The sequence below is a fragment of the Thunnus maccoyii genome, chromosome 10, assembly GCF_910596095.1.
Source record: "Thunnus maccoyii chromosome 10, fThuMac1.1, whole genome shotgun sequence".
NCBI classification, from domain to species: domain Eukaryota; kingdom Metazoa; phylum Chordata; class Actinopteri; order Scombriformes; family Scombridae; genus Thunnus; species Thunnus maccoyii.
In genome coordinates, this window is record NC_056542.1 from 3,087,332 (window position 1) to 3,159,420 (window position 72,089).

Below are 72,089 nucleotides of genomic sequence, written 5' to 3' on the forward strand. Positions count from 1 at the left end.
GTGTGACCTGAGGCTTATAACGGGACATGAAATGTTTTGTTTACAGCCGAAGAAGAAGCTGCAGATTCAACATTAAAGTGTGTTGAAAAAATGAGCTTTTATCAGCCTATATTGAATCTTCTCTCTATAATGTGGCGAGTGTAAATACAGTTATGCATGTTTTGTTTTTTTTTAAAGATCTCCTCCAGTCATGTTTTAAGACGTAAAAAAATATCACCTGCTTGGAATAATAAATCAAACAAAAAGTAGTTTTTCCATAAAAATGGTTAATTACTTTGTTAAAATCCTTAAACTTACACCTCCTTCTCTCTCATGTAAAAATCCAGAATCTCTAAATATGTAAATATTTTTAATTTCCTGCTCGACACCAGATGTTCATTCTCAGTGTTTGTACTCTGGAGGCTTCAAGTCTCCACATCACACTTGTGTGTAAGCTGCATACTGGACCACGATTGGCTCCAAACTAGTTGTGATGTCATAAATCGTGCTCTTGGGTTCACGTGTTAAACTGAGATTTAAGGTGAAAGCGGATGAATGTGAAAACAAACTCTGCACAGAGAAGAGAACAAACATCCGACTGAAGGAACAAGAAGAAAAACGTGTTTCTGACTGGAGGAGGACTTTAAGTTTCTGGTGTTTTCAATTAGGTTTTTATTTTATGTGCATCTGCACAAAACGCAGGGTGGAAACTTACCGCCTGGAAACTCCTTTAATCACAAAATATGTCAGCTGTTACTGATGACTAAGAGTCTACAGCCACGGCGGCTCTGAAGTTGTACCTAAGTCTAAGTTTATTTATTTGTTTACTCAAGGTGCTGTGCGCATAAGAAAAACATCAAAAATAAGACATTAAAGTGCACTTGTGTGATTAATATGTATGGGTGAATGTTGGGCAGGAAGTTAACTGAAGGCGAGTTTGTACAGGTGGGTTTTTACCCGGCTTTTAAAAGTGCTCATTGAGGTCGCCTTGTTAATTTCTGCTGGTAAAAGGTTCCAGATTTTATGTGCGTTAGCAGAGAAAGTTCAACCAAATGTTTTTATGGGTTTGGTTCTGTCATCAGAGGACCGACAGTAAAGACACAGGCAGGGACGTCTGGTTTCAGTAGCTGCTTACTTACTGTAGACACGGTGATGCTTTAAGCTAAATGCTAACACTAGCATTAGCATGGCAACATGTTCACAATGACAATGCTAACATACCAATGTTTGGCATGTAGGCTATAATATTTACCATGTTCACCACCTTAGTTAAATGTGTTAGCATGCTAACATTTGCTAACTAGAAGAGTCCACCAGGTGTGTGTGTGGGGGGGGCATTTATAGCGTCCTCCTGGGTTCATCTGACTGTATAAACTTAATAAGGTAACAATAAACGGGACAATAAATCTAAACTTCACAATTTAAATATTGTTATTTATTTAGAACATTTTGTCATGACACACCACACAAAATAAAACCCTTCCCTCCTCCATCTCCCCTCACAAACAAAGAAGAGTTGAATCTCACTCAATTGTCCCTCCAGGCTCCCTTACAGTCAAGATGGCAGTGAAGCTAACAGAAACGGGGATTTATTCATCTCATATTGTGCCTTAACTTTAGTGGATCATAACATATATGATATATAGGTATGGAGTTAATCTGCAGATGCTTCAGTTCAAGATGAGACCAAACTTTTCTACGGATGTCAAAATGCAACAGACTAAATCAGGCTTGTTGTTAGAATATAGTCGATTGCCGGAAATGCCTTTTGCTGTAGTTGTTGATCACTTGTGGCCCCTAACGGCTGGTTAAGAGGAGTCAGCAGTCAATGGCGGTTATGAAATGAGTCATAAAGCAGGTTTTTCAACAATTATGAATCACTGCAACGAGAGGTCCTTGAGAGAACAGTCATACATGTGTACAAAAAATATTAGACTGATGGGTCCATTAGTATGTGAGATCATAAACACACACACACACACACACAACCAAACATGATCTCCCTCCAGACTTAATTAGAGATAATTAGCTCTAAACACAAACTACGGCTGAGGCTGATGGGAATTTTGACCAAATGACGGCTCTAAAGTTAAGAAGTCATGACAGAGATTATAACTCATCCTGAGACAAACATGAACATCTGAACCAAATTTTATGTCAATCCATCTAATAGTTCAGTAGGAGACACTTACATCAAGGAATAACCACTGATAGCAAACGGTTGGACAGTTTGATTCTCAAAGAAACCGAAAAGCAACAATGATTCTGCTTAATAAACATTAAATCGTAGTTAAAATATGAAATATCACATAAGGAGGAGGTTGGGGTGATGTTCTGGTTCACTGGGATCTCTGGCAGTGCGACCGCTGTCAGAACAGACAGATCGGAGTTCATGTGGGTTTTTTTAACGTCTCACTTCTCTGCACAAGTCGCCTGTCGTCATCATTCAGTGTCGGCGCCTCACAGCCCGGTAAAAATAAACATGGAGGAGAGAAACAACAGCGACGGGGTCAATGGAGAGACGAGGAAGTTTCACATTTGTTGGACATTTATAGAAAAGCTTCTATTGAAGCCAAACTGGGAGAAACTTATCATAACCGAACTCTAGCACAGCCGTATCGTCCATGTTTATGATGTTACGTTATTGTTGTTATTCTTCTTGTCACTTACTAACATGCATTAAGGCCTGTAACATGAACGTAGCCTTAGACATTTCACAACAAAACCCCAAATGTCATCCTCATGTCGGCGCTAAAGGAAAAGTCAGGAGTTTATTCATCGTCTGTGAACGTCCGGACCAAACTTTGCTCCAACGCATCCGGTAGATGTTGAGATATATCACTGGATAAACGAAAGGTTGGACCTGCTGGCGGCACTGGATGAAACGTCATCAAGTTCAGTCTGATTCATCCTCTGAGCACCATGAGTGTCTGACCGAGTGAGCGTCAATCCATCCAACAGTTGTCAAGATAACTAAGCTAAGTTTGAATTTAGAGACAGCTCCTGTTATTAAAATCTCCCAAATTTCCCAGAAACATCAACCGAGGACATGACCTCAGTGGATGCTGAACAAACCAGGCAGGGAAAATTTACATTTTTTTAAAACTTTTTTTTTTTACATAAATCAAATCGACGTTGAGACGAAGCCCGATCCAAGTGAAAAAGTTGCATGAGGGCGAAAGTCAAGATCTGCTTCCCTTTGCGTCATCAAACGCCTTCAAATAACTGCGCTGACAAAGCCGAGATGCAGAGCAGCAGAACAACAACAGAAGAGAGGAAGCCAGAGGGGAAATTATACAGTATTCAGAGTGATGGAGATCATTATTATGGGGAGGAGGACAGGAGGAGGAAGAGGAGGAGGAGGGGAGGATGACACAGCAGCTCACAAGGCAAGGGCGCCCGATCCCACGGCGGCCGGCACGTCACCACCGAGGGTTGGATTAATTCACTCTGACCGTGACATGACTCCCTTGTCTGTGGGGAAAGACAAGCACTGTCGCCCCTTCCCTCTCCCCTTCCTCCTCCTCCTCCTCCTCCTCCTCCCTTCATACCCCGCCTCCCCCCCCCCCCCTTACTCATAACTTCCCTCACCCCTGCTGGCTCAATCTCTGGAGGGCTGATGAGGCTCGGCCGGGGGCTGATGCTGTGGATTTCAGGCGACAGATGGGAGACTTTGCAGGCAGCTGAGCTTCATGGTACACTGGCTCAGCCGGCCGCTCTGAGTCACGTTTGAGCGTGCGGTGATGTCATGTTTGTTTGGACTTGCGTGTCCGAGTGAGCGGGGTTGGAAGGGGGGGGGGGGTTAGAGGAGGAGCAGTGGAGGGTTTGGGGGGGAAGAGGTCGTCTCAGCTGCAGCTATAAGATCATTAGAAGAGACGCAGCGGGGCCTGAACAGCTGTCTGCACGCTGCACTTTACATTTATATAACAGTGTTTTATGGTAAAGTAGAGCCTTTATTTAGATGAACACGGCCAAAAGTATACAGACGCCGAAATATTACACCCATAATCTGCTGCTATAACCAACAATTCCTCCAAATTAACATGTAAATGACAAGATACGCTGTTGGTCGATGTTCTCCAGAACAAAACCATTAAATATGTTTTTTAATGATGTGACAGTGCTGTGGTTAATGTCTGGTTAGGTTTAGGGAAAGCTCAAGGTTTGGATTTAAATCACTTCTTCCTAAAAGGGAACTTATCATACACATTTCTATGTCTATATTTAGATTTTGGGGTTCTACTTAAATAAACTTTCAGCCTGTCAACCTTTATATCTGTCCTTGATTATGGAGATATTGCAGAGACTAGGGATGTGCAGAGAGCCCAGTATTTGTATTTGTATTTGTATTTGTTGAGGCAGCAAAATTATTTGTATTTGTATTAGAATAAAAGTGGAAAGAGGCTTAAAAATCCTGTTTTTGGATTTATTAATTGTAATAACAGCCTTTCATGTTCGGACTGCAGACAGCTGTGTGGAAGCGTTAATGAGTCTTTGTTTCAGGACAAATAATAGTCTTCAGTACGTGAACATGCAGGCTAAAAATCACAGATTCCCCATCGTGTTTTTTGTTGGAAACGGGACCAAGTTTTACTGTTCACGCTGGTTCCTAAATAAGTTTTTCTAACCTGTGTGTCTCCACCAGGGGCCTCGTTTCCCAAAAGCATTTTCAAGACAAAGACTATTATAAAATCCATCTTACAAACCTTCTTAAGCTTAAGAGGTGTTAAGAGGTGTTTCCCAAAAGCACTTTAACTGAAGACTCTTAGAGATGATGATGGCAGAGTAACAGCGTGACTCCTAAACACTCGGAGGAGGCTGAGAGCATCTTAAGAAGCTACAGGAGGAAACAGAAACTACATGCTGATCTGTGACTTCTTTTCAGTGATTTATCACATCTTTACTGTTAACCTGGAAGCTACAGTGTTATTATTACTGATGGAAATGACGGACACAATTAAAATTACGGCACAAGAAGCTGTAAGTTTGGAGGAACTCAGGAACTAAACCTATGATTTTAAGTTTAGTTCCTGTAGGATAGTTCCAGGTTAAAGTTTGAGGTAGAGATGTGCAGAGGGCTCAGTATTTGTTTTTGTATTTGAATAAAAGTGGAAAGAGGCTTAAAAATCCTGTTTTTGGATTTATTACACTTTTAATTTTAGAAAATTAAAGTGTTACAATAAGTGTTGATGAATAAACTACCTTATGAAGGAGGTCCCCACACCGGGTCTCTAACTGGAGTCTCCCAGATCATAGACGACTGCGCTGAGTACTGAGCTAAAGCTTTACTCATCGATTCATTGCAGACAGACCTCTACCTATTTCTACACCCATAACACAGAGACAGCACAGCGTGTAACATGTAGAAGAACTTCAAAGGCGATTCTTGCTTTGCACTTTTCATTTATTGCCTATTTTTTACAACTGAACTTTGTGGAAAGGAGAAGAGGAACAACAGGTTATGGAGAGTCTGTTGGGACCCTGATAGATGTAACAGCGGAGTGGAGGAGAGAGACTGAGATAACGATGTAAACGACCTGCAAACTGGTATTTGACATGTTTGTATTCGAATAATGTATTTGTATTCGGGCACACCCCTAGCAGAGACATTACACTTTATCGCTAATGACAAATTTTAAAGTACCTATTGTTCTCTGTATCAGAAGGTTGGTCGGACTTCCTGACAGACAAGAAGAAATAAACATCTCATGATACCCATCTATAAAGCTCTACTGTTGAATCTACCTCACATCTCTTCTCTCATTTAGATCCACTGAACCTCAGACGTCTCATATGTTCCCAGTAATGAACTGGTTTCAGGTGCTCTGCATCTTTTAAATGGAATGAACTGCAAACTGCCGTCGAGTCTTTCATTCCTCTTGGAGATTCAAATTGTCTTTTGCAGATATTCTGGAAATTTGCTTAAAATTTGCATCACATTTGGATGGAAACCCGACTTTAGATTCATGTCGGGCTCGGCTGCATATCGTCAGACGTGCGTAGAATCAGCTGTGCTTTGAGCTTCATCGGCGGCATTTAAGGGAGACGTTTTTAGCTGATGATCAGATTTTATGGGACTCAAACATTCAGAACGAGCTGCGGGTCATTCCTGAGGTCATGATGTCAGTTTGTCTGTTCAGTACATTTTTCTGCAGCTCACAAAAACACACAACTGCTGCTTTGGTGTTTTTCTTTGTGGATTGAAAGTTTAATTTTTCTGTATTGTGAGTTTTTATTTATTTTTTTTTAAATGTGTGGTTTTAGAAACCCGAGACTGACCGGGTGAAAAGGAAGTGGAGTGGTGAATTTGGTAAAAAAAAAATTCAATGCCACAGGAAACTTGCGGCGGTTGGAAAAGGGGAAACGTGTTAAATTCTGATGTTTTCTTGACTCATCCATCCACCCAGACCTTCTCTCTATGTGGACTCATATATACAGTACATGATAACGTCTCCATTGCACCCGTCACAGCTCACTAGAGGGCGCCGTCACTTGTTACATATTCTGGAGCAACAGATTCTGTTGATTTTCTCTTCTGAGAAAGAATGTAACCTGTTAATGAAAAGAGTCAATCCCAGTATCCTGGAATAGTGGAATATTGATCTTTTGGTTTACTTCCCAGAAGATCTCCACAACAATTTGAAACCTGGCTGCCACCGATCGATCGGCAGAAAATGAATCAGCAACAACTTAAAGAAATGATGAATTGCTACCCCTTTGTTTAATGAAGCAAGAATAGTATCTATTCTCTGGTTCCAGCTTCTTGAATGTGAACGCTTGCATATTTTATATCACTTATATTGAATATTTTGGGGTTGGTTAAAACAAGAAGAAGAGTCTAGTTTTCTAGACTAAATAATTAATTCATTGATTCATCAAAACTCAATTTGAAGGATAATCAACAGATTAAGCATTTGGTTGGTTACAGCCTTAAACAGCATCCGTGAGGTCGTTTGGTAATAATGTCTCAGTCGGTGTTTCAGTTCATACCAAAAGCTGTTGGAAGAAGTTAAAGTTCTTCTGCACCAAACTGGGAAATCAATTCTTTATGGAGCTGCTTTGTGTACGGAGGCATCGCCATGTTGAAACAGAAAAGGGAAAAATGCAAACTGTTGACACAAAGTTGGAAGAACATTTCAAATATAATTGTATGCTGGAGCATCAAGATTTCCTTTTATTGCAACTAAAAGACCCAAACAAGGAAAAACAGCCAAAGACTGAAAGCAAAAACTTAAACTGGATCTTGATACTTTTTCCTTTCTTAACCACTTTTCCCTGTTTTTGATTTTTTTTTTAAACATCACAAGGTATATCTGACAAAATATTAACACTGAGCTACTTTAACATCAGTTTTAAGTGAAAATCATCTCTGTGTGTTGTATAAAAAGACACTTATGTACACAAATAACCTCGTGTTTAAATTGTCAAACATACATTTATCATCTCTAGTTGTTATGTGTGTGTGTGTGTGATGCTCTACTGTGTGTAACTGTGTGTTATTGTTCATGTTTTAACTGTGAGTGACCTGCCAAGGGTTAATACTGTACATGGTCCCTTACAAATAAAATAAATACATAAATAAATAAACAGAAGAGAAAATGCTCAAAGTTTTATTGTGATTTTTAATGTATCTTCAGTATGTTTGGCTACTACAATGGCTTCTATTCAAATATATAACAAATAATAATGAAATATAAACACATGGTTCTGAGGAAGCACGTTCAGCAAAATCAGCCGCCAACAGGAATAAACACCAGCGGGCGCCTTGTCTCCCCCCCCCCCCTCAGCACACGTGGCCTTCCACCTGTCAGTCAAGCAGGGTTGAGTGGCAGCTGCACTGATGCATCATGGGTCTGCAGAGTCTGAGTCAGCTCAGATGTCTGACCTGACAACCTGACACAAGTAGAGCAGAGAGAAGATGAGTTTGTTTTTAAGGGCGCTGGGGGGGTGGTGGGGGGGGAGGAGGGGGGAGACTCCACAACAAGCTGCTAAATATTCCACTTTCTTCACCTGCTGGTCACAACAAGGTCAGAATGTTTCCAACGTGCAACAGCCTTCCCTGAATCAGAGAGGATTTTAAGAAGCTCTGCTTTGGCAAAATTTTGCTTTACTTCATTAGCTCAACAGGCTAATGCTAACTCATCTACTGGGCTCCGTCTCTCTTCCCACTTCTGAGTGGGCTTAAAGTATCTACGTGATGGGCATCGACGCCAACGACTGGCAGAGAGTCAGCGAGAGAGAGAGAGAAATTTCTTATTGCAGATTAACTTTATTATTATCCCAAAGTGAAATTTATTTGCGGTGTGTGCACCAAACTTAACACAACAACACACTAAGAAGAGTGAAATCATACATAATTATGAAATAATGTATGAAAATATTCCAACCTGAGCCCAAGCTTTTAAGAAAAACATGATGTGAACTCTACAGGACTCACTGAAATGTCAAGCTGGTGTTTTAAAGCTTAAACACACTGAGTTTTTGAAGTAAGAAACATGCAATTTTAGTCTGTGACAGAGAGTGTGGACGTCCTCTTAGTCAGTATCAGGTCTGTAGGTTCAGATAATATCAGGTGATCTCTGCTGGACTCCTGCGGTGGATCCTGGCAGCCGGTGATCCAGCTCCTGGCAGGAGGTGTCGGTCTGGATGCAGCTCTCTGTGTCCTGTGTGATTACAGCGTCATTACAGACTGATCTGTACATGATGTCTTTTATGTACTCCGAGTGCTCTCAGGTGACAAAACATTTCCTGTGATGTTAATATTTTACATTCATGACTGCAGGGTGATAATAGTGAGCGACAGCTCATTTAGCTTGTGTCCCGCTAACCTCACACTTTCGAGGAACGAAACGCAACACTTCAGAATACTAAATATCACACCAAAGCCAGCAGGGTGCTCCATCAATTACATATTTTAATGTTCTTAATTCAAACTGAACAAAGATTTTTCACTGTTCAGAAAACTCTTTGTCCTTCTCCATAATACGTTTACTGCAGAGCTGAAGACTAGAGAATTAGATTTGATGGCTGAAAGACTTGACTTGGATCACGTCTACATTAAACTCGGTCAGCGTAAGCCTCAGACGATCTGTTTCCCTCGTACACACAACAAAAAACAGCCTGTGAAAATCAAAATTAAGGTGGTAACTTGATTAACCAGCTCTTAAGAAGGGAGGCATTTTGGATTTATGAATTGAATACTATTGAACCTTATGGACTTTATGAAACATAAAGATAACATAACATAAGATATGTAACTATTAACTTGTATTTCTCTCCATATTTGGACTCTTAGGGAGAGATGAGCCACTAGATCCCCATTTAGTGATGTAGAGGGACGGCTGTAGGACCTGTAGTCCGTTCTGCTCATCCTGTTCAGTCAGTTGTTTACGGGATGTAATGAAGTTTAATTATATAAAATGGTGTAATTCTTGTAACTTTGTGCAACATTAATCACGTCATGTTTTTTGTAATATGTATATTTTCATTTTCGTGCCCTTTGTAAAATGTTCACTTTGAGAAAATGGAGACTGTGATAATTAGTCATGTGACTCAGATGTATTTATCACAGCTGTGAGTACTCAGCAGTCGTACTGAGCGAACCTGAAGACGCTACAGGCGAAACGCGTTGTTCCCTCTTAATAAAGTCACAGTAAAGTCATTACAGTGTGCCGTTGTTAATTTTGATTTTCACCTTATATGTTCCTGCGACCGACCAGCACCTGACTGAAAATACTGGCTGTGCACGAGGAGTTCTGTCCTTTTAAAAACAGCCTGTGTTTTCAGATTTACACACTCTGGAGGCTCCGTTTTCAGTGGAGAAAACACAGTTTTAGTCTGGATGAAGGGCTCAAAGAGTTTGTTTGGTGGCTCGTTCAACATGCTAAGCTGCAGGACAAGACGTGTGTTCATGTTTGTAAGTTAGATAAAAAAGGAGAGTTTAGCAGGAAGCTAATGTGGGTTGTTGTTCAGAGTCTGTGGCTCTTGTGTTGCGTAGCAGGATGCGATCAGGCTCAGTGTGACTGTCTGCTCCGCCGATGACTGAACGGTTTTCTCAGCCCACACACAGGACCCCTTTACTCCCCCGTTCACTGAGAACTTCATTTGCATTTAGATGACATGACATTTGTATCAGGCTGAGCAGGTTTCGGGGGTGGGTTGCCCCGCGCAGGGTCACAGAACTGCTGATGGACACTTTGGCTGTTGAACCTGTGACCTTTCTGTTACAGCACATGCTTTTTTTATATCACCGGACCAGCCTGCCAACCATTAAACCTGCCTCCGCAGTGCAGTCAGAAAGCTTACATCATTCTCGCCGAGTTTGCCGAGCTGCAGTGTGTTTCTGAGAAAACAGGATTCCTTCTTTAATTTACTGTGAGGAATTGTCAGCTAAATTGTAGAGATGCAACCTCATTTCCATTCACATCACAAGACCAATTCGCCGGTGTCAGAGTTAACTACAAACTTCCAGCTCTTGTCTGACAAGCCGAAATCACAAGTGTCCCACCAGACAAACAAAATGATCCAACCTGTGTAATGTTTCCGTCAATCACCTGATGACAAACTGAAATTATAATCACTCCAAAAAATACCACTTTCATGTCAGTTTAGGGACGGCCACTTTGGTCCAGACTGAAATATCTCAACAACTACTGGATGGATTGCTATAAAATATTAATACAGATACCAATAATGGCCAGAGGACGAATCCTAATTACTTTAGTGATCCTCTGACTTTTCCTCTAATGCCACCATGAGGTTGACATTTGTGGTTCAGAGTGAAATGTCTCTGCAACTATTGGATGGATTTCCATGGAAATTGGTAAAGACGTTCATATTGATCCTTTGACTTTTCATCTAGCGCCACCATCCAGTTAAAAATGAATTAGTCTCAGAGACGGTGTCTAACTTAAGGCACCTTTAGACTGTCAACTACAGTTTACTGCATGTCACATTGTGCAAGACATCGATAATAAAATGATCTAAAGTGCATAATGTTCCCGTCAATCACCTGATGACAGATTGAAATTAGGATTTCACACAGGATATAAGATGATATGATAAAATATGTCACGTTGCTCTGTTGGTCTGTCCAAGACTTTTGTCCAGAATGAAATATCTCAACAACTATTGGAGGGATTCATATGAAGTTTAGTGCACACATTCATGGTCCCCAGAGGATGAAATCCACTGACTCCTTGTAGCGCCACCATGAGGTTTTTTGGCTTTAATGAAATATTTAGACAACTACTGGATGGATTATAATAAAATTTGGCACAGATATCTGTCCCGTTTCCTGCCTTCAGCCCCTACACTCTCTTCTCAGTGTGAAGGAGCCTTAAGTTGTGTTGAAAACTTTGATACAAAGAGTTTTGACACTTTAAAATAAAAGGCGTCAAAGAAGAACTTCAGTAGAAAGTCAAGAGGATGTGTTATGTATCTAGTGAAACTCTGAAAAAGGAACCACGTTTCCGCACATGCACACACACAATGGCGGGTTAATATCTTATCGCTATTTTTACTCTTTGAAGCTGTTTCTAAACGAGCTACGTTAACCACCGTCTTCAGGGAGGAAGGAACCTGTCACCCAGTGCAGCGGAGCGACTCGCTGACGTGTTTGACATCGACAGTGGAGGTCTACAGCACAGAGGGATATGATATATATCTTTAGACACACACACACACACACACAATACTTGTTAGCAGATCAGTTCATTGTTGGTTTGGTTCCAAACATGAGATTGGTTGACAATAAGAAAAATACAGAATATTGCCGGACTTATCCCTTAAAACCAAGTGTGGGTGGGTAATATTTGAAGTAGTGTTTGGATGGATAATGTTGACTGGTAACAGAGAGAAGTATGGTTCTGCTCAGACACATCGGAGGGCCTGTTTAAGAGGAGAATTCCTGTTTGTTAAGGGAGGGAAGATAGGAAGCAAGAGCATGAAAAGTGTAGCTGTGTCAAGACAAGACAAGTTTGATTTAAGTGTTTGTTGGTTTTCTTTCTGTTTTATTTCAAGAGTTGTGCGTGTGTGTGTGGGGGGGTTTGTCTGTTGCATTGGGAAAATACTTTAAATCACCTTCGATTAGTCATTCAACAAGTCTGAGTCTGCCTCGTATCTTCTTCCTTGACACTCTGGCTAAGCTTCCCTACAAAAATACATGATTCAAACTGGTTGTTCTGGGTGAAGTGATTAGTGTTGCTATAACCGTTGAGGTCTAATCTGGTGTCTTCCAGCGTCTCAGCGCAGCAGCGTTAAGCTCTCTCTCTCTTTCTCTGTGTGTGGTGAAGCCTCGGCTGCTGTAATCACCTCCGCTCGCACGACTCTCGTCGGTTAGAGATCTATAGATGGATTCAGGAAGTTTGCGCTGATGTGTTTCCTGATCTTCTTAGGTTGTCTGGGACGGGTTTGCTTTGGTCAAACACACATTATTATTGTCTCCAGGAGACGCAGCACCACATATCTGGAATAAACTAGAAAACTCTCAGTTCTTATGTATTAAAGTATAATTAAAATTGAACTATTTATTTATTTTCCCTCGCTGCACTGTAAATGTATTTTTATTCTGTTATATTCCATCTTACTTAATGGCATCTTCTGTTTTATTTCATTCTTTTAAAATCTGTTTTTCATGTGTCATTTAATATTATCTGATTTCTTTTATATTTTTGTCTTAATGTCTGTTATATAAATCACTCTGAATGTCTTTGTGTTATGCAGATAAACTGGCTTTTCTTTGCCTTCACTCCACAGACTAATTTACAGACAAGTGTTTCCAGGTGTCGGAGAGAACTACAAAAATATATAAACGTCAAGTCAATTTATTTATTGCACATTTAAAAACTACACATGGTTGCCAAAGTGTTTTACAGAGACTGAGAATGACAATCAAATAAAAACACAGATATAATTATGAGGATCAAGGGGAACATTAATAAAAGTGTGGAGTAACATAAATAGAATTTGGATAAAATCCTAAAAATACAACAGACAGGCTTTAAACATATCAATCAATGAGCAGAAATGAAGAGCAGTGATTGGTCAGCAGATGTGAGGGGTATGATGAGGAGTTCAGATATTTGGTGCCAGTCCATGTAAGGTTTTAAAAACATATAATCAGTTCTGTATTTCACTGGTAACCAGTGAAACGTGGCCAGTACAGAGGGGACGTCGTGGTGCCACTGAAAAGTGTCGCTGCTGCATTTTGAACCAGCTGCAGGCGAGATAAGACTGTCTGACCTTGATTTATCTTCTCTGATATCATCCTACTCAAGATTCATTTTAAAAATCCAAACTCAACTTCAAAAATATGCAGTTAATTAGTCAGAAAACTAAATCAAACATTCTCTTTCCATCCATAGCTCCTCTTTTTTAGCTCCTGAAACATTCATGAATCCACAAACCTTTCAGCAAGAGGAGAAACTTCCTGTTTGTTTGTCTGTTTGTTGTTTGTTTAACCCCGCAGCACTTTGAACTGCTGTATGAGACCATGCTGTTCAAACAAACCTGAGCTTGAGCTTATGTTGACTTTCATGTCATCATTTTTAAACCTGTTGATCAGATACTGTGCAGGAAAAAGATTACAGCGTTCAGTCCTGACCTTTCAACAGCATCACAAAGTCTTTATCTGCACATTGAGTTTGTTCAGAAGAATCTGATGACGTTCAAACTGAGGAGCTGCTACGATTTAATCCACAGAACCTTTAAGACTCACAAAGACTGTGTGAAAGCTTAAAATAAAAAATAGTAAGTGAACTTTGACTTTTCTGTCAATAATTATAGTGAAAGTGCAAAAAGTTTAGTCTTGTTACAGTGGTTAGTGGTGGTGAGTACATTAACTCAAGTACTGTACTTAAGTACAGTGTTGAGGTACTTGTACTTTACTTGAGTATTTCCATGTGATGCTACTTTCTACATTTCAGAGGGAAATATTGTACTTTCTACTCCACTACATTTATTTGACAGCTTTAGTTACTTTTCAGATGAAGATTTGACACAATGGATAATATAACAAGCTTTTAAAATACAACACATTGTTAAAGATGAAACCAGTGGTTTCCAACCTTTTTGTCTTTTGACGTCTTACAAAAAGCAGTGTGTAGTCGGGGTCACATTTCACATGTCTATGAGTTGTTAACAGCTCCACCAAATAGTGATTTTTCCCTCTAAACTTCTCACATGCTTTCATTTCAATAAATGTTCAAATGATCCAATATTTCAGCAAAAATCAAAGATTAGAGAAAAAATCCAAAAACTGAAAACAGATTTGTGTATCAGAACTTTGTTTTTTCTTCTTTCCTCTCCCATTAATCATCTCACCACCCCTCAGATTTATCTGCTGACCCTTTGGAGGGGCCCGAACCCTAGGTTGGGAACCACTGGACTAAACTAGCTAACTGTATATAAAGTAGTGTAAACTAGCTCCACCTCCAGCAGCTACAACAGTAACATGCTGCTCTAACACTGATGCTTCACTATTAATAATCTAATGATGTCATATATAATAATATATCAGTCAGAGGGACCAAACCACTACTTTTACTGCAATACTTTAACTACATCAAGCTCATAATACTTATGTACTTTTACTGCAATACTTTAACTACATCAAGCTCATAATACTTATGTACTTTTACTGCAATACTTTAACTACATCAAGCTCATAATACTTATGTACTTTTACTGTAGTAGGTTTTTCATGCAGGACTTTTATGTGTAATGGAGTATTTTTATATTGCTGTATTGGTGCTTTTACTGCAGTAAAGGATCTGAGTATTTCATAATCCGCTGGTGGTTACCGGAGGGAGGAGGTCAAATCAGATTCTGCTTTGTTTCCCAACAAGTCTTGAGTTGACTAATGTGGGAGTGAGCTGGTATGCAGAGCCACTGCCTTGCTCAAGGGCACAGCAACAGCAGCGGCAGCACTTTTACTGTCTCTCTGTTTGGCTTCCTGAAAAGTTTAGATTCACATATCTTGCCTGAAGCAGGAGGAAAAAAGTATTTCAGTGAAGAAAACATGATTCGAAACTAAAGATGACAAGTGATTGTTTAGAAGAAGTGACTTTGCGTTTTTTTTTTCCTGGTAAGCCGCAGCGTGTCCCGTCCTGTTTACTACTCTGATCCAGAGGCAGGTCTCCTCCCAACAGCTCAGCTTCTGGCTCTGCTCATGATGCCTTCACTGCACTGTGGGAACAACAACCACATGAACGACTTTTCACTGTGGAAAACAAAACAACGTGGTTGGGTCACGCCACTTGTTGAAACTCGTTTGAATGCGTCAGGATGGAAGGATTGGAGATGTTAAGCTTTTTGCACACATGCACGTTAAGTAATACAAAGTCATGTTCTGGCCTGAATAAAACTTATTTTTTAGGTAGTATTTACTCTTTGAAGGGTCATATGATAGATATGAAATGATGTTTACTACCTCAATGCTGAGGTGAAAGGTCTTTTCTAGTTAAATCACACAAAATCTAAATGACAAGGTATTAGTTTAATTTAGTTTAGTTCAGATTGTTTAAATAGAAAACATTACATGTCACGAACCAGAGTCCGTTTTACAGCAGTTCTCCTGTTTTCTCTGAGAGTTAACATAATAAAGAAGACAAAAACAAGACCAGTCAGCAAAGATAACATACAACCCCCCCCCCCCAAAAAATAACAATACGACATTAAGAAACAAACGACACAAAGACAACAGAAAAGCTCAGATGGTGCATTTAAGTATAAAAGTTCAATCCTGTCAGGAAAATACACAGATAAAATACTGCGAATAATAAAATAGAAAAACTACTGTGGAAATTTCATGAGTATATCATAAAATAGCCTCGACATCACACAGCATACAGATTAAATCAACATAAAACATGCAGAAATATATAATGAACAAAATTAAACAAACTGCAAACACACATAAAGCAAAGTATGAAACTGAAACACGACACAGGATAAAACACTAAAAGTTAAAATAACTTGGCTGTGACATGCAGATTTAATTACAGCAGATACATTATTACTTACATACATACTTTTACCTTCTATCTTCTTTTCATTTTATGAAATAAAAAGCTTTTAAAACTGTTTTAAAAACTGTAATAGATCCTGAAGATCTCATATAATCTGGTCCTTGCCAAGATTCACTATATCATGACTTAAAATCTTATAATTGTGACTTGGAAAGTCATAATTACAAGATACCAAAAGTATGTAGAAGATACTAAAACACTGTTGTAAGACACTGAGTCATAATTCTCAAACACTGCAAGACACATCATCGGTTTCCTGTGCAACATGTAAATTTAGCACAGTGAAGTTACAATTACCAGATAAAATGATAACGTCATGCAATAGTGAGAGAGATAGGAGAATTTTAAATACATATACATATATTTATATACTTTCTTGGTCAGAATGAGCTGCAATGTTAGTTGCTCAGTCATGTGTAAATTATAAATAAGTGAGTTTATTTTACTCTGTGGTTAGCGGTGGTGGAAGTAGTATTCAAATCCTTTACTGTAAACAATAAAAGTGCTGCCGCTGCTGTTGCTGTGCCCTTGAGCAAGGCAGTGGCTCTGCATACCAGCTCACTCCCACATTAGTCAACTCAAGACTTGTTGGGAAACAAAGCAGAATCTGATTTGACCTCCTCCCTCCAGTAACCACCAGCGGATTATGAAATACTCAGATCCTTTACTGCAGTAAAAGCACCAATACAGCGATATAAAAATACTTCATTACCCATAAAAGTCCTGCATGAAAAACCTCCTACAGTAAAAGTACATAAGTATTATGAGCTTGATGTAGTTAAAGTATTGCAGTAAAAGTACATAAGTATTATGAGCTTGATGTAGTTAAAGTATTGCAGTAAAAGTACATAAGTGTTATGAGCTTGATGTAGTTCAAGTATTGCAGTAAAAGTACATAAGTATTATGAGCTTGATGTAGTTAAAGTATTGCAGTAAAAGTACATAAGTATTATGAGCTTGATGTAGTTACAGTATTGCAGTAAAAGTACATAAGTATTATGAGCTTGATGTAGTTAAAGTATTGCAGTAAAAGTAGTGGTTTGGTCCCTCTGACTGATATATTATTATATATGACATCATTAGATTATTAATAGTGAAGCATCAGTGTTAGAGCAGCATGTTACTGTTGTAGCTGCTGGAGGTGGAGCTAGTTTACACTACTTTATATACAGTTAGCTAGTTTAGTCCACTGGTTCCCAACCTAGGGGTCGGGCCCCTCCAAAGGGTCAGCAGATAAATCTGAGGGGTCGTGAGATGATTAATGGGAGAGGAAAGAAGAAAAAACAAAGTTCTGATACACAAATCTGTTTTCAGTTTTTGGACTTTTTCTCTAATCTTTGATTTTTGCTGAAATATTGGATCATTTGAACATTTATTGAAATGAAAGCATGTGAGAAGTTTAGAGGGAAAAATCACTATTTGGTGGAGCTGTTAACAACTCATAGACATGTGAAATGTGACCCCGACTACACACTGCTTTTTGTAAGACGTCAAAAGACAAAAAGGTTGGAAACCACTGGTTTCATCTTTAACAATGTATTGTATTTTAAAAGCTTGTTATATTATCCATTGTGTCAAATCTTCATCTGAAAAGTAACTAAAGCTTCAAATAAATGTAGTGGAGTAGAAAGTACAATATTTCCCTCTGAAATGTAGTGGAGTGGAAGTATAAAGTAGCATCACATGGAAATACTCAAGTAAAGTACAAGTACCTCTAAAATATACGTAAGTACAGTACTTGAGTAAATGTATTTCCCACCACTGTAACAAGACTAAACTTTTTGCACTTTCACTGTATTATTGACAAAAAACTCAAGGTTCACTCAGTAGCTTTTTCTGAAGCTTTCACACAGTCTTTGTGAGCAGTCTTCTTCTTCTGGGGAAACTCCATGTGCAGATAAAGACTGTGTGATACAGTTGAAAGCTCCGGAAAAAAGCTTGTAAGAGGACCTTGAGCTAGGATTAGTTTGTCAAACTACTAATTTCAAGGTCAGGATTGAACATTGTAATCTTTTTTAGGTTTAAAATTACGCAAATATGCACATTGACTACATGATGAAATGACTGACAGATAGACAACATATCACTGTAAGCTCAAACTCAGGTTTATTTGTATTTCTTCATCTCAGTTCAAAGTGCTACAGAGTAAAACAAACAACAAACAAACATTTCTTTGCTTTCTGAAAGGTTTGTGGATTTATGAATGTTTCAGAAGCTACATTTCTTTTAAAGCAGTATTTAATCTTTGGCATTTTTACAAATTTATGGCCCTGAAAAAATATTTTCACCTGTAAAAAAAAAAAAGAAAGAAAATTAAAGGAGGGATGGATAGAAGGAGGAATTTCTGAGCAATGAACGCAAACTTGATTTAGTTTTCTGACTACTTAACTGCTTATTTCTTGAGTTGAAACTGGATTTTGAAAAATGATTTTAAGGAGGATGACGCTGGAAAAGATAAAGCAGGAAAAAGGGGGAAAATAAATGAATGAAAACGGGACCAATGAAGTAGAGACACACAAGCAGACAAGGGTGGATATGAAGAGGAGAACAGATGGGAGATATGATTTGTAGACAGAGTGTTGGAATCATTAAAAGTACTTGTAAATAAATAATAATAATTTACTTGAGTAAACTTATTTAGTTCCCTTCTTGCAGCAGGAGTTATCCGCCGAATTGAACAACTCTATGTTCCCGACTGTCCGGTGTTCCCTGAACGCGGCGCTCCGCTGCCATATTGTTGTTGTATTTTCGGGCAGCGGCGGAGTTTCAGCTGCTTGTGAGTTGGAGACACTGCTTTGCTCACTATCTGGACTACAACCGAGCTTCAAGTCACTGTAAAAGTCTCCGGACAACGACAAGTCCCCTCGGGTATGTAGTTCAACTGATTTAAAAGTTGTCTTCTGTTGATGTTCTGTCATACTTTTGCTAGCCTAGCTGAAGCTTGCTACTTTTTTTTCTCATTCGTGCTAACGCTCGCCAGTTGGCTAACTTACTGAACAGTAGAAACTGTACTTTGACTTTCTCAAAGTCATAACTTAGCGATAAGACAGACGGCTGTTTGAAGTGTTTAACACATGCAAGCAGAGTTGTGTTAACCTCGGCAGAAGTAGCTACGAACGAGCGGTGTTTTGAAGGCTAACTTGCGAGCTAACAGGCTAAAGCTACCGACTGAGTCCAGTTTGCCAAACTTGGACTATAACTTGAGAAGTCTTTGATGTATAATAGAGGAAACTTTAAGTCATGCTGCGAACAAGAAGTGTTTTAATTTTAAAGGGAGAAAAGTCACTAAGCCTCTGTTGGCTCTTTGAAGCCTGTGGGATAAAGTCATTGAGCTTTATTTATTTATGTCAGGTCAGGACGGACTGGAAACGCACCATTAATCAAGTGTTCCTCAGTTATGCAACGTTAGCTGGATGTATGATTAATATATTACACATTTCCAAGTAGTAGAAAGTGTAAAAATGAGTGGGTTTTTGCCCCACCCACCTGTACGTCTGTGCACACATAACCTCTCATCAGCCAGATGTCCTGACTCAGTTTTGTGGAAGTGAATATGTGTGATCCTGACTGCCAGTGAAACTGCTTCTCCCACAAAAAAGGGGAAGTCTGCCTTCACTGTCAGGTTTGCTGCAGGGTCACACTGGTCGAAATGTGTCAGGACTCTCTAGAGCTGACTGACAGACAATTAATGAGAGGTGTGAAAATGCTAAATATCTGCTGGTTTCAGCTTCTCAAATGTGAAGCTTTTCTGTAACGTAAATGACAATAAACAGAATATCTTTTAGATCAGACTAGAAAACTAGAGCTGCAATGATTAATTGATTAATCTGCAACTATTTTGATAATTTAATAATTGTTTGTCTTTTTTTTTTAAAGTAAAGCTGCTGGTTTCAGCTTCTTAAATCTGCTGATTTCATGCTTTTCTTTGTCATAAATGATAATAAACTGAATATTTTTGAGTTTTGGACTGTTGATCAGACTAGAAAACTAGAGCTGGAAAGATTAATCGATCAGTTGATTGATAGAAACTTAATTGGCAACTGTTTTGATAATCTAATTATTTTTTAAGTTATTTTTTTAAAGCAAAAATGCTAAAACTCTGCTGGTTTCAACCTCTAAAATGTGATGATTTTGTGCTTTTGTTGTTGAACGTGACACTAAAATGAATATTTGAGGCTTTGATGGAAATTATAACTTTTTCACTATTTGATATTTTATAGACTGAATGGTGTTTGTGCCTTTTTAAGGTTAAAGGTCGTTCACATGCAGTCTGCCCCGGTGGTTTTAAGCTTATTATCCATTTACATCCTGTAACATGTTCTAGTTCAACAGAGGAATTCTTCACCCTTTACCCTGTTTTTTTTACTCCTGCATTGAAGCTGCCAGTTTATATCAGATCAGAGCTGCAACTACTAGTCGACTGATTGATTAGTCGTCCATCAGAAAGTCAATCTAATACTTTTGTTAACTGAATAATTGTTGTTGTCATTCTTTGAAGAGAAAAAGCCAAATATTTGTCGGTTGCAGCTGCTTGAATGTGAGGATTTGAAGCTTTTCTTTGTCATATGTGATAGTAAACTGATTATTTTTGGGCTGTTGGTCGAACAAAACAAGACATCTGAGACGTCACCTTTGATTCTGAGAACATTTTTCACTATTTTCTGTCATTTTACAGACCAAACGATTAATTGAGGAAATAATCAGCAGGTTAATTGATAATTAAAAGAATCTTTAGTTGCAGCACATGGATTGGTTGATTTACAGAAAATTAATTGCCAACAATTTTGATATTCAATAAACTATCTGGGTTGTTTATCAAGATGATCTCAGACTACAACTAATCATTATCTACTAATCCGCTGATCATTTTTTGATGAATCAATTCATCAATTAGTCTATAAAAAGTCAGAAAAATCCCGTCATGATTTTCCCAAAACCTTAGTTAACATATGAAAGTGTTTGATTCGTTAGAAAGTTGAAACCCCCCCTTGAATACTGTGTTTATTTAGATTTATTGATAAGGAAGCCGCTGTTGGTTGCAGCTCAGGTTAAAATGACTCAACAGGAAACCTCACAAACTTACAGCCTGAAATGTGGGCGCTGCTTTTAAACCGTGATGATTCTGAGGAGTTCTGAGAGCACAGAGACACTTTCACAAGCTGAAGTGAGACCGATACTGAAATGTTAGTTTGATAAATAACTAAACACACTGTAGGAGCACATCAGAAACAACCAGACTTCTTCTGATCCGTTTGAAATAAAATAGATACGACATGTCACCTGGAGGTTAAAAAATGTCCTTTATAAATACATAAACAGACTTTAACAACAGCTATTCATGGCTGATATGCTTTCAACAGCAACGCTAAACGTTTAACGCCGACGCTGAAATTTCACATTGTTCATAATAACCATGACAAATGCAAACCAGTGGCACTTTCTGCAGCCTCCTCTCCCTGTCCTCTCCTCTGCTCCCTGTGTCTGCACACACACACACACACACACACACACACACACACACACACACACACAGACAGCTGCAGAGAGGCCAGTGAATCAGGTAAAAGTGAAAGATAGTTTTAATCAAGTTAACCACAACTATGTTCATGACTGTAAGTGCAGTAAAACCTTTTGCGAGTGAAAAGCCAGTATGTTTTTTATTAAAACACCTGTTCAATGAGCAGAAACATGTAGAAAAGAGACACTTTCATCTGCTTTTCCTGCAGTTTCCGTCCACCGCCGGTATGTTTTACACAACCACGGCTAGCTGGTTAAGCTAATAGCTAATTAGAACTAAAGCTGTATGTCTGTAGTCTGACTGTTGAGCTCAGTTTGCCACGTATCTTTAAAAAAAAATCTTTTAAATTTAGCTGCTGGTTGAGACAAACCAGCAACTCCTCTCCAGTGAATCACAGCAGCATTTAGCAGCAGAGGGAGGAGGAGGAGGAGGAGGAAGATACTGACTGATGTCTGTGTTCTTCTTTCTCTCTAAACTTCAGTCAGTATTTCCATTTCCAGAAATATTATTTATTTTATTGACATGTTGTTTTTGTCTCCAGTGAGATGATATTGAGTTTATTTAGTGACTTTGCTGTTGCTGCCCTGCAAACAATATTTAGTTATATTTAAAATATAAATCATTTCTAATCCTGTTCTGAATGAGGATTAATTCAGGGCGTAACGTTTACTTCATCAATGAGTGTAAAAAAACTATAACCGGTGTTGTTTTTTGTCCAAAATGATGTGAAAATGCAGCGTTTTTAGTCAAATAACATCTGCTGTCAAAACTTCCTTTACATTATCACACACAGCTCGATGTATATTATTAATAAACCTAACTGGAATATTTCTGAGTTATTTCACTGCTGATGTGTGTAAATATGTCTCCTGACATCATGGACTCTGCTTGATGTCACTTTGATGTGGAAACGTTTATTATATAAAAAAAAGGTCAATCATTCATATGTTTCATGTATCAATATATTTCCAATTAGTCTATTTTTTATTGTATTCATGTTTTATTCTCAGTGTTTTGTTATTTTTACTTTGCGTTACGACCACTGTATGCTAACGCTTTTCAAAGAAATAAACTTAATTAGCTGATCGACAGACAATTAATCTTCAACTATTTACTTCCAGATTCTCAAACGATGTTTTTCTTTGTCACACAGTAAACTGGATATCTTTTGAGTTTGGTACTATTAATTGAATCAAACAAGCCATCTGATCATATATAACTTATTATTTTGGGCTGCAGGTATTTTTCTCATAACTCCTGACATTTCATACATGATAGTAAACACAATATACTTCACATTCCTCTCATTAAGGTAATTATTTAGTCGTTAAATCAAAAAATGCCTGCAGCCGCTGCCTTTTTACTACAGTCACCTTTATTACCTTTACTACTTACTTTATTACCTTTTTATTAACTAACATTTAGAAAATCGACTTATTGACATTCGTGAATTGATTGAGAATCGTAAGTGATGATAAGACTCAAGATTCTTACATGAATCCATTGTTTCTTCAGCTTTAAGACATTAAAACAGACATTTTTTACTCTATTTTTTGATGTTTTTTATAGACAAAACAATTAATTGTGAAAATATTTTGCAGATTAATGAGTATAATCGTTAGTTGCAGTTAAGAGTTAAGAGGCAAAGTGAGCCTCTCAGAGTCAAACTGATCACGTCCACAGGAAGAAAAGGTGAAAGGAAACGGTGGTTGAGATAAGATCTTAGAATCAAATGTTCTTACATCAAATGTCAAGTCAGTTCAAGTCAGTTTGATTTATAAAGTTACTGAATCATAACAAAAGTTATCTCATGACACGCTTGTATCACAGATTAGTCTTCAGGTGATCAGGTCGGCGGCAACATGACGGGTCTTGTGTTTCAGCTGCAGTGAAAAACTAAACCTGCTTACGGTAAACGTTTGGTGTTTGAGCCTTTTAGCAACGAAGCTTTTATCCAGAGCGACTCTGAAGAGTTCAGAGGCTCTTCATGAATGTGAAACTTGTGACCTTTCTGATAAGGAGACTGTTTATGACACTGAGGTGCTGCTGCTTCATATGGCAGAGTGTCAGATCGTAATATTGAAATGTGTTATCATCATCTCGCGCCCACCTATCATAGACCTGTTTTATGCTGTGTTTAGAGGAAGATAGCAGGTCTACAGTATATTTCACATAGATGTGGTTTACATTATCTGTAAGCTGGAAGCCTTAAGATTAATTAGAGATGTTTTTCTAGTCATAAATCTGTAATAAACATGGTGTTTTGTTAGGTGCAAAGTGTATAAGGGCTTAGAACATTATGATGAAAGTATATGATGGACATTTACATGGTTTATTATGTCTCATAGGTTGTTGCAGTAATTTTTTGGGTTGATACCATTTGTTACACAGATTTGGTGCAAAATTTAACCATTTTTGACCAGTCGAGAATTGATAAAAATGGTCAAAAATCCCTCAGAACATCACATTAAGACACCAACACCTTGAGGAACACCACAGAAAAATTCATGCTGTGATTTGGTATCAAAAACTTTTGACGTTTGGAGATTTCTGTAAGAATTGCATTTTTCGATGATTGGATGGCGAGCACTTCTGGAAACTGCTCAGACATGACTCTTATTGTCAGTGTACTTATGAAAGCTATACATCCTCTGAATGTTCTCAGTCTCTAGTTTGTGGTTGTAAAGTTTCATGAGGCTGTGATTATCTTAGAGGTCACTATAGGTCATTTTATACAGTGAGGTCAAGTTTCACTACACAATGAAACGGCTACTGGGGGGACAAACATCATCACACATGAATATAATTGGGCTCATTGAATCCACAAGAGTCTCAACTTTACAGTCAGAACAAATTTATGCAACTCCAAGACTGTTTAGGGACCCCAGTATGCAGAAATAACTAAAACACTTTTAGAACAGGCGAAAATAACACATTTACATTTAACACATTTATACCCCTTTGAAAATGACCATGCCATTTTTTCATTCACCAAATTTTAACCTAACTGTGGAGCCTTATTTAGCCCCCTTCCTGACAAGCTAGCATGACATGGTTGGTACCAATGGATGTCTAAGGTTTTCTAGTTTCATATGAAACCAGTATCTTCACTGTAGCTTTAAAACTTCAAAACACTCCAACCTCTGAAAGACAGTAACGTCGCCCACGGACACCGGCAATCTCCGGGAGGGGAAGACGTTAATATGTCATCTTTCAATTAATTGTTTTGGTTCTAAAACTGTATAAAATTTTCCAGAGTCCAAGGTGACCTCTTCAAATGTCTTGTTTGCGCTCCAACTAATGATTATTTTCATTATTATCAATTAATCTGCCAATTATTATTTAGTTTATAAAAAGTCAGATAATCTAATCTGCTGTCATTTCTGTCTGTTTTGTCCGACCAACAGTTTAAAACTCATAGATATTCATTTTACAGTTATATAAAACACAAGACAAGTACCAAATCTCCACATTTGAGGAGCATGAACTGGAAAAATGTTGGCGTTTTTGCTTAAAAAAAATGACTGAAACATTTATTCAATCATCAAAATAGTCGCAGGTTAAGTTCCTGTTGATGGATGAATCAACTAATCGTTGTTTTGTCCGACCAACAGTCCAAAGATTGAACGTTTTCATCAATGCAAGCAAAAAAAAGCTGCAAATTCCCCCAGTAGAGATACTTGGAGCAGCTAATATTTGGCGTTTTTTTTGCTTGATAAACAACCGAAATGCGAAGCTGATGATCAAAATCGTCGTCGGTTTTAATTTTACGACAGTCGCCCGAACAGTTAATCTATGAATAACTTCAGCACTAAATGGCACCTTGTATTAAAAATGGAAAGTTTAAAGTAGGGCTGCAATGATAAGTCAATTAATCAATCAGTTGCCAACTATTAAATTAATTGCCAGCTATTTGTATAATCAATTAATCGTTTTAGAGTCATTTTTCAAGATAAAAATGTCTAAATTCTCTGGTTCCAGCTTCTCAAATGTGAATATTTTCTGGTTTCTTTAGTCTTCTATGACAGTAAACTGAATATCTTTGAGTTGTGGACAAAACATGACATCTGAGGACGTCATCTCAGCTACCGTTTCCTGACATTTTAAAGACCAAACAACCAATTCCAACTAAGGATAATGAAAATAATCATTAGTTGCAGCCCTAGTTGAATGTTTACTTAACTTGACACAGTTACACATATCATACGCTTATCTTATCTTATATTATCAGTATGGTGTGGAAATAGTTACAAAACCCAGGAATAGGTGCCAGTTTTTTTTTAATTTTTGAATTTACTCTGCTGTGTTTGGCAGCAAATCATGGTCTTCACCTAAAACTGACTCAGAAGGAGAATAAAGCGTAGTTCCCTAGAAGACCGAAAGCAGGCGGCTGGCACTCAGTCGTTTGTTCCTGGGTGGGAAATAACCTTCAGCTTACTCAGATGTAAATGAAGAACTAACAGGGAACCTCTAGATATCGACTCCAGGAAAGGAAACTTATCACTTTCCATTTCTAGTCCCTGACCAGAGCAGCTGGGACGTTACAACACACACTTTCCGGCAGATAATTATGATTTAACAGCCGCTTTAGCTGTCGGACGAGGCTGAGAGTTTCCCACTGACGTCTTCTTTTTCTTCTTTGTGTGTCAGCGAAGTAAAACTAGTTCTCCTAGAGCTGATGAGGGCGAGGCAGAGATAAATGAACGACCTGACAGGTATCACTCCCCACCTCCTCCACCTCCTCCTTTCACTCTCCCAGTACAGGATGTGTGGTCTGGCTTCTTGTGTAATCCAACACCAAGCCCCATAATCCAATGTCTCTGTTTATAAAAGGATGCGGATTACAAGCATAAGAAGAGCAGCAGCACTTCCTCTGTGACACGTCACCTAGCTCGCAGGTAAACAGCTTACCTGTGAGTAGGGAGCGCTTGATTGATGAAGTCGTTTTTCAAGCGAAGGTGCCAAATATTCTCTGGTTTTAACGCTCCGATGTGAAGACTGTCTGCTTTTCTTTGGCACATATGTCGGTATATGAATATCTTTTGGTTTTGGACAGTAGTTCCCAACAGGTCTTGCCTCAGGGTCCAGATATCCTCTTAGACATCAGGTCATGCCCACATATTGAACTTAACACCGTCCTCCATCCATTCTACCCGTCAGAGGATTCAAACCTATGACCGTATTGTTGTGAGGAGACGGAGCTAAACACTGCTGCTCCTATACAACATGAAGCTTCAGACTCAATAAAAGATGCTTTGCAGCAAATGAGTGACAACCGGGCGTACGAAGAACTAGGGCTGCAACTAACGATCTGTCGATCATTTTCTCAACTGATAGATTAGTTGATTGGTCTTTAAAAAGTCAGAAAATGGTGAAAAATGTCAGTCACTGTTTCCCAAAAAGTCCAGAAGACGTCCTCAAATGTCTTGTTTTGTCCATAACTCAAAGATATTCAGTTTATTGTCATAGAGGACTAAAGAAACAAGAAAATATTCACATTTAAGAAGCTGCAATCAGGTAATTTGGACATTTATCTAAAAAAAAAATTACTCCAAGCAATTAATCAGTTGTCAAAATAGCTGGTTATTAATTTAATAGTTGGCAGCTCATTGATTAATTGACTAATAGTTGCAGCTCTTTGAGGCTGCATTTCAGCAAGAGTGTGACATCAGGGCTTAAAAACCAATAACAGAACACGTAAACGAAAATGATAAAGAGAAGAAGAGTCAAAACTTTACAGCAATCAAAGTTTCTTCTTCTTTTGTTCTGTTCACTGTCAGTTTCGTTCAGCCTGTTGTGGAGTAAACTTCTTCTCCGTCTCTGGAAAGATTGCTACAGTCACCCGACGTGAAAGGCGAGCGGTCACATGACCCACAAAGCCGGCATCGATAGGTTACTTAAACTATAAAGCTGCTTGTTGTAGCGGCGCTACCAACTAGGAAGCAGGAAATGGTACTAAAAATAAAATAAAAGTGTTCTTCTGGAAACTTAATTTATTTATTTGACCTACCAGTTGGGAACCACTGCTCTAAGAAACTGTGAATTTTTATTTTATCATTTTATCAACTGCAACCAATGATTATTTTCATTATTGATTCATCAGCTGATTTACTTTCACAATTAATTTCTTGGTCTATAAAACATCAGAAAACGGTGAAACATGTTTATTACAATTTCCAATGTTTCAGATGTCGTGTTTGTCCAAACCAACACTCTAAAACCCGAAGATAAAACTTTTTAAAATAATGTAAAGAGAAGTAAAAATGGCAGAAAATTCTCAAATGTAAGAAGCTAAAACCATCAAACATAGAGTTTCCCATATATTCATTCTGCAGCATCACACCGCAGAAAAGTGACTGTGAACGTGAGCGAAGGAAAAGGTTAACAGGAAGTTATCAGTCAGTCAGTAAATGTACAGTACAGATGACAGCGTGTCAGTTAATTAATGCTGCAGCTCCTCAAGACCAAGCGGCAACCTCCGGGGCTGTAAAACGAAGCCAATGCAGAAGTGCCAAAAAGTTCCTTGAATGGCCACTTGAGGCTCCAAAAGCGAGTCAATCCCCATAGACCCCCATGTTAAAATGCCCAACTTTACAGCAGAAATAAACATGTTTACAGCCTGGTACAAACAACGGTTTTGGTCTCTGTAGCTAATTTCCTCTTTCATGACAACTGTACGGGGGGTGAATTTTTTTACAACTCACCCGTTTTTTGAATTTTATCAAGCCGTAAAGTTATGCATAATGAAGGACATGGCTGCTTTGAGTGACAGGTCCGCCAGCCGCTAGTTGGATTGTTTCAGCCATTCGGCCCGCCTCTTTGCCCATTTTTGATTGGCTGGAAGTTAAGCAGAGTCACGCAAGATGCCAAGATGGCGACGGCCGGAGCGGCTCACTTTGAGCTTCAAAACCGCTCTTCAGAAACCAACGGGTGACGTCACGGTAACTACGTCCATATTTTTATACAGTCTATGGTCCAAACCAAGAAAACTCTGTTGTTTCCTCAGCTGCAGGAAAAGTGAAGGGGGTTAGCCTAACCTGACGAGGCTCACTTAAGGTGGACTGGACTTTAAGGTGGACCAGCTATTCTCATTTCAGTGTCAATCTCAGTTGCTCTTAAACAGAGAACAGAGAAATGTCCGGCAGCCTCCCGTTCAGTATCTACACTTCTCTTATTTTTTTATATCTGGTCACGTTCAGCATTACTCAACATTAATCTAAAATGCAGCATTTCATAGTATGTTAGAGTTTCATTTCTCTGTTTCTCACGTTGCCTCAGAAGAGTTTTTCTTTTGTTTTGGTTTGTTTTTGTAGCTTGCCTCCTTTCTGTTGTTTCTGCTGATGCACGCCGTGCCTGTTTCCTTTCATCGTTTCACAGCACACACTCTCTCTCTCTCTCTCTCACTCTCTCTCGCTCTCGCTTGTTGGCCAACATTCAGTCTGACAACGAAATGACTTTTAGCGCCTGTGTGGCTCCGCTGGATCTGCACGACTGACGAGACAACGACAAGTATAACCAGGATATGAATGTCATGTCACAGAGCTTTCAAAGAGACAGAGAGAGAGGTTTAATATGGAAAATGCATATTTATTAAAGAGATGGAATATATATTTTTATATTATGCCATACATTGCCATAATGAGTCCAGTTTCTGTCCATTTGTTTGTGTATATGAGGCACAAACAAAAAAAATTACCAAGTTTAAAGTGAATAAAAAGTGCTCACCTGAACATCCACTTTTTTGTAACTTTTAATCATCCAGGGAAGTTTAATTGAAAGTAATGTTGTATTTTTGTGATCATATTCACACAGTTAAGGTGAGGACATGCTCGTAACTGGAGCTGCAACAATAAGTCCATCGCCAGAATATTAATTGGCAGCTATATTGATAATCAAATAATCAAAAACTCCAAAAAAAAAATCTGCTTTTTGCAGCTTCTTGAATGTGCAGATTTCAAGCTTTTCTGCGTCCTACGTGATCGTAAACTGAATACTAATATATGAAAACATTTTTTTTTGATAGTTGACCAGACAAAACAGGACATTTGAAGACGTCACCATGAGCTCTAATAAATTATAACAGGTGTTTTTCACTTTTTTTCTGATATTTTATAGGCAAAACAGTTAGTTAGTCAGATTACATCTGGAGGAGAAAGTGTTTCTAGCTGTTTGTGAGAAGGAAAAGGACACGTCTCATTCATACGTATGAAAAGTGAAAAATTACAGCTTGTCAGATAAAGTCCCCCTCAGTTCTGACGTGTGCAGCAGGTTTTAGACACTTTCCAACCACCTGCAACCTTTAGGAGACAGTGTTGACATTTTTCACCATTTTCTGACATTTTATAGATCAAACGACTAATCAATTAATTAACAGATGAATCTATAATGAGAGTAATTGTTAGCTGCGGCTCTTAGATTCATTCATGATTATCTTTGGACTGTTTCTGACATTTTTGTAAATAAAACAGTTCTTTAATTAATTGAAGAAACAATCAGTTGCAGTCCAGGTCAAATACTTTATAATTTGACATTTCATACGTTAAATATCATTTTAAATATCGCAATTAAAATCACATAACAGTATCACATATTTGACTATATTTAGCCAAATCTCTGGTGTCAGTTTGGTTTCCTTTTGCGCCGCGGTGATGTGTCACAGTGAAAACTTAAAAGAGCAAAATCAGAGAACAGAACCGGTTGAAGGAAGTTAAGTAACGAACTCTGATACTTCAGCCAATAGAAAGTCTTGTCTGCTGAACTGGAAACATGCAGTTAACAGGAAGCTCATGTCTCACATGACTACATCTGGCTGCAATTCTATTGAATTACTTCAACCGTGACTGTGACAACTCTGGATTTGTGTCGTAAAGACTCTCTCAGGTAGGAGCTGACTGATCAGTCTATGAATTATTAAGGTTGACAGATGGAAAGAAGTCACAAACTGAACTTTATCATCGTTTAATATTTCTAAAAGTGAAGGTTTTCGGTCTTTAAAACAAAAAAAATGTCCGTCACAGTGTCCAAGAGGACAAACTGATGTCTTCATGTCTTGTTTTATGTGACCAACAGTCCAAAAACGCCAAAATATTCAATTTACAACAATAAAAGCACCAAGAAAAGCAGCACATTGGGACATTTGAGAACCAGGAGCCATCAAATGTTGTTTTTGCTTGAAAAATATCTAAAATGATTATAAAAATTGTTGCCGATTAATTTTCTTTTGATTGACTAATTGATTAATTGCAGCTCTACCCAACAACTCCAGCAGAGTGATGCATCTTCTTTGTAGCAGATCGTTAATTTTAGATCTTGTTTCTCCTAAAATTAACTTTTGTCAAGTGAAGACAATCGTATTGTAAGTAGGTTGTGGTGAGAAGAAGTAGGTGTCAAACCACAGTAGCTTGACATTTATGTCCTTCTCTGGAAATGCAAAGACTTATTTTGAAAAGGTGTGAAGTGTTGTTGGTGTCTCTGGTTACAGCAGATGCAGTTTGAGTATTTTTTAATGGTTTGATTGTACAACAGGAGTTAAAGTTAAAGAGAGAAAGTACAAAAGAAAACAGTACAAATTGAGATTCATTAAAATATTAAAACTCTGGATATTTAACTGATTCACAGCATCAATAACATAAAGATTTGTGTGATTTAGTGTTTTACACTAACATTTTCTAAACTTTTGAAGGGGAGGATTATCGAGATAATATCATTAATTGCAATTATTTTGGCAGGATAATCGTGACATTAAAGTTTCATATCGTTCAATGTCTAACAGTCACAGAACTAATAACAAGAAAGTGCAGCACGAGAGTCTAAACTGTGTTTGAGGTAAATTAATCATTAAATACAGTAGATTTTCCACCAGAGAGCAAAGACAGGTTGATTTTTCATCAGTAAATGTCACTTAGCTGCATCATGGTCGCAATTCTTTATAAAAAAACAAAACAAATCTAAGTGATCAGTATGAAGATTGTTTATGTATTTACATTTAAAAACAATGCTATCAGCCAATATGTCGTTATCAGATGTCAAATATATTTATCAGCATCGGCCTTAAAAACTACAGTATCAGTCAGGCTTCAGTTGTTAGATCTTCTTCTGCATTTTTAACTGTGTCAACAGTTCAGCTTGTTGCAGGTTTAAATATCTTTAATCATGATTTTTTAGCCTTTAGCTGCTGTAATTATTTCATTTTTACTGTCACATTGAAATCCAGAAGATTAGAGCTTGTTGGACTGTTGGTCAGATTAAATTAGCAGTTTGAAGACGTACCTCCAGGCTCTCGGCTCAGATGGTCACTTGTCATTACTTCTGAAATAAATAGTGAATATATGATGAAAATAATTATTAGTTGCAGAGTTAAACATAACGTTTTTTTCCCCCACTGGCCGACTTGGTCAGAAGATCAGAGTTTTACCGGCCCGGCAGTCAAAAGATGAAAATAACTCTTTTTTTTTTCATAATTTTGGTGATTTATTAGACATAATATGTACAACAGTGATAGTTATTTATATTAATTATTAAGATTTGATGTTGATATATTACACAAATATGCAAAATATAAAATCAGGCACATATTGGATCAGTAAATGAACGGTGTATAAATGTAAGTTTCTCCATATTTTGTGTACAGAATTTATGATAACATTACAGGGAGTATGTATGTCCTGGATAATAAACTCAATTAAACAAATTATTATTAACAACATTAATAATTAATAAATGCTGAGCGATCTGCAGAAATGTTCTAACAGTGAGAGACAGAACATCATGTTTTTTGTTTGTGTTCACTCTGTTAAACCGCCGGTTAGTTACTTAAGGTTTAAACCTTTATTAACCACAGTTAACAGACAAACAGAGCAACAGCTGTAATATCTGCACTTCAGGAGAGATTTCAGAGCCGCAGAGATGAAAACTACACCTCAATAATGTCATAAAAACCCTCCTGATGATCAGCAGCAAACATTTCGTTAGTTTGAACTAAACTGTACATGTTGTCATTGATAAACCTTTGTGATTAACACTTGAACAGAGAGCTGTGTGTCTCCTGCTGAGGCTCACACAGAAAACATAAACATAACTACGCAGCGAGGATGCTAACAGGCTAGCGAGTTAGCCGGCAAACTGTACAAAACAAACCACAGTCGCTGTTTTCCACCCAGGAGGAAAGTAGAAAGCATCTCTTCATTTTTGGAGCTTTTGCTGACATTTTTTTCAAGCACAGGTGTTACACCGTGTTTGGTGACCCATCAGATTCAGCGGTAAGAGGCTAGCAGGCTAAGAGTGCAGCCTTCCCCATGTGTATTTCATAGGGCTGTAGTCTCCTGGTCGACTGGTTGATTAGTTGGTCGATATGCTCTCGTCCACCTGCGACTAATCGATTAGTTGAAGATTATGTACGATTTCAGTTGACCAAGATTTTCTTTGGTTGACTACAGCCCTAGTATTTCAGCGAATAACGATGCATTTCGTTGGCCCACGTGTCTTAAAGACATCTACTAAAACGAGCTCATGTCGCAGACTCTGATTGGCAGATTGGCGGCTAATCAGCTCGCCCTGCATAAACTTTTACTGGCTCCGGGCCATCGGGTTGTTGGTTATGTTGAACCCTGAGTTGAAGCCACTAATATAAAACACTGAACATGTTTTGTAAAAGTTCATATTCTGATCATCAGAATTCAGTTTTTGTCTGAGTTCAAAGCCTCCAGCTGTGTTTTCTCTTGTATTTGGATTGAGTGGGAGTCAACAAGCTCGAGGGATTGAGCTAAAGTGATTTTTGAAAAATATTTGTTTTCATGGTGAGTGCAGAAACACTCTGAAATGACCATAAAGTGGTGGGAAAAAATGTCCGGTCCAAGCTCTCTGCTACCTGTCGGGTTATTTGCATTGGAAAGGCTCAAAGTCTGATCTGCTGCACAGAGAACGAGGGAAACAGATGGAGGCCTGTTCAGAGCGCATTCCTCTGAAACGCCACCCTGTTAGTCTCGTTTTTAACACACACTGAGCTACAAGCTGTGCCACTTTAATGTTGTTAGTCTGTGTGTGTTTTTAATCACAGACCAGGAAAACCTCTTTGCTCTGAAAGGTTACAGAGGCTGCTAAGTTTTACCGTTTACTCACTGGAATGTTTTACCAGCCAATTAGCTTCCTTTCATACCTGGAAATCACTGTGACACATCGTGTTCAGCTCTCTGATTAATATGTCAGATTAATTCTTGACTAATATGAGCATGTTTTTAGACTGAAATAAATATATATTTAAACATGTAGTTACGTCATGGATTATTAAGTTTCCTCAAGCATTTTGTCAGATTGGGAACATCTGGACAGCTTGAAGCACAGATCAACAGTAAAACTCAGATTAGTAATCAGACCTCTGGGTTTAATTAGAGCTGAAACAGTTTTTCAATTAATCACCAACTATCTTGATAACTACGGATGTGCTGATCATTTCCTTAAATGTTGATCAAATGTGTATCTAAGACATAGAAATAACTTTTTTTCTGCTGATTATTTTCATGATTGATCGATTAATCATTTGGTCAATAAAACATCAGAAACTAGTGAAAAACACACATCACAACATCCTGGAGTCCAAGGTGACGTCCTCAAATGTCAGATTTTATCCAACCAAGTAGCACAAAAAACCCCAAAATATTACATTTACAGTAAGACCAAGAAAAGCGTCACATTCTCAGACTGAGAGCCTTTAACAACCAAATATTTGGCATTTTTGCTTGAAAAACTATTATTCAATTATCAAAATAGTTGCTGATTAACTTTCTGTCCATCTTATAATCAATTAAGCGACTAATCGTTGCAGCTCTAGCTGACACATCTTAATTTTTACGAGCTACTTGATCCACATAATGAAGAAAATGAAAACTATTACGTATATTAGTGTCAATTTGACATCACGATCCGCTAGAAAGAAGACATCTCACTCTCGTGGTGATTCAGTGATGTAACAGAGTGAAGGTTCCTCCCGCACAAACACTCTCTGACAGGTTTGAACGATGGCTTGCAAAAAGCTTAAAACTGACAACAAACACATTTTAATTCTGGCCAGTCATCAAGTTACTGATGGCATTAACATTAATGAGTGACAGCTGATATGACTCAGCTAAAAATGAGAAACTGCTACTTGAATGTTTTCCACACTAAACTAATGATTATTAGTTTTTCAGCCTTTTTCACTTTCACACATCAAGTTTTTAGCTCTCTACCAACTCCTGAGGGAAATATCTGGCTCTTTAGCTACTAAATGCTCCACTATGTTCATCAGCTAGTCTACAGCTAACTGTGTCTGTTTGCCGTTTGATGCTGAGCAGGTAGTGTACAGCGGCTTTTTTACAGCTTTTGCTCTGAAAACGACGCTATGAGAGCGCTGAGAGTGAACCAGAACAGTAAAGTTGCAGCCAGACAGATAAACAACGAGCTGAAACTCACTATAAAGCTCCGTAAAGCTTCAGAGAGGAGCTGCAGAGTCTCTGATAATTCTCTGTAGGTTCATCACTGAATTTTTTGATAAAGGTCTTGCGAACAACAACAAAAAAAACTTGCTGCTTTCTTAATATTAGTAAGTGCTTACGTGAATTCTGACTTATAGCCCCATTTTTCTCAGAGTCTGGAAAAAATGACTCATATTGGTCACAAATCCAGTGACCAATATGAGTCATTTTTTCTATATATATATATATATATATATATATGTGTGTTGAAGGTTTTCAGTTGTTGCCCCAAAACACATACGACACACCCACACACACAGAAAGAGATCATTTTTTTGACAGCTGTATTGTATTTTTCCTGACTTTCACACATAATTTGAGTCAGATTTGTTGTAATGTATTGATCTGTCATTGACTCTTTTCTTTACATGCCATCTCTAGTCAATATACTTGTCCAGGCTGCTGAAGCTTTTTCTATATCCTGGGAAATAAAGGATGAAACTTTCAAGATAGAATACTCTCTGGAAAACTAGAGAACAGGAGAAATGATGCTCTGTGGTTATATTTCACCCAGTCAGTCTTCCTGGGAATCCTCTACACGTTTTAACATGTTTGACCAATCAGATTGCCAGACTGCCCAGCTCATACAGTTAATCTGTTTGAACCTGTACATATGAGTGACTGATTAATCCGCCCGGCTGCTGACAGTGAAAACAGAAGCGAGAACAGGACTGAAATACTTCTTGCGCCGGCTGCAGCTTTCCCCAGACTGAACAACAATCTCAGCAAAATAAAGGACTGATACTACTGCGAGATAACTTTATCATTTTGGCTTATTTTCCCCACACAAAACCTGCAGTCATAATGCTCAAGCGCTCAAGTTATTGTAATGATTAAGTGTCCAGAAAGCATTTATTTGGGCACCACGCCCTGAAACTGAAACTAACAGCTGCCTGTAAAATGTCCTGATTCTGACATTTGCAAATTCCTGTCACCGACAAAAAGGGTTTTCATACTAATGTTGAGCAGAAAGACAAAAAATCAGATGCTACAGCTTGTAACCTTCATACATTTACAGTTTGATTTGGTGCTACAACTAACGATTCTTTTATCGATTTTAATCTGTTGATTATTTTCTCAATTAATCGATTAGTTGTTTGGTCCTTAAAATGTCAGAAAATGGTGAAAAGTCTCAATCAATGTTTCCCAAAACCCAAGATCACATCCTCAAATGTCTTGTTTTGTCCCGACCAACAGTCCAACAGCCCAAAGATATTTAATTTATTAGCAAAGGAGACTAAAGAAACCAGAAAATATTCACATCAGAGAAGCTGGAATCAGAGAAATTGGACATTTTCTCAAAATGATTAATTTGTTATCAAAATAGATGTCAATTAATTTAATAGTTGGCAAATAATCAACTATTACGTGTGTTTAAAGTCATCTGAAGCCGTCATTGTCACAGTGACTCGACTAAGCTTCGGTCATGAATCATTGATTTATTTCTGTTCACATCCTTAAATGACGATGATGACAGTTTGCATCAATAAACAAGGACTTTATCGCCTCCTGGTCTCCTATTGGTCAATGATTAACCAGAAATGGACATGACAACAAAGTTATCATTAACTAGAGTTTTGTCATTTGACAACTTTCCAGCCTCTGAAATGTGAATATGTTCTGCTTTCTCTCTTTAATATCATTGTAAATTGATTATCTTTGTGTTTTGGACTGTTGAAGACATTTGAAAGCATCGATTAGGAAGCTGTGATGGGCATTTTCCATCATTTTCTAACATCATGTAGACTAAACTAAAAAAATAATTGACAGATTAATTAAGGAAAATAATAATATATTCCAGTATTACTGTCTGTTGTCTAGTGTAGGAAATGGATTACATACTTAAATGATTGATTATCATCCTCAGAGTCTGCAGGCAAAAAAGTAAAATTTCGAGGAAGTACAGACAGTTGTGACCTTAGATTTCTGAGTTAGATTTTTATTTAGCCTGTTGAAATGTGTCTCTTTCATCTACAAAGTCTACTTTCATGAAGAGGAAGGTGCGGATGAAGATGAGGACGTTTGTATTTAAGCTGTAAGTCAGTTTAGACAGATTTTACTGTGTGTCAGCGCAGGAAACTGGAAACAAGCGCAACATATTAAAACAGTGACTCCGAGTACTTTGTCACAGAGGGTTTGGCAACCAGATATTTCATCAAAAGTTGGTGTAAAGATTAGTCCACTTCCAGTTTCCTCATGTCTACTGGAAGTCATGGTTCTCATGAGGTCAGCGTGTGGCCTTTTTAAAGGGTGAAGGATTTCATTAGGGAGGCGTTTAATCAGCGTTTAGACAGTTGAGGTCATGAAGGAGCAACTGCTCTTAACTTCTGAGAAATTTTATGTATTTTTATCCATGCAAATATATGCAACTAATGAGTGTTTTCATTATCGATTAATCTGCCACAGATCACATAATTAATTATATAATTCCTTACAGCCTAAGCTCATCGAATGTCCAACACTTCAAAACCCAAAGATAAGATATTAATTAATTAATTAGATATTAATTAATTTTAAAACCCAGAACCATCAAATGCTTGGCTTTACTTGAAAAAATGACTTAAACTATGATCTGATAGTTGCAGATTAATTTTCTATAGATCGATTAAGGGCTGCAAGCAGCCAAGTTGAACACAGACAGGTGTTCGACAGTTTTTACTGGACTGTTTCTCTTCACACTCACTTCCTGTCTTAAGTATTTAGTCTGTGGCACCGCCTGAGGCTGCTGATTGGCTAGTTTTCCTCTCACAAAACCTGTAAGAGATGCGCAGGGCTACATAGGAGGAAATAGTCTGGTAAACAACTGTCTACCTCAGTCGAAAACTTAACTACCTTGTCAGAGGAAGTAGGCCAGTTGTTGTTTTTGTTTTGTTTACATTTTTATTGTTATTTGCACTGCTTTGTGTTTTGTTTAGCAGGCGAGGAGAACCTGTAATTCTTCTCTATTTTAATCAGTCAGTTATTGTTGTTGAAAACTGAGGGAGCATTGTCATAGATAGGCCTATTTTTATCTGTTTTTATGAAATGTAGGCTCATCCTCATCCAGCCCAGACACCACTAATTGCTCTTGATTGATTAATAGACTACTCTTGTTGCAACTCCAGTATATTTACAGCATTTGTTTTGTAAGAGATATTGGGAGCATTAAGGTGAAATAACTGACATGGTAATTATTCCCTTCTTAGAGCTCATATTACACTAACAACCCTGACATTTCAGAAGTAGAGAGAGCACTGATGTCTCCCTGTAGCTGAACTGTCATTTATCATGAGGTTTGGTCTGTTATTACTCTGATTATTACCCTGGACCTGCCCCACATCACTGTGGTTTTTAACCTGTGTGAGACGCCTCTGTGGACTCTTTGAGAGCAGAGTGTTAATGTGATTCGAGGCTGAGAAAACCGTTTTCACTCTTCCTGCATACCAGCGCGGACTGCGACAAAGTATGAAAACAGGTCAGGAACTGATTAGAGTGAAGAGAAAACCTTGTGTCATTCTCAGTGCGTATATCATATCATCTCCAGATGTGTCTCTCAGATGCTCCCAGACCTGCATGAAGCCTAATATCCTCTAATTGAACCTTTCTCCCAGGTTAAAGAGTTGTCGAAACGCAAAGTAGTCATATTACACGCTGTTTAATTAAAGAGTCAAAGCTGCTTGTGAAGAAAGACGTGTGTTATTTTCCCATCCAGAGCAGGAAATTACCTCCAGCCAGATACCAGTAAATGTAATATGTCGTCCTACAGGAGGAAGGGTTAATCACCGTTATTATGAGTCCGTGTGAAACTGGACAGATGAGAAGAAACTCTCTCTCTCAACAGTCTTAGGCCGCATTTACACTACATGCCTTGATGCCTATATCTGATTTTTCTGACCGCTTGTTTACATCTACGTATACAAGCTTAACATTTGAAACAACTCGCATGTGTAAACGACGATGTGAAAATAATGTTATACGTCATTAAAATGCGAAAAAGTATAAGACAGTCGCATTTTCAGTGACATGTGAATATCCCATCTGTCCGTTTAGATGACAGTTGCATCGGCAGATATCCGATTACTATCAGATTTATTTCCACATATGTTTGAGGCTCGAAACAGATCTGAGAATATGTGATTCCATGTGCTTTTTCTCCTGTTTACACGTTCATAATACATATCTGATCTGTGCCACACGGAGGCAAAAATGGCGGCCCAAGTGACCAAAGTGTATCGAGAGAAAGACTGCTGTAATCAAAACTCAATATGATGGTGTTTTTGATGCATAAATGTCATATTTTTGTTGGTATTCCTAATAGAAGCACTAATAATAAGTTGTAGTAATAATAATAATAAGTGCAGCAAACATCCTGTTTCCAGTAAGCAGATTTTGTGCCACTGGTTTCTGTTATTTGTTGCGTAAAACCACAATAATCTGTTTGTTTGTTTTTGTTTTTTTTTAAAAAAAATCCAATTTCAGCTTGGTTAACAGGTGGGAACATTGGTTCAGTTTTCATACCGTCACCTCTCACAGCAGATTAACCTCCAATCCGTTTATCTGCGCCCGTCCTCACACCGCAGCTGCGTAATCCTGTGTATAGACAGAAGATGTTGTTGACACATTGCGGCGGGGCGGTGAGTTCGGGTCGGTCACAGGCTGATAAGAGCTTCTTAAAGGAGGATCTCTTTTTATCAAGGCCTGTCCAGATTCATTTTAGTCAGATGCTGTATGTTTGTGTATCTATAAATACTTGACCAGGAGTGAGATACTTCATTATTAATCATAAAAAGTCAAGTAAAACCCCTCCGAGTAGAATAGTGCTCCTTTATTCTCCCTCCACAGCAGCAACTCTAGAAATACCTGTTTTTATCCATGCTGGCAGTGTGATGTTACTCTGTTTGGCACATTCATGTTCAGAATGAACTGTAATCACTTTGATGATCCTCTGAAATTGTGACCCGATGGCCTCTAGAGGGGAAAGTCTATTTATCCAATACTCAAAACTAATGACATCCCATTACTTAGTCTTAAATGCTAATTAGCAAATGTTAGCATAAAACCTAGAGGTTTTCATGGGTCTATTCAGTGAGAAAAAGGGGAATTTGAATCTCACACACATTAAATTGGTTAGAAGATTATTATCCCCAGTCTGTCACGGTGGTTACATGCATGTAAGTAACTGGTTTACACCCAGTAAGATGACAAACCTGGTTACTGTAATCGTGGTAGAGGATTAGAGAAACCTTTTATTCCTCAGGTGGATTTCTCTGTCATGTATAACCGGGTTCCTGATCTACTTTGTACACATGTGCGTAACTAAAGACCGCAGACATCGGAGCAGCTGGTTGAAATGAGAGGTAATAGACCCAAACACAAGTGTAAATAATAAGACTAACGATTGTTCCGTTCAGTTGTTCCAGTAAACCATGTCAGTGAGTGAGCTTGCACAATAGCAGAGTCCTGGATCCGGCTCCTGATTGGAAAAGATCCATCCTTAATTAAGCAAAGCAAAGTTTATTTATATGGCAACTTTCACAGACGGCAGCCACAAAGTGCTTCTTAGTCAAAGAAATCAAACCAAATCAAATCAAAATAAAATAAATAAAAACACCAGATAAAATATACAAAGAGAACAGACATAATTAAAAACATAAAAATACCACATGCGACCCAAAGGCCTGTCTGATCAGATGAGTTTTTAGCTGCTTTTTAAACGAGTCCACAGTATCCAAGGAGCTGAAGGCTGCCGGCTGGAAGTATGATCTCCCCGAATCTTAAAATGTGTATGTGGTACACTTAGAAAGCTCTGGGTGGAGGATCTCAGAGCTCAGTTTGTGGTGTTGGGGTGCAGAAGGTCTGTAATGTTCTGTGGAAGCCATGCAGGGCTCTATAAGTGAGCACCAACATTTTAAAATGAATTGTAAAATGAACTGGAAGCCAGTGCAGAGAGGTGAAAATAGGAGTAATATGTGTCCATCTGTTGGATGGTGTTAAAAGCTCAGCAGCAGCAGCAGCAGCATTTCAGACAGTTTATAAGCGTTGTACGGAAGATTTATTGAGGCAGAGAAAAAGAGAATTACAGTCGTCCGAATGTGATGAAATAAAAGCACGTATGAACATTTCCATTTCACTTCTTGACACAACAGACTGGAGTTTGCACCTGTGATTGTCCTGCTTTGACAAGTCAAAATGTCTGCTGTGAAGAGGTCAGATTACAAGAGTGAAGCATCCTTTTATGATGACTGCATCCGAAGTTCAGTTAAAACTGAAACTAACACAAATCAGCATTTAGAAGTATTTTCTACTGCTGAACATTTGACTGTTAAATTCAAACATCCACTCTGAGAGAAAGCTCCGTCTGCTCCGTCTGTCCTCTCACTGTGCTGTCAGTCTGCTCTGATGACTCCAAAAACAACTCAAAACAATTCATTGATTATCAAAATAGTTAATTTTCTGTTATTAACCAATGGACTTATCTCTGCAGCTGTAGATCACACTGTCTTTATCACTGTAGTTGGTTACAGAACGTTTTATTCTTGGTGCAAGAGGTGAAAACATGACTTATCTTTATATAAATTAGCTTGAAGCATATATTGGAATTAGTTGCTATGACTTCACATTTGTTCTGAGAACATTATTATTATATTATATTGGTTTATTTCTGCTTATTTGCAGCTGCTCGTTGTTCTCACAGGTCTGTTTAGGGTTTGACCAGGTAAACCACATGTTGGATCAGGTCTAATTATCCTCAGGTTCACTTTGGAGACTTTAGTTCAGGAAGGTTTTCTATCGTATCCAATATTTTGGACCCATGAGGACTCTAGTTCTTAGTCCTCATGCAACTTGGAAAAACTTGAAAAATGTGTCCATGATAAATAAATGATGATATATCTGCACTAGATTAATTAGTAGAGATTTGTTTTTGCCTTTTTAAAGTTAAGAGTCTTTGCATTGATCAGTTCCAGAGAACCAGTTTTATTACATTTTAGAAGTTTAGTTCTCTTTCTGTCTTATAAAATGAGAACAGCAGCAGTTTAAACTCAGAAACGTACAGAAGAGAAAAGACCAAGCACAATGACGCTGCCTCATCCTCGACAGCATCTGCCCTCACATTACCTCCTCAGGATAAATGGGTGTCCTTGTTTTTGCGGCTGCTGTTGACAACCCACACAAACGCTCTTACTCTCTTGTCATCGCCGCCGCTTTCTCCATTTGTCTTCTGACTCATTGCTTCCTTTCCTCTCCGGGCGTCCCAGTGTGGTGCTGCTGGAGGTTTCAAACGCAGGTCAAAAGTTTCTGTGATAGTAGAGCTGGATTTTCACTTTGTTTATAGGAAACAGTAGATGTTTTTCACACAGAGAAACCTTCCTGATCCTCTCTGTTCTTATTAACTTGTCGCACTTGCTGCACAATTATTAAAATTTCACACCATCATTAATATCAAAGGACTAATGATTTTCACTCACACACTGTACGAACATGATGACACCAGAGTTACTGTGGCATTTAGGGCCCGACAGACACTGGATTTTTGGGGTTGATGCTAATACCGATATTAGAGAGTTATATCAATATATTGGCTGATAATCTTATATGTACATAAACACACATTTATTGCAGTGATCCCTGAAATGTGGTTATGAAACACTTAATGGAGGTCTGATATTTTACAGTTTAACAATAAACTTTATTGTATAAAACAACGTCAGTGAGCTCAGACAGTAAACATCACTGGGAATTTAATCATTATAAATTACTATGAATAAAAAAAAAACACATTAAACAAACAAAAACAGAAACACGTATAAACAGAAGGGTCAAAAAGTCTGAGACCATTTGAATGGGAAAGTGGTCTCAGAGTTTTTGACCCTTCTGTTTATATCAAACTAAAAATAAAAAAGTGAATAGTTTATCTGTCAGTTAATAAATGCTGCAGCTTCTCAAGACCAAGAAAAGTCTCGTCTGTTGCTTCCCAGACTGCTGGAAAAGTTAAGGGGGTTAGCTCCGAAGTTAGCGACAGCAGGTTAGCCTGACTAGGCTCACTTAAGGTGGACTGACCTTTTAAGGTGGACCAGCTATTCTCATTTCAGCTGCCTCTAAACAGAGACGTGCTGAACTGATGAGCCTCTCGACGTAGGGGAAACACTGCGACATATTGACGGCAACAGATGTGTAATTTCAGGATGTCTGCTTGCTTTTTGAGATGTTTTCATATTCCTGAAACTTAAAAGAATAGTTTGACTTTTTTGGGAAATTTACTTTTTTCACTTTCTTTTAGAGAGTTAAGTGTGAAGATATTTACATCACATGTCTGTTCAGAGGATATGAAGCTGGAGCCATGAGGTGCTTAGTTTAGCTTAGCTTAGCTTAGCATGAAGACTGGAAGCAGGGGAAAACAGCTAGCATGTCTTTCTAAAGTTCAACACTTACAAACATTTCTAAAGCTGATATATCTTGTTGGTTTAATCCACGTTAGAGCTGCAACGATTAGTCAACTGACAGAAAATATACAGCCAACGATTGTGATAATTCTGTTCTTCTGTCAGTAAACTGAATATCTGTGTTGTTGACTGTTGGTCGGGACAAAAAGAAAAGATATTTTAGTTGCATCTTGGACTTTTGGAAATAATGATCAACATTTTTCATCACTTTCTAACATTTTATGGACCAAACAACCAATCAATGAATGAAGAAAATAATTGAACAAATTAATTGAAGATGAAATTAATTGTTACTTGCAGCCCTAACTGTTTACAGTTCTTAATTTTAATGCTTTTCTTTCTCACACTTGACAGTTAAAGACGCAACTATTGACTGATAAATTATAATGGGCATCTTCACCAAAACGATTAATCGAGAAAATGATCAGCAGATTAATAGATAATGAAAATAATTGTTAGTTGCCGCCCAAGAAATAATAAAAACCCAAAACTCTTCATAAAATCACACATGAAATAAACAAACAAGCTGAAACGTCTTCCTTAATGAACTCTGGTGTTGCTGGTAGGTGTCACATCTCTACTTAACATATGAGTGGTATCGATCAGCGTATTTCCCAAAATGTTGAACTATTCCTTTAGTTGGAGCTGTGTCAGAAAGTTATAATGACGCCTAGAGAAGAGCTGAGACAAGACCAATAGAAATACAAGAATGAGGAACTTGTGTAAAATCAATCATAACGTTTAATTTATAGACTTTGAGATTCTTTTATTGACGTTCAGCAACCTGACTGAGGAAGATGAGCATCAATGTGGCTGCTTTAATACCACAACTCTGCAGAGAAAGACCTTGAAGACGGACAGTTGAACAAATTCATGACATGTCAGCACTCTTTTTTTTTTTAGGTCTGTTTTAGCACCTGCAAGTAAACTGAATGTGTTGTGGGAAACATTTTTGGCCCAGCATCATCACCAGTCAATTTTTAGAAAGTCGCTGGAAGGAACTGAGTCACAGAGGTGCGTTTAGTTTCCTTTTATAACTGACTCAGGTTAACAACCTCTGTCCTCTTGTGCTTTAAAAGTCAAGTTATTCAAAGTGACATCTCTCTTTGTTTTTTCCTCTCTGTGCTCTAAACCTCTGTCTCGCCTGTTACGGTGAAGAAACCTCTTATCTGCAGAGGTTTTTCTTGTTTTTTTGGGGGGGTTTAATCTGACTCTGCTGTCCTGGCAGTAAATGACTGGACCTTGAAAGCTGTCGGCGCTCCTAATGAATTAATCATCGGGTTTATCTAAAGCCGCTGCTGTCCCTGTAACCTAAGGTAGCACAGCCAGTCGTCTGGGCCGCATTAACATTCAAAACAACAAACTCCAGCTGAGCGTAACCAAAACTCCCCGCGTACAGAAATAGCCTTTCATTCTCTCTCTCTGATTCGTATGCAGCATTTCCTCATCATTCGTAAATAATACAGTCAGGGTCATATTTCTGTAGCAGATTAAAACAGATGAATATAAATTTGCTTATGATTAAATATATAATTTACCCTTTTTTTCCCCTTTTGATCATGGTAACATTTATATTTTGGGGTTTTAGACTTTTGGTGTGACTTTTCACAATATTCTATTTTAAAGAAATAGTCAAAAAAATAATTGACAGATTGATACTTGAAATAATAGTTTGTGTAACGCTTATAGTTGCAACGAATAGTCGATTAATCCATTAGCTGCCAACTATTAAATTATGCAACAACTATGTTGATAATCGATTAATGGTTTGAATTCAGTTTTTAAGAAAAAAATGTCCAGATGTCTTGGAAATGAAACTCTCTTTATCATTTGTGTTTACATGTTCTGTTATTGGTTTTTATTGGTTATTGGTTTGTTTTATTGGTTATTGGTTTTTATTGGTTATTGGTAAGCCCTGATGTCGCTCTCTTGCTGAAATGCTTATTTTACTGAGCCAGAAGCCTCATAGAGCTGCAACTATTAGTCAGTTAATCCATTAGCTGCCAACTATTAAAATTAATTACCACCTATTTTGACAATAGATTAATAGTTTGGAGTAATTTTTTGAGATAAAAAATGTCCAGATTCTCTGATTCCAGCTTCTCAAATGTGAATATTTTCTGGTTTCTTTGACAGTAAACTGAATATCTTTGGGTTGTGGACAAAATGAGACATTTAAAGACGTCACCTTAGGCGCCTCCTATAAAAGATAATTCATCTCAAGAGACTTCCTGCTTTAATTTTAAAGAAACTAACTGTAACCTAGAGAGTATTGTTGACTTAGAGGCATACAATTCAACATAAATGAAAAACTGTGATTTCAAGTATAGATGAATAATAAATAATAATTTTCTTGGCTTTAAATGAAGCAGGTCTTTAAAGGAAATGTCTCTGTAAGTCAAACATCTGCTTTTAAACAGCTAACTAGAAGTCGTCTCTGCTTTCTTTATAATTAAGCACCAAATTACCTATTTTTCTTTTCAGGAAGCTTTCAGGAAATTTTTAGGAAATTACAGACATTTACAACAAAGCATTACAGTGAGTCGCAGCACTACGAGCAGCTCGTCCAAGACGACTTTGTGGATCAAAAGGCTGATGAATGATGTATGAAATGTTTTAGCCCTGACCTGGCTCGGTTTAGCCTACATCTGTTCGTGCGAGAGGCCACAGCTGGACGACTGCTGGTTGTTCTCTTAGATGACACAGCAGCTGGTGAAGGTTCGGTCCACACACAGACTGATACTGGCACAGAGTCCAGTCCACCACTAGCCAGCTGGCTGACGAACTCTAATCTGTCCCCAAGGTGGGAAGTTGACACCAAATTACCAACCTAATACTAATAAATTATTGCTTCTGACTGAAGTTTATCTCCTAGCAGCCGGTTTTATATTTACCTGTACACCTGTCGTCAGACTGTTGAATGGCTGGAGCTGTATGGAGTCACAGTAAATACAATATTTATACCGTTTCATCACAATATTGCCCTTCAGATGTCTATACCTGCATACTAAATAATGAACATCATCAATTAATAGCCTTAAACACCTTCCCTGATCACCTGAATTACCTTCAGTTACACTTAAATACACTTTAATTACAATAAAATTACCTTCAATTACACTTAAATTTACAGTTAATCTTTAAAGGATTCTAGAAATATCTCATGTTAGCATGAAAGACGTGACACAGAAGCAGAGAGCTGCATTTTCTTGCATTGTAAATCCCGCCGAGATCAGACTTAATTGTCTTAATTGTCTCATAATTGACTTCATTTCCGGAGCTCAGTAATTAGGGCTCAACTCGGAAATTACACCCATAATTAGTGTAGTATTTAAAGTTTACAATGATCTTTACATTAGCCGTTTTATTTCTGTGTGTTTGGAACGTGTGCATTTGATTAGCTCAGGATCTGAATATAAGGGAAATAAAATCAGAGAATGTTTGACATTCTTACTTGATAAATGAATGTAAAGGTTATTAATTATCAGAATAGTTGCTGATTAATTGACAAATCATTGCAGCTCTATTTCTATGAAATACAACTGAATAGAGCTGCAACGATTAGTAGATTAATCACCGTGGGATCAACAGAAAATTAATCGCCAACTATTTTGATAATCAATTTATTGTTTTGAGTCATTTTTTAAAGAAAAAATGCCAAAATTCTTAAGTATGAATATTTTCTGGTTTCTTTAGTCTTCTTCTATGTTTGTATATGTGTTTGTAATATGTGGACTGTTGGTCAGGACAAAACAAGACGTTTTATGTTGCGTCTTTTTTTAATTAATTAATTAATTTTTTTATCTATTTTATTTTACACGAACATAAAACACATATACAATACTCACACACACAAAAAACATAACTTGCATCACAAACACAAACAAAAACAACAGACATACCACATATATACAAACATACATATATGTAGCCTACATACATGTTTGATTGATTGATTGAACAGGACAGTGTGCAGCATTAAGCAGAAATGATGCACTGCACCAAAGTTAGCTTGAAGCTAATTTGCATCTGTAGTCCATTACAATCAAAACATACAACAGCACAACAACAAACAGTACAAAGCTAACAAACAAACAAACAAACAAAAACCACAAAGAAAACACCATACAAAATACAAAGCTACACACAACAGCACATCACATACACCCACAATGTCAATTAAAAAATTAATAATGTAATGTTTTTCAAGCACTTTATGTAATTGTGGTACAAGAACACCTTAACAGCAATTTAAATGAAATACATCATTCTATAGAAGGAACTAAATCATAGAGAAAAAATATTAATAATTATATAATAATTAATAATTTTCACCATTTTACAGACCAAACAACTAATCAATAATGAAAATAATCATCAGTTGCACCCCTAGAGTATATATATGTAGGAAGCTGGAACCGGAAAAATGACTGTAATAATTATGGATTATCAGAATAGTTGCTGATTAATTCTCTGAGGCTGGACTGATGTAACTCTCTGCTTGTCTTTGTTCATGTCATCGCTGAATATTTCACTGCAGAGCAAAGAAATCTCAGTTATCCTGCCGTATATTCTGTTCATTTTCAGCCTCTTTCATCCCACTCTGTCTCGTTGTGATTACTGGTTTGGGAACCACCAGCCTGTATTTATGCCGCTCTCTGGTTCTCCTGAGCTCTTTTTGCTCCTCGTGGCCTCGTCTGTGTGCTGATGGGAGCCGGTTTGCCCAGTTTTTGTCTCAGCGGTGGGCAACACGCCCTCGCTAACAGGGCTGACATGTCAGCGGCCCCTCTGTCCTCTCCAGGGCATTCAGCAGCAGCACTCTTTGACTCTCCGGGTTATTAGTGTGCAGATCACTGGGGAGCCCGGTCCAGGCTGCGCTGGCATCTGCCGGCTAATTAGCATCGTTTCTGGCTCTGTGTTTTTTTTTTTTTTTTTGCAGAAGAGCAGAGAACCGAGGGTGTAATCACACCTACGCTTTGTTTTCTTTGTGTTGTGGTCGACTTAGTTGTGGGGTTTCTTCAGTGGCAGCCCGCTATTACAAACAAACAAACAAACAAACAAGTGCTTGTGGACAAAAGTGACAACATGGACTCAGAAGTGGTTTGTTTATTGGACAACTTTCATCTCATGAAGGCTGGAAAGTTTGGTAATCAACAAGTTTGATAGACTTGTCTGTTCATTTTAAAATAATTGATTGTATTAGTGAAAGGATCAGTCAGTTAGTTGATTAGCTGATGACTGAATGAAATGACTGATAATTCATTCATTGTTTAAATCACTTGTTGAGCAAAAACTTTTCTCTGGTTAAAATGTGACAATTTTTTTTTTTTTTACTATTTTCTGACATTTTATAGACAAAACAATCGATTATCAACAAAATAGAAATGAGCATTTGTGCACACTACAGTTGTTATCACGGTGATCCAGGCCTACAATGATGTTTAGCTGTTGTTGACATTTTGAGAAGTTAATAGGACTCTTATGTTTTGGTTTGTGGTGGCGGTGTATTAGATGACATTATTGTTAGATACTATCTGTCCTCCTGTTTACGGTTGAAAACCCAACCTGCTGCGGTGGATCAGTTAGTCCTGCCGGCTCGGAGCAGAGTAGAATAAGAAAAACAGCAGAGAGAGAGAGAGAACACAAGTCAACAGTCACTCACAACCTCAGCAGCTTTAATAAATAATAGATAAAGAAGAAGAAGATGAAGAAGAATAAGAGAAGAGAAGGAATAAACTTCACCTGTGGGCTGGTTTCTCTCTCATCCTTCAGGCTTCAGTGTGTTTTCTATGTTTCACTGTGAACATCATCATCACATGTGAGCGTCACAGCTCTGCACTCGACCCTCAGGGCTCCCCGGAGAGCTCCAACACCCTTCCATCTCTATCATCGGTGACCTTTGACCTCCTCTGTTATGCTGTAGTGATAACGGATGGAGGGGAGGGGAGGTGGGGGGGGGGAGGATGGGTGAGTGGGCGCTGCCAATGAGCTCTGCTGCCATCTGGGTCAAACATGCTGGTATTTCCTCTTCAGTCTCATAATTGTACTCTCTCTGGAAGGCTTCAGAAGGGGGAGTCATTCAAACTGTGACTTTATTTATACGGAAAACACAAACAGAAAGCAAACAAAGAGGATGTAAAAGCTTGTTAAATGTTCAGGACTTTGTATTTTGTGGCTTCAGAGCAGAGATGATGAGCGATGAAGACCTTCGAGTTCCAAACAAACACTGACAGTTGATGTGTTTACAGTCATTTCCTCATAGAAGATAAAGTGATCTCTTGGTCTCTTTTTTATCTTTGTTTTAGTTGGTGTGGCAGAAACTGGACTTGTTTACTTTGAGTGATTTTTCACAACTTTTCTGCTCATTAGCTGACTAGTTTTCAAACACTTTAAATCGCAGCATTTGTATTTTATTTGTCAGGTATTTACTGTAATAAAACAGACATTCCTCTCTGGTTGTTTTATCCATCAGTTGTTTTCTTCATTGATTTTCTAGACAGTATACCAACTAACAGTTGCCAATTATTGATCGTTTTTGTTTGTCAAGTGTGAGAAAATGTGCGTTATAATTTCTTAAAGTTCTAGCTGACGTCTTCAAATGTCTTGTTTTGTCAGATCAACAGTCTGAAATCCAAAGATATTCACTTTACTGTCATGTATGACATAGTTACAATCCACTAATTGTTGCAGCTTTACGCAATAAGAAATCACATATAGCATGACCACATTTTCCATTTGTTCCATATAACGAGAAATAAATGATATTTATTTGATCCTAGAATTAAATGTAATTAACGATGCAAGAAACTGATGCTTCATGCACGTAAAGCCGACATCACGCTGCAGCTATAAGTGACTTTTAAAAAAACAAAACAAAAAAAAACCTCAACATGTGACAAAGATCAGACGTCCTGCGTGACATCACATCTAAAGCACTTAGATATGGTCTGTAAAATCAGGTCATGTGGCACGCAGCCATGTGACGAGTCTGTGGATGTTTAACATGTTTTATCATCGACCTGAGACCTGTTGTGGTGCTTCTGGCGGTTCGACTGGTGAAATGAAAGAAAGAAGAATAGTGAGTTGAAGTGTGAGTTCAGTAGAAGAACAAACTCAGACACTAGAACCAAAATGTTCTGGAAAGAGGTGAAAGAAGCGTAACAGTTTATTGTTTTAGAGAGGCTGGGGGGTTCAATATCTAACGGTTTTACTTGCTTATACAAGTACAGCATCATGATCTCAAACATGAGTAGAAATGGGATTTACATCTGGCATAAAAGATTCAAACTGCATCTTATTTTTTAATTAAGTGATAAACAGGAGTTCGTTATAAGGAACATTTTGCTAGAAGGAAGGAAAAGGTTCTGACTTCTAATTGGACACCAGTAGTGATCCCTGGAGTCATTTCATATTCCTGAAAGCTTTACTAGATATCCTGCTTATTTATTAATGTCTGCTTTTTATGATTTATGTAGAACTCATGTTGCAGAGATGCAGAGGTATTTGCTTGTAGTGTGAAAACATGAAATGTATGAATTCTAGTTTGTCAGCAGAACACGGAAAGCCTTGGAGTTATTATTTATTATTACATGTAGGGGGATTATTTAACACCAGCAGGTTGTACCAGCTGCTGTCAGGCTGCAACATACTGAGCGTCTTGGTTTCTAAAGCCGGACGAACCTCAGTGAGCTCGACTCCTCGCCGGCAGCGTTCAGTGTCTTCTGTTATCTCACTTTGATGATACGTTCGTGTCCTCAAACCTTCATCAGGATAAATTCATACATGTTTTTATGGACAGTTTACAGGATTCTTCACACCTGTCAGTAAAACCTTATGATGTGCAGGAACTTTATAACATATAACCACAGAAATAAGTAAATTAAACTCAGGGAAATCAGGGAAGAGGAGCAGAAGAGTTCCTCACTATCTGCAGCACAGCAGCTTCCATGTGTTCATCTCTGTCCTCATTCTCTCTTCTAGATGTCTGTCAACCAATCAGCAGGACATATAACCATGTGATCATCCATCTGAAGTCTAATACAACAACCCTGCAATAAAATTATATCAAAAAACTAACAAAAAATATCAGAAAGTAAACAATAAACACCTTGAACTCTTCTCTGATGTTGAAATGTTTGTCCTTGAGCCTGAAAACCCTCCAACGTCTTCTTCTTCTCTTCTTTCTCTTCCAGGTGAGGTTAAGATGGTGGACCGGCTTGCGAACAGCGAGGCCAACTCCAAGCGCATCGCGGTTGTGGAGAGCTGCTTTGGCGCCGCGGGCCAGCCGCTGGCCATCCCGGGCCGCGTGCTGATCGGCGAAGGCGTCCTGACTAAACTCTGCCGCAAGAAGCCCAAAGCGCGGCAGTTCTTCCTCTTCAACGACATCCTGGTCTACGGCAACATCGTCATCCAGAAGAAGAAGTACAACAAGCAGCACATCATCCCGCTAGAGAGCGTCACCATCGACACGGTGCCGGACGAGGGCGACCTACGCAACGGCTGGCTCATCAAGACGCCCACCAAATCCTTCGCCGTCTATGCCGCCACCGCCACCGAGAAGTCCGAGTGGATGAACCACATAGGGAAGTGCGTGGGAGACTTGCTGCAGAAGAGCGGTAAGGCTCCCACCGGCGAGCACGCCGCCGTCTGGGTGCCCGACTCGGAGGCGACGGTGTGCATGCGCTGCCAGAAGGTGAAGTTCACGCCGGTCAGCCGCCGCCACCACTGCAGGAAGTGCGGCTTCGTGGTGTGCGGGCCGTGCTCGGAGAAGAAGTACCTCCTGCCCAGCCAGTCGTCCAAGCCGGTCCGCGTCTGCGAGTACTGCTACGTGCAGCTGACGTCAGGAAGCCTCGCGCCGCGCTCAGACTCCATCAGTCGGCCGGGGTCAAAGTTCACCAACCTGTCGGACGATGAGGACGAAGACGACAGCAGTGACTGAGGGACGCACCATCCTCCCGACGGCATGTCCCCCCCCCCCCGCCGTCGTCGAGGAGGAGAAACTCTGCTGATTCTTTTTTTCATTTTGATTCCTTTTTTTATTTTTCCTCGCTCCACGCTCCGCCAGTGAGGATTAATTCACTTCCTGTCTCCTTCTACAAACCAAAATAATTCCAGCAGGGATAAATATTTTCCTGAACATGGTGATTATTAAACGATGAAACGTGTGGAATTAACGAGGGTGAGCAGCAGAACTCTGGGAAAGACTGTTCACGGCTTCCTTCTGCTCGGTCCGCCTCTTCTCTCTTGACTCTTAATTAGGCTGCAATTAGTCACTACAGAACACAACGGTGCTAAACGAGAAACGTCCCTTCTGTCCTTCTCTTAAGTTAATTCCATCTTTGAGGCTTTTTTTTTCCCCTCCAGAGTTTTTTCTCTTCTGTCCATGAACTACACAAGGTGATTGCTTGTAATTTCTGCAGGGAAAATCAAATGTTTGGGCTCTAATCTTTTTTTTTTATCTCCTCTGTCCTTCAGGTATTACACCAAACAGACATTTGATATTTTTCTGCCCTACTTTGAAACACGTTGGAGCTTTTCATAAATAACAAAAAATGTAGAAACTAAGCTAAACTCAGAGCTTTTTTTTCTAGTTGACCTAATATACTGTAGTTGCTTCTGACAAATCAGCTAAAGTGAGTGTGTTTGTCGCTTGCTAACACACTTTCCTCAGCAGCCCCCCCTCCAAAAAAAAAACTAACTCTACCTTTTGCCTTTACTGTCACGTAGTGCCTTGTAGAAAAAAAAATCAAGCTTAGCCTCCAGTAAAGAAAAAAAAGGTTATTCGCTAATGAAAGAACAGGGCAGTTCATGATAGGTTGACTCTGAAACACATTACACAGGATGGACTTGTTTGGTTTTGTGCTCGTGTGCTGCAAAACAAGAGGAGCAGAGAGGTCAGCGACCAGCCGACAGACGGACAGGAAGGCTTCCATTTGGACCTTTTTTTTTTCTTGGGGAAGTTTTTCCAAGCGTTCGTCATTGACACTCAAATTAGAATATGTTTGAGTTGTTAAAAAGCCCAGGTGCTGGTTTTTTTTTTTTCAGATTTAGCTGCTAATGTTTTAGGTATTTTATTTCCCATCACAGGAACTAACAACCTGTAACTTTAAGATCCTGTAAAGCTTTGGTGCTGCTGCGGTTTTTTTAGAAACCACGACTTTCATCGTCGCCTTTTAAAATGTTTTGGAAAATGTGGTTCGTTATTCCCCCGAATCCCAAGATGAGTCAGTCCACAACCCCAAAAATATGTAGTTTACTATCATAGAAGACTAAATAAACCAGGAAATATTCACATTTGAGAAGCTGGAATCAGCCTAATTTGGGCTTTTTTTTTTTTTTTTTTTTTTCTTAAACAACTCAAAATGATTAATTGATTATTAAGAAGTAGGCGTCACAGGATAAGTGGCTCTAAAACAGACGATCTTTTACGTGTAATCTCTTTTTTTAAAACTTCATTATCTTTAAATGAAGTGAAGCAGATGGTCGACAGAGTGGATGAGAGAGTGACGGGAGACCGAATCCAGACCAAACATCCCTCAGGACCAATCGGCTGCCAGCTCGCTCTCTCTCTCTCTCTCTCTCTCTCTCTCTCTCTCTCTCTCTCTCTCTCTCTCTCTCTCTCTCTCTCTCTCTCTCTCTCTCTCTCTCTCCTCAATCAGAAGATGAAGATCAGCTGGAGAACAGACTGCAGGATGACGCTGTGCAATCATTTCTAAGCTTTTTTAATTTCAGAGAAAGTCAAACAGTGCAGATGCAGCTGTTGGAAACATTCAAAAATTAGTTGAAAATACCCGAAAAGTTGGTGGGAAATGAAACTTAATAGCTGACTCCCCAACACTCCCACACTGTGCAAACAGACTAGAGTTTACACAGATACACCAATAAATAACAAGGCAGTAAAGCAGCGTTTAGTGAAACAGGTTTTATTTGGCGTTTAGATTCAGTGTCACTACTGGAACGGTGAGTTAGTTCCAGGAACGTGCCAGTGGAAACGATGTCTACACGTCAAGTAGCGGGTTTTTAAGTTCCTCTAATGGAAAAGGCTGAAATATAGAAGGTGGAGGAAGAGTTTGAAGTTTTTTAAAAACCAATCATGATGATAAAAGTCGTCTAAACGCTTCACAGAGAGCGGTGAGCAGCATTGTTCAACACTTGGCTTGAATGAATGAAATGCAATAATCAGGAAGTATTTCGGGGGACCTGTTTTCTGTTTTCATTTGCAGTCACATGATTATCTGTTGCATCACAGTGTGTGTGTGTGTGTGTGTGTGTGTGTGTGTGTGTGTGTGTGTGTGTGTGTGTAATCCCTCCTGCAGAGTAGTTGAAGTGGTTTACTGGAATGAAAAAAAAAAAAAAGTCAGGAAATCAGTGCCACGCTGTCTTCCTGTCAGTGACTCTTCCTTGTGCTGCTACGAGGTCAGAGGACGACGCCGTGTCGCAAAACAAACACACACACGCCGCCCCCCCCGCCCCCCTCCCCCCTCCTCCCGGCTGCTGGAGTTGTGTAACCTCACAGGAACACAAACTAACATGGCCGTCCTTCCTTTTCTTCTTTTACCACAACTTTCCCATTAAAAAAAAAAAAAAAAGGCCCAGTCTGCTATCTGATCATGTGACATATATGTGACCCAAGTCATGTGATCAGTCCCTGAAGCGGGAACCGAAAAAGGGGAATAATAATGACGAGCTACCTGCTACCACAGCTGGTGGAGAGTTCAGGTTACTCTCACAGATGTTCATGTCATCAGTTTCTCGTCTGAAGAGTTTCATTCCTTTTAAAGAGGCGGGTTTTTTTTTTTTTTTTTTTAAATAATTTGCAGGCAGAAGTGACTCATCACACTGTTGAGAGAAAAAAAAAAAAAAAAAAGGAAAAATACTTGACCTATATTCCTAAAGTTTAAAAGTATTTTCTTAAAGCTGGTGTAGGCAGTTTCTGGAAAACACAAAAAAACGCCAGAATTTGAAAATCCTCCTCTTCCTCCTCCTCCTGCAGCAGCAGATCTCCCTCCTCCTCCCCCTCCGAGTCCCAGAGCGACCAGCAGCAGCACAGCGTCTCTTTTTTTTTTTTTTCTTCTCCTGCAGTTCATGCTGTCCCATCACTTCCTGCCCAACAGTATCTCACTGCTCATCTGGCCTCCAAACTCTCTGTTTTCTCTGCCTGGTGGAAGCAGCACAAGCAGCTGGATCTTTTTCTTCAATTTTCTAGATTTATTTCTAAAATAAATTTCGCAGCCAGGCTTTAGGAATTAGAACTCTTTTTATTCTACTTATAACTTACTTTACACCCAGTAACAGATGAAAATAGAGCTCTAAGTACACTCGGTTCCTTCTGACTGAGACCCGACCCAGGTACAAAGATCCTGTCGTATCGCTGCAGATCTCATGTGTCATCAGTGAGTCAGAAGAGCGACACACATACACACATCGGCAGCATCTGTCACCAGAAAGTCACTTCCTGGTTACTGCATCTTAAAAACAGTCGGTCAGACTGTAAACAGCCTGCATTAAAACAGCACGAGGGACTGCAGTCGCTCACAAACTGCAAAACACAGTTTATATTCCTCTGAGACGGGATTTCACAATTCTGGAAAGTTTTTACATCATTTTGTCATGTGATTGATTAGTTGTTCGGTTTATAAAATGTTTGAAAATGTTAATTTCTGTTTCCCCACAACCCAAAGATATTCAGTTTACTGTCATAGAGACTAAAGAAACCAGTAAATATTCACATTTAAGAAGCTGGAATCAGAGAATTTGGACAAATCGACTAATTATTGCAGCTCTGATGTGCATCACTTGCTTTTATTTGATTGGTCGGTGCAGCAGCTGCTGGATGACGTATCGTTCTGTGTTGTTTTTCCACACTGCGTATTTCTACATTAAAGGTGCAGTGTGTAGAATTTAGTGGCGTCTGGTAGGACAGACTTGGCAGAAATGAAATGTTTTAATTAGTGTATAATCACCTGAAAATAAGAATCATTGTGTTTTCGTTACTGTAGAATGAGTCCTTTATATCTACAGAGAGAGCAGATCCTCTTCCACGGAGCCGCCATGTTTCTACGGTAGCCCAGAAGGGACAAACCAAACACCGGCTCTAGAGAGAGGCCACCGACTGTCCTCAGTCAACTGAATGAGGCACCTGCAGTCCCTCGTTACTGTTTACACGTGTGCTGCTATGAACTAGATGCATTTTGATCGACACTGATATAAAATCAATGTAGTCGCCTGCATCCGTTGGAAAAAAGAAACAGACTTGAAGCATTAAAATAAGCTTCAGGTTGCGGATGCGTCTCCTGTTCCGTCGGTCGATTAACGGCCTTCAGAGAGTGTGTGTGAGTGTGTGTGTGTGTGTGTGAGTGTGAGTGTGTGAGCGGAGTGTGAACTGTGAACACGGCGGTTCATTAACTGTCTGAACATCACGCCGCCGCCGCTGTCGGAGTCGCTGCTGCTCTCGCTCCATTTGCTTTTGTTTGATCACATTTGGGATCAAGTTTAATTAGCTGAAAGCTTGTCTCTGACCCCGTCTGACCGTCCTTCAGTCTCTTTCGGATCAACTCTCTTTTTTTATATCTTTTGTGGGAAACTAATTAATATAAGCAGGGTGTGAGAAGGTTTCCACAGATTATTTTAAAGCGAAGTCTTCAGACTTTTTCCACACGTTTGTCTCTGAGTTAAACCAACTAACTGAAGGCCAGTTCAGGTGAGGAAGTTTAATGATCTGAGAGTGTATTTCTGAACACGTCTGACTGCCTTCAGTCCCGTTCTGGATCGAATCTCTTCTTTGTCAGAAACTGATTAACCTTCCTTTTTTCTTCGCCTCAGTTAAAACAGACTAATGAACAGAGCAGAGGTCAGTTTTATGGAATGAAACTCTTCAGAGGAGCACGTCTTTATAAATCTTATTTCTCTACCTGAGATCAAACAAGGAGCTCCGTCTTCACCAGGTGACTCTTCTACATTCAGACCACAGACAGTAAAAGCATTACGTTAGTTTCTGACCAGGTTTTAGCGCCGCGACGCCTCGTCTGAACTGCAACAGAACAGGGAGAAGAAAGGGATCTTTTTCTTTTTTTTTAATGTCTTTTTTTGATTTTTCTTTTTTTTTTAAGTTTCTGTTTAACGTCTGCGTTGCTGCAAATAGCTAAACCTAAAGTGATTAGAGGAATGAAGATGTTTAATGATCACTAATCAGCTGTCCTTTATATTTACTCCGCTGTGGCCGACGTGCGGACGGAGGAGACTCGACTTCCTGAAGCACAGCCTCAGGTTTGCTGTGGATTGCACTTAACAAAGTTGGCACATGGACTTTGATCCAGGTTGAGTTGTTACCACATACTGTCAGATCCACACTGACTCAGTTGGATGTTTTATAAAAAAAAAAAAAAATGAATCTTCATGTTTTAATCCTGTTGATTTTTGTACATTTGTACAGATTTGTTTTGGGGTTGTTTGTTTGTTTGTTTGTTGTTTTTTTTGTTGTTGTTGTACAGTTATGATCAGTTCTGAAATGACGCTGTTTCAGGTCTCCCTGTGTTCAGCCCTTTTTCTTCTCTCCCGTCTGGTTTTTCTCACCTCAAAAATGAATCTTCATGCAGCAGCCAGAACATCAGGCGGATTTGTGAAGCTTGTTGTTGAACAGCTGGACACATCTGTGTGGCATCAAACCGTCAGTCAGAGACGCTTCGTTTACTCAAAATACTAAATAAACTCCAGATGTCGGTTTGATTTGACACATCGGAGGTGTGAATATTTAATTTTCCTGCTACGTCATCCAGCTGTTTGGTGGACACGCGGCTCTCTTCTGGCTGATGTTTGGAGTTCGAGCTTTTGATTACAGCTTTGATTAGAAGAATGAGTCACGTAAACAAATCTAATGTCTCATCATTTAGATTTTAATTGTCATTTGGAGGATTGAAAAAAACAATTAGCTGGGTGGTAAGCTGCTGCTGATGAGGTCACATCAGAACAAAAGGAAATAAAAAGCTTTTCCTCCTTCTTCTCTTTAATGTTTGGAGTCTTTTTGGCTTTTTGTTGAGTTTGATGGTGAGAGAAACCGACGAGGAGCCTCCTGAGACAGCTGAAGGACATCAGTGTGCGTCTCATACATCTGTAACGTTCTCAGTGGCTGTTTGATGGTGTCGTTTTTGTTTCTTAGGTTTTTTTTTTTTGTTGTTTTGTTATTTTGATTCTTTTTAAAAAGAAAAAAAAAAGGGCTTCAATCAGAATGTAACCCAGCATATCATTGTTTAATACTAATTCCTTCAGAAACCTTTAAGTATATATTATATATAAATAATGTATTGCTTAAAGTTGGCTTGTTGTCGTGTCTTGTCTTCATTCGGCTCTTCTGGAGTCTAGAAACTTTTAAAGGTGTGTTTCTGCTCATGTTTCTGATCTTTAGTAGCTCTGTGAAGCAGCTTTTGGCTCATTTCTGCCTGATTTTACATCAATTTAACGGTTAATAACTTGTCATATAAACATCAAAGAACGACAGTTAATGGTTTAAATCCAAGAAGACACTTGCACCATTAAATTTATCAACATAAATTACTGAATTTATTCATCTTCATGAAAATACAGGACATTGAAAACACTTTTTTCTTCTGAAAAAATAAAAAAACCTTGATTTTGTACTGTACTGTTCTATAGAAGGTCAGATGTGAGAAATTTGTACTTATTTATATACATTTGATGCTACTTTATACTTTATACCACTACATTTACATGGTAATGCTAAGTTACCATGGTAGCGTTCATAAGCAGTTTTAAACATTTAAATATTTTAAGACATATTCAGTAAATATCTTCTGATTGGAACAATACATTGTGTCTGATAATCTCCTTTATTGAGAAATTCAGAGCTGTGAATATTTGAAGTTTTCCTGCTGGACACCAGATGTCTCCTCCATTCAGGAGGCTTCAAGTCTCCACATCACACTTGTGTGAGTTGAATACTGGATCACGATTGGTTCCAAACTAGCAGTGATGTCATAAATCCCGCTCGTAGGTTCACGTGTTAAACTGAGATTTAAGGTGAACTCAGAGAAACTTTCCTCCTTCAGCAGATAAACGTGAAAACAAACTGAACAAACGTCCAACCGAAGGAACAAGAAGAAGAAAAACATGTTTTTTGAGTATAAATATAAATGTGGGTTTTTGCAGCATCACTTAAATGAGTCACAGTCTGCTGCAGCTGTTCAAAATAAACAAACTGATGAGTAAGTCACAATACAATGTGACACTGCAACTAAAAGGATGAACAATCAGTTCATTCATGTGTCTCCATCCGTCTGATCACTGGTTTATCTTGTAAATGTCATCAATAACAATAATAGAACATTTTTATTGATCAGCTCTACAAACAACAAGATAAGAACAGTCTGTTCTTAACAGCTGATTATACTGATATGATGAAACATCAGCAGGCAGTGGTAGAAAGTAACTAAGTAGTTAAGTACAGTTTTGAGGTACTTGTGCTTTACTTGAGTATTTCCATGTGATGCTACTTTCTACATTTCAGAGGGAAATATTGTACTTTCTACTCCACTACATTTATTTGACAGCTTTAGTTACTTTTCAGATGAAGATTTGACACAATGGATAATATAACAAGCTTTAAAATACAACACATTGTTAAAGATGAAACCAGTGGTTTCCAACCTTTTTGTCTTTTGACGTCTTACAAAAAGCAGTGTGTAGTCGGGGTCACATTTCACATGTCTATGAGTTGTTAACAGCTCCACCAAATAGTGATTTTTCCCTCTAAACTTCTCACATGCTTTCATTTCAATAAATGTTCAAATGATCCAATATTTCAGCAAAAATCAAAGATTAGAGAAAAAATCCAAAAAACTGAAAACAGATTTGTGTATCAGAACTTTGTTTTTTCTTCTTTCCTCTCCCATTAATCATCTCACCACCCCTCAGATTCATCTGCTGACCCTTTGGAGGGGCCCGACCCCTAGGTTGGGAACCACTGGACTAAACTAGCTAACTGTATATAAAGTAGTGTAAACTAGCTCCACCTCCAGCAGCTACAACAGTAACATGCTGCTCTAACACTGATGCTTCACTATTAATAATCTAATGATGTCATATATAATAATATATCAGTCAGAGGGACCAAACCACTACTTTTACTGCAATACTTTAACTACATCAAGCTCATAATACTTATGTACTTTTACTGCAATACTTTAACTACATCAAGCTCATAATACTTATGTACTTTTACTGCAATACTTTAACTACATCAAGCTCATAATACTTATGTACTTTTACTGTAGTAGGATTTTTCATGCAGGACTTTTACTTGTAATAAAGTATTTTTATATTGCTGTATTGGTACTTTTACTGCAGTAAAGTATCTGAGTATTTCTTCTCTGTAAGAGCTACAAGACGTCTCATGTTTCTTTGTATTAAAATCTTTTTAATTGTGTTTTCTTCTTGATTTTAATGATAGAAAACTCTCAATAATACATGATTTCAGAGGTATCGTGGAATAATCGTGAAGGCGTTGCTGCTGATTAATCTGTTCATTCATCCTCTTTAATGAGATTTTCATTTAGTGTTAATTAATGTGCATATTAAGCAACATCACAACAGGATCCAATCAGCTGCTTTATATAAGAAACCTGGAAGGCGTCGAGGCTTCGGGCTTCACACAGAGATTCATTTCAATTAGAACATCAATCCTGGAGAAATTCAAAGAAGAAAATGAATTTTTCATCAAAACCCACCGATCACAGTGTCACACGCTATCGGCAGAGTAACCGCGTCACATGATAATGAATAAATTATTCTGTGTTGAAAGATGTTGGATACCTTTATCAAAACAAATCCCAGATGCAACAAACACACCATGAAGCTACTGAATATTAATATTATATTAATTATATACAATCATGTCTGTCAAACACCTTCCTCCCTGGAATCTCATGAAGGTGGACTTCAAAGTCTTTAAATGTCTAATTTAAGAAATATAATTATCAGCAGAGACAAAAAGCATCTTCTGAGGCCTGTAAAGCCTAAAACTATTATTTATGTCATTTCTGTCTGGACCACAGTTGGAGACGAGAGGATTTGTTGTTAACAATTGTGGATCAACTTTATGTTGTTTTCATGACTTTTGTAAGAAGTGAAAGGGTCAAAACTCCAACAACACCTCGGTCTCACAATAAACTAGATTTTTATATTATTAGACCACATTATTATTATATGGTTGGAGTCTTCAGACTTCTTTCCTTCTCCGTGCAGCTCAGAAGCAGGTGAAACTGAGCCAGAAATCCCAACATGACTTTGCAAGTGGAAATTTTCTGAAAGCTCCAAAATTTACAAGTTGAGACGTGTGCAGATTTGTACATTTACTCAAGTCGTGCACATTAGTATTAGATTATATTACTGTTGTAATTCCTGCTCTCTGGCATCAGTTAGTTAATCAGTTATTAGACCACGGACCCCCATCTGAAAAGACTTTTAGATGTTTTATTACATAGAGTGTATGAAACTTCATTCATACATTCTGTCATTATGTTACTTATAAATGGAATTATAATGAAAATAAATTCCCCTGGACCCCTCTCAGAGACCCCTGGGGGTCCCCGGACCCTACTTTGAGAACCACCGGCTTAGTGATGGTAATTGTCGACGTGTGCTCAAATTCACGAGTTGTACTTGAAGGCAGCACCGCATGAACCTGTAATGACTCGCGCCGCCGCGTGGAGGCGCTGCTGCTCGCACGGAGACAAATCAGGTATGACGCGTTTCGGCGTCGACGAAAAAGGTTTCAAATGGCGGGAAACAACTTCAGATGTGACACTTTAAGAGTTAAAAACACACAAATACTTTAAAGAAGAGGGTGAAGATGTAGATTAAGAACAAGTCAGAGAGTTAAAACAGGATATGACGTCACCTAACTGCTGCCACGTGAAGCTAATGAAAGAATCAATCAACTCACCTGTCGGCCGCCAGTTTAACGTGTTTAAAGTCGTCAGGTGACATGTTGGATCCTGCTGATGAAGGTGAGACAGATTCTTAATGTTCACTGTTGGTTTGATTAGAAGCTCTGCAGCCTGTCAGCTCTGATCAGATCAATATCTTACTGATCGATAATCACATAGTTTCAGTGTGTGACTTGTAGCTGCCAGGTTACTTCTACTGATGGAAGTAAATCACAAATATTTAATATGGATTTATCAGAGAAAATAAACAGATAAATGATGAAAGTCTGACTTAACATAATATTTAATTTGACTAATGTTACTCAGATGATCCTGTATTGATCAGTTCAGATGTAGGAATGTTAATTTACTGATGTACTAATAAAAACACATTAATTTAATATCAGTTTTGCATAAAATATACAGTAATTATTGTAGCTGCTACTAATGATTATTTTCATTATCGATTAGCTGCAACGACTAGTTGATAAGTTGTCAACTATTAAATTAATCTCCAGATATTCTGATAATCGATTAATCATTTTAAGTCTTTTTTTTTTTTTTAGAGAAAAAAGTAGCTTCTCAAATGTGAATATTTTCTGGTTTCTTTAGTCTCTGTGACAGTAAACTGAATATTTTTGAGTTGTGGACAAAACAAAACATTTGAAGACGTCATCTTGAGTTTTGGAAAACAGTGATCAACACTTTTCTGGACCAAACAACTAATTGACAAATTGCGAAAATAATCAACAGATTAATCGATAATGAAATTAATAGTTAGTTGCAGCCCCAATTAGTGGTTTGCTCTATAAAATGTGAAAAATGTTGATCACTGTTTCCCAAAGATGCAACATGAAATGTCTTGTTTTGTCTACAATCCAAAAATATTCAGTTTACTGTCACAGAGACTAAAGAAACCAGAAAATATTCACATTTGAGAAGCTGGAATCAGAGAATGTGGACTTGTTTTTTCTTGATCTATCTATCCATCTATCTATCTATCCATCCATCCATCCATCTATCCAAATATCAATCTATCCATCTATATATATATATATATATATATATATATATATATATATATATATATATATATATATAATACCCAACAATAATAAAAGATGAAAGCTATAAATAAAAAACAAAATTAAGTCTATAACTTGGTTTCAGACTTTGAAAACAGACTTTCCATCAGGTTGTAATTGTTTGAACGGTGAGTCTGAGCTCACAGCTGCAGGTGGTTTTGCTTGGATTGCTGTGATATATATTTGGCCGTTCTGCATGAAGAGGCCGAGCTGCTGAGGTTTGTTGTTTTGAAGAAAGTTCAAGACTAAAAAAGCAATTTGAATTTCTGACAGTGAGGGACGGAGATAATGTAGAGAAGTGTGAAGATGAGACATGAGTGTCAGCTCAGCTTATCTCAGACCATCACTGCTGATGATGTGTGATGACATTTAAATGAACTTCTTTTCTTCTGCAATTGAAAAAACACCAGATAAACGTTCATTTCTCTCTCTCTGGGCTTCAGCTTCGGCCCTCGGCGCTGCTTTAAAGTTCAACCTCTCTCCGTTGTGTCCTGATGAGCGACAGGTAATGAGAGCATCACCGGCCATTAGTAAGCTGATAATGGAGGATAATAGCAGTAATCACGACGCTTATTTTAACGGGATACTAATCGTACGTTACACCAGTGTTGGATGATGACGCTCCGGGTCAGACCGAGGCCTCAGGATCTGATTATTATCTGCTGCTTTCAAGTTTTAAAAAAGGCAAATCATGTCGTTTTCTTTGTAGTTTTTAACCAACTTACTACAAACTGCTTGTACTTTACATAACTGCAGATCATTTCTAAAGCAGTTTGTAACTCTCGTGTGGCAAAATATCTTGACTAGAGCTGCAATGATTAATCGATTAGTTGCCAACTATTAAACTAACGTCCGTAAACTGATGTCCAGCTGTGATTGGCCACCGCAGCCTTCAGCTGCAGTGACGTCGGGTTGCGTTTCTCCAAAAGTTGACTCTGGCTCAACTTTCTGGCCACAGTCCGGTGCGGCGCCGCAGCGACCTAAACAGCCACAGCTGAAATGCACTACCCCCATTCAAATGAATGGGAGGACTGGTGTTTTCACCGCACCGCCTGATTTGGTCTGAATACGACTTAATCGTTGCAGTGCTATATAGGGCCCGACCGATATGTTGGTCAGCCTATATATTGGCCTATCACAGATATATCTTAGCTGGAATCAGAGAATTTGGACTTTTTCTTAAAAAAAATGACTCAAAACAATGAAGCGATTATCAAAATAGTTGGCGATTAATTGCTTAATCGACTAATAGTTGCAGCTCTATTTCGGACTGTTGCTCAGACAAAACAACACATTTAATGACATTCTGGATAATCTTGTGCTCCTGCATGTTGTGATGAGTATTTATTACTGTTCTCTGATGTTTTATAGACTAAAAGGTTGGTCTATGGGAGAAAATAACTGGCAGATTAATCAATAATGAGAATAATTGTTAGTAGCAGCTCTATTGGAGACTTATTACAGGTACTATTAGTCTCAGTATAGATATTTACATAAAATAATAAAATAGTTTAACTTTCCAAACAATACCTCTGATGAAGTAAGTAATTCTAACTTTATAATAACAATCCAATATTTTCTGTTTTCTAATCTTCTCTCACTCTGAGTCAAATTAATCTTTGTCACAGTGTTCTGCCGTCTTATAAAAAGTTAAACTCGATAATTAGAATGAATAAAATCTTCTCAGTGCTGAGTTTAAACAGCCAAATTAGAGGAGCTGCTCCTCTAATTTAAATGATTTAAAGCTGCTGAGTGGAGAGTTTCCATCAGTTCAGTAGCCTGGAAGAAGAAGAAGAAGAAGAAGAAGAGACACCACAGTGACCAGAGGACGTATAAAACATCATGAATTATTACAAGATACAGTACAAACACTGGCCTTTATAGTTTCTTTGCTTGACTTTTCCTAGAAGTGATGAAGCAGCTTCATTTTCTACTCATCAGTAACAATAACGCTTCGTTTTACAGGTCCTGTTATTTTATACTGATTTTATAGTCATTTGCAAGTATTGAACAGTTAATTTTTAGGCCATTTTACAGAGACTGTGGTGCAATTTGGTATAAATTATAAGAAAAAAAGTGTGAAGTTGGTTTAGTTGGTAAGTGCCAATTCATTCTTAATAAATTCTTCATAAATTAGATTCTTTAACTGAACTCAAGTAAAATTTATTCGTAAAGTGCTTTTCACAGACGTGCTTTACAAGAGTTTTATACAACATACAAACGAGAAAACATAGAAGATGAAACAACTGTGGACGGGCAACAGCTGCATCGTTTAGGCGAGTAAATAATGATGTTTCGTGTTAGGCGTCAGTGGTCCGAGGTGACACTGTTAGAAATATGATCAGGGCCAATAAACGGGACACCAGTCTAATCTGTGTTCAGTGGCAGGAAGTTGGAAGCCATCCAGTCCTTAATGGCAGCAGTGCAGAGAATCCAGATCGTTATGATTTTAAGGGCTGAACGAGACAAACAACTGGTAATCATCAGGGTACCAACGGTAGGATGCAGCGGTGAAACAGCGAATACAAACTGAACAAAAGAGGACCAAGGACGGAGCCCTGTGGGACGCCACCTTACATGAGAGCAGTTAGAGAAGTAAAGTTGTGAACAGATACTCTGTTTGATAAGTTAGATGAAAACCAGTTAAGAGCAGTTTCACAGAGGCCAACCCAGTTCCTGAGTCTGAGTAGAATAGTAGGTTTGGTTCATAACACAACACACTGAAAACTATTTTCTGTCAGTTAGAGAAATGTCAAGAGTCACAAGTATGAGCCCAAATATATTGAGTGGATGTTTACCAACTAAACCAACTTCACTGTTTTCCTGTTTGTGCCAAATTGCAAAATCGACCATTAAATACCTGCAAATTACTATATATTAATACTAAATCTGTGTAAAATTAAGGTACCTGTAAAATAAAGCATCACCACAGCAATTAACCTCTAAAAAATGATTAAATCTATACTGACTCTTGTTAAAGTCAGATGAGACTTCGACTGCAGTACGAGGTTTCAGATTATAACTTATTGAATGTCGTCAAAGTTGGTGAAATTGAAAACTGGTGCTGCTGCTTAAATGTAAAATCTCATCAATATTCAGTCAAACAAAAAAAAGGAGAAAACAGAGACTGAGAGAAAAATCATTTTTTTTAAGATTCAGAGCTACAATTTAGATGTTTTTCTCACTGATGACTGGATGAGTGATGCTGCTGCTGCTGCTGCTGAGTCACTGCAGCAAAACAAATAGAGAGAAACAGTTTTAATGGTATTGTGGCTCTTTCGGGGTCAGAAATGTGAACTGATATCGATGTTGCTTCTTATTATTTTACATGATTGTTCTAATGGGGAGCCACAGCTGGTCCAAACACTGGTCCAATTTTCATAAGGAAACTGGAAGGAAAGTACATTTAATCACCTCTGTTGAGGAGCAAACTGGAGGAAGTTACTTTTGGCAAAAACAACTAAACAGAACCAACAATGAACTGATCTACGAACAAGTATTGTGATATATCTTATTCCTCCGTTGTTGTCCAGAAACTATTAAAAACACATCAGTGAGTCACATCGCTGCACTGGCTGACATGTTCCTTCATTATGAAGAGTTTGATCACATTAGTTTGTTCAGAAACGGCTCCAAAGACTAATAACAGTGATAAGATTGCAACCGTCAGTCACTGAGCATGTGCAGGAACATGGTTCTGTTTACAGCTTCGCTAGCTTGTTGTGCTACATATCACAATCTCCTGACTTTGTACTACATTGAACATTGTTAATAACTAGGGATGCACAATGTTATCGGCATGTCATCGGTATCTGCTAATAAAAGCTCTAAAATGAAATATCGATATTGGCCATTTCTGCCGATTATGAGAGGGCGATTTGTTGCTGGAGCTCGGTGCTCTGGTTGGAGAGCCGGGGCTAATGTTAGCTGAGAGGCTAGCGGAGTGTTAGCTGCAGCATGGCCGGAGGGAAGCGCAGCCAGCTAGCCTCCCAGCTAACGTTAGCCTCAGCTCTCCATGTGGATCCAACCAGAGCTCCAGTTTGTGATTCAGGTTAAAGTGGGAGGAAGCAGCGAGTCTGACGGACAGCTGAGTGAAGTGGAGCCTGCGGAGGAAGCACCGGGACCGTTGTGGTGAAACAATCCGTGGAGGAGCTGCTCTGTTCGGCTGCACAAGATGACAGCATGTATCACAAATATGTGCATATATCGGTATCGGCATCGGCAATAGGCCACAATGAGTTGGAAATATCGGCATATCGGATATCGGCAAAAAATCCAATATCGTGCATCCCTATTATTAACTTCAGATATGATATGTAGCACAACGATATAGCTTGAAAACAAGGCTGACGTCTTCAGATTGCCTGATTTGTTCAACCAGCTGACATGTAAAATTTACTATCACACAAGACCAAGAACAGCAGCAAATCCTCTCAAATGACTTAAACGATTAATTGATTATCAAAATAGCTGCCAATTATTTATCTGTAGATTGATTAATCAGTTAATCATCTAATCATTGAAGCTGTAATTGCCTCACTTGTTAAGTACACATCCTTTTCTGTGTGATATACTGCCTCTGCTTGTTTTTCCTGAAAGTGATATTATATTTCATATAAGTGTAATAATTTCTTCTGAATTTTGTGGAGGAACAAACACAAACTGCTGCCACACTAAAATATCACTTTACAGTTCAGGATGTTGTAGCATTTAAACCTCCCTCAACTGGAACTAAGAAACAAAACTCTCTAAAACTGTCCACATATTTTTGGCCATAAGTGTTACTCTGTTAACAGACACCTGTCAGCCAATCAGAAACTAGTATATTCTTTGAAGAGTGATGAAAGCTTGTCAGTTGCAGGTTACATCATGTTACATCCGTGTTTGTGGTTCTGACTTTCTTGGTCTTGTCTTAACTTGTTTATTTATCGTACGTGAGCCAGAACGCAGCCTGAGATCCTCGGGCGAAGGTCTTTTGATCTGTTCCCGAGGCGCCGCTGAAAACGAGAGGCGACGGATCATCTGCAGTCAGAGCCCCGAAGCTACAGAACGAGCTGCCCGAGGAAATCAGGTCAGCAGAACCACTGACCTGTTTCTAAATCTCTTCTTTTCTCTTTTTATCGGAGAGCTTTTCCTTATTTTACCTGATTTTTATTGACTGACCTTTTGCTGGCGACTGTTATTGGTTTTGTTTGTTTTATCTGCCTTTTTAGAAGGTTTAGAAACGTGTTGTATGTTGTTATTATTTTTCATTCATTGGACTCGTGCTTCTCTCAGCTTTCTGGTCTCACTCACAGCTTCGATCATGAAGCTGCAGCTGCTGAATGTAAAATCACAAACCTGACAGATAAACATCACGAGCGTCGTGGGATCGATATGTTGTTAATGTATCAATCCTACATCAGGAGCACGTTGTTCTCCCCCAGAGAGCATCTTCAAACCTGAAAATGATGAATTATTCTTTAAACTTTTTTTTTTTTCACTCACTGACTCATACCAACCCTGAACCAAGTTTAGAAGGTTAAATGTGTTTTTTCTGACCGGTATAGATGTGTTTAGATGTGTATATATGTGGTTTTAAAGAAAATTAATACTTTTAACCAGGTCATCTTTGTTCAGACTATTTTTCTGTCAGCAGCAAAAGACAAGATGTGCCACTGAAGTCATAATACATACTCATTCTAAACAGTTTAGTGTCTTTACAGTGAAAAAATTACTCCAAAAAGTCATCTTTGATGTTTGAGTGGGCTGCTGATGGACAATATTTTCCCACAAAGCAGAATGGAAATGGAGATGCTGCTCACAGATGGAAAAATGTAAACTAATTGACTAAACTAATCCATTTCTGTTTGTGAAGTTTATATTCGGCACATTTCCAGGTCTATATTTATATTCTGGGGCTCTACTGGAATATCTTTTGTATGATTTCCAGTTAAAAACTCCTTATTTATCTTCTACTGGTCCTTTATGCAGCCCCTCAGTTCAGCCTCTGTCTGAAACAGGCCGTTTTAGCTCCTGTCTCTTTAAGGCCCCGCCCTCCTGATGAGCCCACTCTGTTCTGATTGGTCAGCTTCAGGAAGCTTCCTCCAGCTCCGGAGGCTACGTAAACTATTATTATTAAACTACTATAGTAGCAGAATTTCACATCTTTTTCTCCTTCTTTACTTCTGTTGGAGCCTGAATCAGATCTGAAATATGTGAACAACCTCAGCAACAAAAACTACAGAACATACGGCTGTCTGTGGGCACGTGTGAGCAATCTGACGTCACCAGGAGGAGGCAGTAGAGGCAACTTTCGCAAAAAAAAGCGTTAAGAGCAGGCTGAAGCCCTGACTTTTGACTTGCAGGTGATATTTTTTAACATACGTTCACCTCAAGTTTTAGAACTTTCAGCATTAAAACAGTATATAAATGACAGAAAATCACAAAAAGCATGACATGTCCCCTTTAAATTTTCAGACGCAATTGCCTTAAAATACATACTGCATGAGCTCAAACACTCAGTTTCTAGTGGTGACACTTATCTTCTGACTTCCATGTGGCCATTTAGTAAGTGTGGCAATTTGGCTGTTTAGTGTCTTAAAAGAGGCAGTAAATCTTTTGTGAGTATCCTCAGTTGAGTCTAAAAGTTAAAAAACTGCAGGAGAGTGACTGGAGAAGAAGCTGCTTTTAAACTAAATTGGGGTCAAACTGAGAAAAGTGCAGCCAAGGACAGAGAGAGAAAGTGACTCATGCAGCAAAAACACCACAAAAGAAGAAGATGAAGAAGAAGAAGAGCTTGTGGTCCCGTCTGTGAATGAGCTCCTGATTAGACTCCATTCTGCAGGGTGTGAAGAAGAGAACTAAGCTGTGTTGAGTAATAAGCGGTTATCGCACAGCTTTCATACAATTATCAATAATAATTTCAGCCTCGTGTCATCACGCTTTAATCTGAATATGAATGTTTGCTGGAGGAACCGCTGCGTGCGCTCCCAGAGTTCACAGTTTGCTTCCGCCTCGGTAACGACTCATTGTTTGTCCGTCAACGTCGTCGTTCCCCAGAGAGAATAATCTCAATTCAGGACGTTATTTTGGCGGAGTAGGCGTCTGCTTTCTTCTTCAGAGGCTTTTATGTGAGTGTATTGTGTCTTGAAGGGGAGTCTTACCCAGTTTCATATCATTTTATATTTTTCTCTGCTTTCTGATTGTTCAATAAAAAAAGGTTGCAGTTTGAAACATTTTACTTTTATCCAGTAGTTTATCAACTTTTGCCATTTAAGACTAATATTATCTAAAAGTTACACCTGTGAGCTGCTTCAGTTGCTCCAGGAAACTAAAACTATAAGTCACATTATAGTGACGTCATCCGAAATGCATCACTTCCAACATAACGGCGTGAAATGACATGTTTAGTGAGAACACGCAAAATGACAAGAACTTGGCGTGTTACTCATTGGTGAGACCAGGCTGCATTATTACTGTATGAACATTTTCTTGTCTACTAGTTTTTCAAGGTTTTGTTTTTATTAATGTTAGTGTGTAGTAGTACAAATAGACACAACTTGCACAAGTTACTTTTTTTTTTTCCCATTGACCCGACTTCAAACACCCCGCTGATATACGACAAACACAAGCGTACAACTTAAACCTCCACAAGCAAACAGATATTAACCCACAAATGACAATGACCAAGAGAGGTTGTATATAGAAGTTCAAAATCAGAAAAAAGAGATCCGCATACTGTACTAGTAGCTCCCAAAAAATGTTTAAATGAGCAACATTTCGATCTACCACTACCTGGATTTGATAATACCTGACGAAGATCTCTGGTAGAGCTGGTTTGGGAGCTACTAGTACAGTGTGCGGATCTCTTTTTTCTGATTTGTGATTTTTGATCAAGCACCTGTGAAAGTTTTTTGGATGTACGTACTCTCACCCCTTTTTGTATATGAAAGTTGCCAACAGAAATTAATTAAAAAGAAAAACAAAAAGCCAAAAGAAACAAAAGAGAAAAAAAAAAAATTTGCAGTCAAATAATAATAATAACAATAATAATAATGATAATAATGATGATAATAGGAGCAATTACTCAGAGGTCTCAGGTTTCTCATAAAAGGATAGGAAAAGGCCTCATACTCTATTTGAGTAGTAAAGTGCGTCAGGCCAATAAGGAAGTGAAGGCCAGCAGTAGGGGAATACCAAACTCAGCAGTCAAAGGGTTAAGCTCAAGTTTGAAACACTAATTTCCAAAATCCAGCCAGGCAAGGACATGACCTAAACATATGGAAAAGTGAGGCTGGGGCACGTTTACATCTGTCACATATAGAATCTACCTCAGGGTTCATTTTAGCTAGTTTTATTTTGAAAATATGAATACAATGCACTACTTTGAACTGTATAAGAGCATGACACGCATAAATAGAGGAACAGTTTATAATGAAACAAGCCACATCCTTCCATGTGTGGCGGCACTTTGTCTTTTTACTTTTACTACATCTGTTGTTATTGTGTGAAGGCCAGTACACCTTGTTTAGTTTCGGGCAACGACAGTGGGGGAACACCGAAGACAGCAGTCAAAGGGTTAAGCTCGAGTTTGAAACACTAATTTCCAAAATCTAGCCAGGCAAGGGCATG

At 38.4% G+C, this 72,089-nt stretch overlaps 1 protein-coding gene across 4 annotated transcripts; it reads left to right on the plus strand.

Annotated features, from left to right (window-relative positions):
• Nucleotides 1–18,699: 18,699 nt before the first annotated feature.
• Nucleotides 18,700–54,353, plus strand: plekhf2 (pleckstrin homology domain containing, family F (with FYVE domain) member 2). 4 transcript variants are annotated; one of them, XR_006098619.1, is made up of 3 exons: nt 18,700–18,875; nt 51,646–52,849; nt 52,928–54,353. XR_006098619.1 is itself a non-coding variant. In XM_042425259.1 (2 exons), the coding sequence occupies exon 2, from the start codon at nt 51,657–51,659 to the stop codon at nt 52,389–52,391; it is 735 nt and encodes a 244-aa protein (XP_042281193.1). In that variant the 5' UTR covers nt 18,700–18,875; nt 51,646–51,656; the 3' UTR covers nt 52,392–54,353. The 4 variants fall into 4 exon arrangements, 1 of the variants encoding a protein (XP_042281193.1); XR_006098620.1 differs by having other exon boundaries at nt 53,924–54,353; XR_006098621.1 differs by having other exon boundaries at nt 51,646–52,631.
• Nucleotides 54,354–72,089: the final 17,736 nt, after the last annotated feature.

Excerpts from the sequence above, each read along its gene's own strand:
- plekhf2 (XM_042425259.1), top strand. The coding sequence starts at position 51,657 with ATGGTGGACCGGCTTGCGAACAGCGAGGCCAACTCCAAGCGCATCGCG.